Source organism: Pteronotus mesoamericanus, unplaced genomic scaffold (genome assembly GCF_021234165.1).
Source record: "Pteronotus mesoamericanus isolate MK-2021 breed Mesoamerican mustached bat unplaced genomic scaffold, CSHL_Meso_final scaffold_54, whole genome shotgun sequence".
Lineage (NCBI taxonomy): Eukaryota > Metazoa > Chordata > Mammalia > Chiroptera > Mormoopidae > Pteronotus > Pteronotus mesoamericanus.
The window spans coordinates 58,168,704-58,240,792 of NW_026555321.1; the positions used below are offsets into that span (position 1 = coordinate 58,168,704).

The 72,089-nt window shown below is 38.3% G+C and overlaps 1 protein-coding gene across 2 annotated transcripts; it reads left to right on the forward strand.

Annotated features, from left to right (window-relative positions):
- The first annotated feature begins 11,192 nt into the window (after nt 1-11,192).
- PIP4P2 (phosphatidylinositol-4,5-bisphosphate 4-phosphatase 2) lies at nt 11,193-59,745 on the forward strand. Of its 2 annotated transcripts, none has more exons than XM_054595691.1 (7): nt 11,193-11,333; nt 25,991-26,139; nt 34,368-34,474; nt 35,478-35,601; nt 51,011-51,063; nt 58,585-58,675; nt 59,459-59,745. In XM_054595691.1, the coding sequence occupies exons 1-7, from the start codon at nt 11,228-11,230 to the stop codon at nt 59,600-59,602; spliced, it is 774 nt and encodes a 257-aa protein (XP_054451666.1). In that variant the 5' UTR covers nt 11,193-11,227; the 3' UTR covers nt 59,603-59,745. The 2 variants fall into 2 exon arrangements, with proteins under 2 accessions (XP_054451666.1, XP_054451667.1); XM_054595692.1 differs by having other exon boundaries at nt 25,994-26,139.
- The last annotated feature ends 12,344 nt before the right edge of the window (nt 59,746-72,089 follow it).

The window sequence follows — 72,089 nt, forward strand, 5'->3', positions numbered from 1 at the left end:
TTAACCTAGGTATGTGCCGTGACGGTGAATCAGAGATGCAACCTTTTGGTGTACAGGATGAGACGCCAATCAACTGAACCTCCCAGCCAGGGAAGATAATTGCTTTTTATGATAGCATACACCCAGGTGTTATTCAGCAGTTGCACACTAGATGGCAGTAGAGAATATCCCTCTCTTGTAACTTTCACTCAGGTGTTATTTTCATGCAACACACAAGAGCAGCAGAGAAATTTTGTACAATGCCATACACTCAAGTGTTATTCACTCACTGGTTGTTTTCTAGATGGTAGCATAGGAAAGATTTTCCTAGTGAGTTTCACTCAGGTGTTATTTTAATATTGCACACTGCATGGCAGCAGTAACTATTTAAGACACACATTCAGGTCTCATTCCCAAGATACACACTAGATGACAACAGAGAAGAGTTAGTTTTGGTGAGAACAGTCAGGTGTTATTTACCAGATGCACATTAGATGGCAGAAGAAAATAACCAGGTGTTATTCACTGGTTGCACACTAGATGGTAACAGAGTAGTTCATTTCCTGATGAACTTCTCTCAGGAATTACAAGCAATTTGCACACTTGATTGCCTCAGAGATTAACTTTTCCTGGTGACTTTCCTAAGGTGTTATTCCCATGATGCAATAGAGTACAGCTTTGCCTAGTGAGCTTCACTCAGGTGTTATTCCCAAGACAAACACAAATTCGCAGCAGAGAATTAACTTTTCATGATGACATAACTTTGTTGTTATTTACTGGTTGCACACTAGATGGAAGCAGAGTAGTGCTTTTCAAAATTAACTTCTCTAAGGGTTATTCCTGATTTGCAGACCAGAGGAAACAGAGAAATGCCTTTGTTTGTGGCCTGCACTGAAGTGCCATTGCCATGGTGAGTGCTAGATGATAGCAGAGAACAACTCTATTGGTGACAATCAGTTACATGTGAATCACCAAGTGCACACTAGATGTCAGCAGAGAATAGCTTTTTTTTTTTTTTTTTTTTCATGCTGACATATACTTAGGTGTTATTCACTGGTTGTGCACTATATGGCAGCAGAGTAGTGCATTTCCTGGTAATCTCCAAGAAGATGTTATTCCCAATTTGCATGCTAAATAGCAGTAGAGAAGAGCTTTCTCTGGTGACCTCCACTAAATTGTTATTCCCGGGATGCACACAATATAGCAGTGGAGAAATGCATTTTTTGGTGACTTTTACTATTTAGTTATTCCTAATTTGCACACTAGATGCCAACAGATGTATGCTTTTCTTCATGACATGCCCTCAGATGATATTGAAGGTAAACACTAAATTGCAGGAGAAAACAACTTTTTTTGGTGACAGATGTTCACTGGTTGCACACTAGATGGCAATAGAGTTGTGTGTTTCCTGGTCACCTCCACTCATGTTATTTTCAATTTGCACACTAGATAATAGCAAAGAAGAGCTTTTCCTGGTGAGCTTCACTTAGGTATATTTCAACCATGCACACCAGTTGGCAGACAAAACTTGAGATGGCTTACACCCACTTGTTATTCAGTAGTTGCACAATAGATGGCAGCAGAGAATAGCTTTCCTTGGTGACTTCCATTTAGGTAGTATTCTTAAAATGCGCAGGAGATGCTGTAGCAGCAAAGAAAAACTTTGCCCTTTGACCTGCACTCAGGTGTTATTTCCAAGATTCTCATGAGATGGCAGCAAAGAGTGTGTCCCTGCTTTAAGGGCTCTCCCTACTACTCATAAAAATGAAAATCCAGACTCCTGTTACTAAGCTCATTTTGAGATAATTCCTGTTTTAGGCCCTTTATATACCTAATTTAACCTGCTGCTTTCATTTGCCAGAGGAGGCAGGAAAAATTATTATCTCTATTTTACAGATATTCAAACTGAAGACTGATTGATTCTAACACAGGTATGAGTTCAGAACCAGAGTCTAAATGGACCAAGATGGGCCAGAAGAACTTGCACACACAGGAACCTGTGACAAATAGAGTAATCGAAGTAGCCTTGCTGCTTTGGGTTAAATCCTGGTCATCCTATTTGAAGAGAATCTACACATAACCTAATGGTCCAACTTGCCATGCACTTACCAAAGCTGGTGTTTGGGTGGGGCTTGAGCAAGAAGCTGGGAAAGGGGACAAGAGTGGAAGGTGGCCTGGCCCTTCACTGGAGCACAACCAGAATCAGGTTCCTATATCATGCTTTCCTTGCTTCTACACCCTGCCTGCCCTCTAGCGTTTTAAAATCTCTTCTGTCCAGATCACCGATCTGTATCTGTCTTTTTTCCCTTCCTCTGAGGTCTCAACTGACAAGAGCTTCCTAACTGCTCAGAATGGAGTCTATAGTGGCACTTTTATGGGGGAGTGCCTGAACCCCAGACAGGAACAGAGATGACTTCTAGCTCTACCACCTACTAACTGTGTGATTTCAGGCAAATAGATGGAGACTCAGTATCCTTTTATGTCAGATGGGGATAACCACTCTCTCTCAGGATGGCTGAGAGAATTCAGTGAGGTGCTGCATGTTAACTCTAGCCCAACATGCAATCATCATTAACCTTCCCTCCCTCTTCCATTCTTTGTTTGTTTGTTTTTTTAATCTTCTAGGAGCTAGGTAAATAAAGAATTTAGCCAATAGCCTCATTTTAGTAGAATGAGCTCCCCTATTGGTGTCCAAAAAGCCAAGCTCCCCCTAGGTACTAACTCTTGCACGTATGCTGGATTAATCCTCAGCTTTCTCTGGTCTTCATCCCCCTGCTCCCCTGCAACCTCATGGTTCCTGCCTCGGTTCCACCTCTCATCATCAGTCTTCTCACTGGTTTCTGCTTCCTCTCCCTCTGTCAGCTAGTCCAACGTCCACACTGTGATGAGCTTGATCTTTCCAAATTGGAGACTAATCCTGTCACTTCCCATGTATAAGAACTACTAACAGCTTTCCCCCAACCTAGAGGATAAAGTCTCTATCATTCACACAGTGTTGAGGCTCTTTATCAGTCTCATTTCTTCTCCTGGTCTCATTTCCTATCATATCACCCAATTCAATCACCAAGTACCCCAGCTGTCACATTAATTTTCCTGGTTGAAAGATCAGAGAGGTAATTAACAGAGGCACCAGGCTGACACTGAGCCTTGAATGTGGGAACCCAAATAAAATATAGACTTAAATTAACAATAAAGTAGAAATATTTATTCTCTGATTATAACAATTCTGTAAAAACCTAGAAAGACAGGAGAAATTGAAAGTAAAATAGGAGAACTTCATTGCATCAAACTGGAAACCTAGAGGAAACAGGTGATTTCCTATAAAAATACACATTAATAAAATGGAATCTAAAATAAAGAAGATACAAATAGACCATCACCCACCTCCCTTTTCCTCTGCCCTCACCCACTGCAGGCCTTTCAGGATCCAGAGCACCAGCGATACCCTCTATATTTGCAGAAGGGGGACCCCAAGCTAATCAGCTAATCAGCTCTCTGGGGTTCTCCTAATACATCTGGTGGCAGTGAGGAGGTGCAACTCTAATCAGGTTTATAGTCTTCTCACTTCTCCTTTAGTAATAGAAAAAACCGACTCTACTCATAAAACATACTTTACATTTACAATCTTAACCCATTTTTACTACTTTTTAAAAAAGTATTGATTATTTTTTTAGAGAGAGAAAGGGAGAGAGAGAAACATCAATTTGTTGTTTCACTTATTTGTGAATTCATTGGTTGATTCTTGTAATGAGTGCTGACAAGGGATCAAACATAACCTTGGCATATCGAGTTAATGCTCTAACCAACTGAGCTACCTGGCCAGGGCCCCATTTTTGTTCCTTTAAAAAACACATTTTCTTAGAGATGTTTATACCAAATTGTCTTCTGTAAAGCAACAGTTCAGTAATAACATTTCTTTCAGTTCAATTTTATTTTATGTGCATAGATATGTCCGTAAAAAGAGCTGTGTATAAAGTGAGGTGTGCTTTGCCATTTCTTTGAAGTCTGAGGCACCAAAGGCAAAACACTTCTTGTATTATTGTTGTTTTCACAGTGTGTGGAGTTTTTCCACCTTTATCTCTAGACTCAAGGACAGGGAATAAAAGCAACAAAAATCTTACACTTCAAACTGTCCACAACAATCTGCAAACTAAAATTTTACAGGAGCTAAAATTTAGGGACCTGGACAACAAAAAAAAAAGGAGGATAGTTATAACCAGAAAAAAGTGTTGTACGTCTGGAGCAGCTCACCTTCTTCAGCTGCCAGGAACAAGCACCATCTGGAGCTGGTCTCTCTGTTTGGGCCTTGGAATTAGCAGAAGCATTGCTTGGCTGGGTTGGGCTGGGATCAGTGGCCACAGGCACCAAGTGTTTGTTGGCCCATCTCCCAGTCCTGAGCTGATGTTAAAACATGATCACATTAGTTGTGTATTTACTGTGGCAGGCAATTGCTCAGTGCTTTGGATGATTATATTCTCTCCTATTTCATTTTATTTTTCTAAAACCACTTTATGGAGTTATGATTGACATACAAAAAGCTGTACATATTTAAGGTATACAACTTGATGAATTTGGAGACCAGTTTACATCTCTGAAACCATCACCATAAACACACCCATCACTTCCAAATGTTTCCTTTAATTATTTATTAATTATTGTTATCACCATTTGTGTGTGTTGTAAGAACACTCATGATAAGATCTATCCTCCTAGCAAATTTCAAGTGCACAACACTATATTGCTAACTACATGAACCATACTGAGCCAACCTCTAGAATTTATTCATCTTGTACAACTGAAATGTTCTATCCCAAATGCCACATTGTACATTACTGTGGAGGCCAAAACCAAACCTTCTAGCATTAAAGCCAGCAGCTGCTTGCCTCGCCTTTTTAGATGCTGCTCCACAATGAAGGGGCAAGGGAGGGCGTGGTGTGCTGGGGGCCACTCTGAGGCCATCAGTTAGGGAGCTAATGAGATCCTCCATTCCTGACTTCTGAAACTGGAGCACAAGTTCATCCAGCAATAGCGATAGAAAAAAGGTTCTTAAACTTGACCAAGTTAGAGAGCAAGGAAAGGGGTGGACAGGGGTCTTCGGTGTCTCCTGGGCTGGGATGCCCAGGTTTCTCACCCTTGGCACTGCTAGCATTCTTGGTAATGGGGCCTTTCCTGTGCATTGTAGGTGTTTAGTAGTATCCCTGGCCTCTACCTGCCACAAACACCCATTACTAAGTTCCCCTGGGAAAAGAGGGTAAGAGTGTTCTGTTTAGGAACCTCTCTCTGCTTTACCCTGCTGTACAAACTTGGGGTTCGGGCACCCTTGGGTTTTCCAAGTAAACAGGACTCACCTCCTAGCCAGGAATCCTGAGTTGTGGGTAGCTCGAGTTTCTTTCTCCCCTCTCCATCATGTCTCCTTTTCATCAGGATCTCCTCCCTACTGCAGTCTCCTCCTTACTGCAGTCTCTTCCCAACATGGTCTCGTTTCCCCACCACAGTCTTGTTTCCATCATTGTCTCATTCCCAACCATTCTTCTCCCAGTCACAGTCTCCTCTTACTTACAGTCTCTTCCCCATCTAGGTTTCCTCCACATCACAATCTTGTCTTTAGTATGCTTTAGTATGATCACCTCCCTGCCAAGGCTTACTCCCCTTCACAATCTCATTTCCACCACGGCATCCTTCACCACAGTCTTCTCCTTGTCGCAGGCTCCTCTCCCCAACAATCTTCTCCTCTCCATCATGGTCTTTGCCCCATCAAAGTCTCCTCTCCACCCCTTCTCCACTCCATCACATCTCCTTCTCATCATAGTCTCCTCCCTGCCTCAATTTTCTCTCCAGCACAGTCTCCTCCCCACCATTGTCTCCTGTTCACTGTGGTCTCCTTTGCACCATCGTCTCCTCTTCATCACAGTAGGCATCAATAAGATCGTCTGAATCAGCAACTCACATGAGGTTTACATTTTTCTTCTTTATTATCAGGGTCTTAAAAATAACCTTTCTTTATTTCATTATTAAATCCCCCTCTCTTTCTGATGAGAATACCTTTAGTCCCCATGTACTCAGAACTCTGAGATTTCAAAGCTACCGTTGTTTTTGTTTAAGCTAAGGATAACTGTAACACCAAACCTAGGGCTTTAGGAAAACACATTTTCCTGTGTCTGCAACATGTTTTCTTTTTGATCCTGGGGAGGCTCGGTACCAGTTCTGGATAGATTATTTGAAACCAAAGATTTGAGGAGGATTAGACTCTTACCCCCCTCCCGCCATTTTCTCTCTCAGTGTCTGGTCGAAGCCAGCCATGAGCCCTGTATAAATGGTGAGTATGCACCTCTATCACCCTGTCCTCAGTGAAGGAATGCCTCTGGCTGGGTGTCATGAGCATGTGTTTCATGATTTAGTCTTTCCTATATGTCAGCCTTCGATCGCTGTTTGGGCTGTCTGATCCGGGCCTCAGGAATTGAAAGCTCCCTGCTGCCTATACAACCACCAGGTGACACCAGCACTAAGGAATAACAGTGAGTCAACACAGGTGACTATGCTATTCACTTGGCTTTTAATAATGCAGATTCAATCCAAGTCCATACTAACCTAATAACATATAATAATCACTCAGAAACAATCATCCATAACATTACACGAGAGAATTGGAGAATAACAAACCCAAGTCCCAAGAGTCCAGATCAGGTCCGGGTCCAGGAGGCAATTGAGGGTGGTTGATGTCTTGTGAGGCAGAGTCAGAGGGACGGAAGCACAACGTAGGTCTTTCTCTCCTGAGGTGGAATGTGCAGGATGTCTCAAAGTGACTCACTCTCTGGATGCATTGTTCATGGTCTAAAGTCCTGTTTATATGCTTCTTTTGGTTGCAAAGTCATGTTGATTTTGCACAATTTCTTGTAAACATGTTTTTCTTAATTTGGATAAGCACATGTTATTTTCCTCACTCTTGATAGGCACATGTCGTATACATCAACTCTGATAGGCACATATTTACATTAGTTCTGAGAGGCGCATGTTATTTTGTGTAACCTCGATAGGCACATGTGGTTTATGTTACTCTGCTACACATGCTCTGAGAGAGTGGTGTTACCCTTCAGATAAGCACATATTGTCTGCCACACTGTACTGTGCATGCTGAGGGGCTGTATCATCCCTCTGAGTCATTGATCTACTGTGCGTGCTCTAAACATGGCTTTAGGTCCTACTCTTCACAAGGGTAGAGTGCCCAGTCTTGACACCCTCCCTGGGAAAGACAAGACACCTCCAACTACTTATAGTGGCATAGCATTTTTACAATTTCAAAGTGGGCCTTAATTGGTGTCTCTTTTGGTTGCCAGTATATCACCATGAAACACATCAGAGAAACACTGTGGCATTTATCTCACACATGAAAACTGAGGTCCTGGGTCCAGGGTCTTCATGGGATGCGTGCAGGACATAGTGGAAATACAGCACCTTCCAAAATGCCTAAAGACTTTGCTGAGTCTCCTCATTTAATTTCAGTAAAATTTCTGAATAGCTCATTGAAGTGCTGGCTCAGAGATAACTGACAGATACAATTAATATGTGACTCAGGAAAGTTTGCATGATTTGTAGACCACCTGCCAGCTAAAAGAGCCCACTCATATCTTATGGAAAAGAACCTAAATCAGTGGCAGGACCAAGAGCTAAGGAAAGCAATGGATGAGGAAACCCACTAATACCAGGAGCAGAATATGTTGCAATAAAGGAACATCCCCTTGGTTCTAGCATCAAGGGAGCTGGTGACATGCTCAACTGGATTTCAGAATCTTGTGGTTTTTTGTATGCTATGTGCCTTCACTTCTGAAAACAAATTACGTCCCTCCTCCTGTCTTACAAAATTTGTTTATTGCTGCTATCCTGTTCATGTTTTACTATTAAATGTTGAAGGCTGGGATGGGAAGAAAGGAGGAGGGCACACAGTTTGTCTTTCTATTTCACAGTGCTCTGAATCAATGGGTGCTGTGTCCAAGGAGATAAACCTGCAGAATCATACCTGAGGACATTTGTCTTCACCTGGACTTGATTTAGATGACAAGATACACAAAAAATGACTTTGGTGATTATATGAGACATTGGAGTCTTGGGAAGGAAATTCTGTGACCAGAGGACACATCATGCTAGATTGCTGTATAGAGGCCGCAAAGAATCGTGCCTTCCTGTGTCCCACATTCTTTTGTAATGGGACATTGTCACTCTTCCTATAAAGAGATGGAACCTGGTTCCCCAATTGGCCTTGTGACTTTCTTTGATCATAAAAAGAGGCATCTGAGTCCCCAACTTTCTCTGGGCAGGAAGCAGGCTGAAAGAAGTAGAAGAATGTGGTGGAAGTGACATTACTTGAGGCTTAGAGCCTAGATCTGAAGTGGTTCTGTGGAGAGTTTTTTTAAAATTTGTTTTTATTTGTTGATGAGAGAGAGTGGAGGAGAGAGGAGAGAGAATTGCTGTTCCACTTATGCATGCATTCATTTGTTGATTCTTGTATGTGCCCTGACCAGGGGCTAAACCCATAACATTAGCATGTCAGGACAATGCTACGACCAACTGAGCTACTCAGCCAGGGCTGTGGAAAGTTTTTCAGTTGTGCTGCTGGACCATGCTGGACTACTGCTATGAGACTACCAGGCATGTGAACAGCCTGGAATGAAAGACTACAGAGAGGGAGAGAGAGAGAAAGATGCCTGGTCATCCCAGCTGATTCATCTCAGTCTAGCCCTCAGCCAGCCTTCCAGCTGCCTGAGTAAGCCCAGGAAAAACTGAAATAATAACCACTAATTCAACATACAGAATCATGAAAAATAACAGATGTTGTTTTAAGTTGCTGGGTTTTGGTGTGGCTTATTATTCAGCTGTAGACAACTGAAACTGTATCTTCAGTGGTTACGTAAGTAATAAGATACATCTCTTAATAGTTCACACATTATGTGCATATATTGTGTTATTATTCTAAAGGACATATAGCTCACCTGAAGTGAGATGGTAAGGTGTAATCATTAATGCCTTAGCTTGATGAGTATTATTTAACATTTATTGAGGAACTATAAACTATAGTATTATCTTTAAACTAGAACAAAGTGATGCTCATTAATAAACTTTTTAAAATTTTTGTAAAACTCAACATTTTTACAGTTATAATCTCAGTAGATCTACTACCTTTTATATTATAAGGAGGGTAATTGTCATTAGTCGTAATACCCTCAAAGGAGGTCTGAAACAGATAGAAAATCCGTAAAAGAAAAAAATGTATACTGATAATTTTTACATAAACAATAAAGAAATCCTAGTTGTAGAAATAGAATTAAACAATTAAAACACTGGTCAGTCAGATGGCAAAATTATCATATTCATCAAAAAAAAATCAAGAAATGCTCTTACCTTTTTCTAGCAATTTCTTTTAGTGAGATTCTGGGATTATGTGGGATTTGTTTATATACTCTTTTCCTTATTCATTTGGCAAATAGTTATTAAGCACTTATTACTATGCCAGGCATTGTGTTAGATGTGGTAGAAGTCATGGTGAATGAGAGATACAGTTTCTGTTCCCACAAAGTAAGCTGGAGATCAAGGGTTGGCGGGTAATTGAAATGTGAACACTCTGTTACCACAGAGTGTGACTGATCACAGGATAAGACACTACTATGGTAATATGATTTTTTTTCTATTCTTCTTAAAAGTTTCTTTAGCTCAATAGCTGCCAGGCTGCAGCTGTAAAAATTTTGCTGCTTATTTTCTAAATTGTTCACTATTGTAGGGAGTGCTACATCTTGACCCCTCAGTTCCCAGGTTCCTGGAAACCTATAGATGCCCCTGCATTTTATCATAGGAGGATCCTTATATTATATTGTATCCTGATATTACTGACCCACAAAGTATGATGTATATTAGAAGATATCATTTTTTGATTCTTTTCTTAGGATTTCAGCTGGTTCCTAAATGCACTTTTTGAAAAAAAGAGTATCTTCAGAGAGCAAAATGAAGGCCCTTCTTAATGACATAGAAGAAGTAGTTTCAATTGTTTAAAGTCTGTTTTTTCTCATGCCACTTTAGATCTATGGCTAGGACTACTAGATTCCTTTTTGGTTTGTTTTTGACTCTGCTACCTTGCAGGCACCTGAGGACTAAGACTTGCCTAATTCAGCTTTGTAGACCCTGCAAGAACATAATAAATATTTGTTGAATGATGCAGATAAATATTGCAGAAAAATTACCATCAAGCCAATAGCTATGGTCCTATTGTATTTTTTACCTGGGCATGTTCAAGGCTTTGATTTTTAAACTACTTCAACAAACTACCAAAAAAGAAAAACAAAGAAAGAAAAAAATTAAAATAAACACAGAAAGCAAAATAAGAACTGTGTCCAGCTTTTTTTTTTTTTTTTACTTTTACACGTGAAAGATAATTTTAAATCATTATCTCAAGAATATAGTCTTCCATTGCCTTATGGCATTCATAAACTTCATTATTGTCTATGTCCCAGAAACAATTTAGTACAAAAACAAAACTAAAATAGTAACCTACTTTGTAAAATGAAACCTAAACCTGTATGCATCGTTTCAATAAGTCATTGCTACTAGAGTGCCAAACAGCTATTTAAAAATTAACAAAACATTATCAGAAATTTACTTTCTCTTAGACAACAGATGTTGAAAATTGATTTTCTAACAACAGAAGCAGCCCTCAAGAAAGAATTGATAACCCGAGGAAGGAGCTGCAAAGTTTGACAGGAAGAATCCCTCCCTGGAGGGGGTGAACTTGAAATCCATGTTAGCTGCAGGGCTCCTGGACCGGAGTCGCAGGCTTTTCCTTCTGACCCTTCAGGCTGCTTCTCACCCTTCTCAGTTATGGAAATGTCAAGTTTAGAGAGAAAAGGGCTGCAGACCCTTCTTCCTGCTAGCCTCTCCCGCGGTCAACCCCTCCTCCCAGTCCTCTGCCCCTCCCCTTTCTTCCACTTCCCGCTTTGCCCCTCCTCCTTGGTGTCCTCTCCCTTCCCCTTTACCAGGGTTCCCGACTCCCAGGCCTCCTCCCCCTCAGTCTCCCCTTCTTCCTCGTCTCCTCTTCACTTTTTCTTTTTCCTTGACCTCCCCTCCCGCGTCCTGATCCCCGGTGCGCTCGCCTCCCAGCCTCTCGCCTTGTGACAGGTCTTGGCCTCTGGGCGGCGGGCCGCAGCCCCGACCCCTCCTCCGGAGCAGCCCAGCCGGTCCCGCCCGGCCCGCCGCTGCCGCCGCAGTCATGGCTGCTGAGGGTGCGGACGAACGCTCGCCTCTGCTGTCAGCCCCCCATTCGGGAAACATCACCCCCACCGCCCCGCAGTGCTTGCAAGAAAGCAGCCCCCGAGGTAAGGCCAGCACCGACCCTCCTATCCGGTAGGAAAAGCCTAGGACAGCAAAGACAAGCGGCTGCGACTCTGGGCTTAGGGGAGCTGTCCCCTGGTTTGGGAGATGGAGGCTGACTGCTTAGAGCCTGCAGGCCTGACCCCTCGCTGCGGACTTTCTGGGTGGGTGGGTGTGTGTATGCGCGCGTGTGTGTGCGTGTGCGCGCGCGCGCCTCCCCTTCTGACTCAGGGATACAGAATGCGACGTGAATTTCGAGCTGGGCTTCGCTGTTTTAGAGCAGACCTAAGCGCTGCTGGGAGGTGGTGCCCATCTTTCCCAATAATTCACAAACCCTTTCAGGTTGCTGAGAAATCCTAGGAACACCGCTCACCTTGACATCTGTCCTTGAAAAGGCTTAGCTTGAAAGATATGAATCTTCTAGGTTTACCCACCAGTGCTCTGTTCAATCAGGAAATTGCCTTACCGAAAGGAATAGAGTTAATCAATATTCCTGGTATGTCTGAAATTCTGCCCTTCCTTGTTACTTCTGCTTAAAGACTATGTGCTAGCTTGTAAATGAGGAGGGAGAGAAGGGAAGATGGGATATTTTTGATACATATCTAGGTGAGATTGACATGAACTTCTAAAAAGTAATCCAAGTTAATACTGCACATATTTCTATACATTTTTCTTCTCAAGACAGAATCCAAAAAGATTTGACAACTATGGAATCTGGGGAAAGAAGAGGGATCTATTTACAAACTGTTAAATTTATTCAAAGATCTTTGTTCTAAACCTTTTAGTTGATTTATGTAGGAGAAATATGGTAGGGTCAAGAGTGTAAAAAATGGAAGGCAATGCTTAAGAAAAACACTTAAGAGTAGTGAAAATATTGGTCAAATATGGCTTTTGCAAATGTAACTTAAGTGCATCTCTTTTTCTAGTTGAATGTGAGAGACGTTTAAAAATCATAGGAAGCAAATGTCAATTTTGACAATATGGGCAGATCATGTTTCTTGTACATACTTTCTCCAAGTTCAACTTTGGAATTGTAGCAAGATGTAGTGCAGGTTGAATTTATCTAGGGTTTAAAAAATTTTCATTTAACCCATTATAACTTGAAAAGCAACAATTGAGATCTTAATCCACACTTACCAAAAAGTAGGAAAAAGGGAAAAGATGTTTAGCTGTGAATACTTCAGCATTATCAGTGAGTTGAGAAATAAGATACAAAAGGGAATGAAGACTAACCCTAGAAAGCACACAAGTCATGTTTTTTTGGTCAGTATTAAACTTGTGCCAGAGGATGCCGGGTGTAGAATTTTCTTTAATGGGTAAATTTGATATTAATATTTTAGTGTTATCTAAATTATATGTTCCAGAATGGGTTTAAATACTTATCAGTGAATGTTTCAACTTTATCAAGTCACCACTTAAGACAAAATAGTTAACAATTTATTAAGAGGCAGAGTTTGTATTTAAGCAACTTTCCTGTAATAGATTTTCGAGTCTTCAATGTTGCGTCTATTTTTTTTATCATATAGTAGCTAGATTATTCCACCAAATGGTCATGCTCATAGATTTGCCTGTAGATTGCATCATTTGTTATATATTTGTTTAATCTTATAAAACTCCTCAAATTAAACAATAAGGTACAAATTTCAGTTTATCCACTGAGAAAAAGAAGTTGCATTCTAGAAAAAGAATAACTGAAGAAACTCAATGCATTGAAGAACAAAACTGGACTGAGTGATTTTAAAGAAATTGGCTTTATTCAAGGATTCATTAATAGGGCAGCATCTTGTCTAGCAGATAGAAAGGAGCTTTGAGGAGCTGTACCAAATGAAATACTGTTATAGACAGAAGAAAGTGGAACAAGGAAGTCACACTGTAAAACATGGATTGGTTGTGACAAGGTCACTTTCCTAGGGGATAGCAGATTACCTTATTAGTACAGATCAGGTAGCTACTTACTGACTGGTTTAAAATTCCATTTTTGGGGGAGGCTGGAAGTATGATTAAGTCTCCTTTTGGTGACAAGGGATTTAGCATAAGTGACTCCATTTTGAGCCTGCTGTCTTGTTTTGAGCTGCTGGTTTAGCCAAAAAGGTCCTTCTACTTTATAGTAGAATAAGTTTTCTCTTTCTTCTTTCTCCTTCTTTTCTCCTCTCCCCTTCTACTCCTCCTCCCCCTCCCCTTTGTCCTTCTTCTCCTCCTTCTCCTCCTCTTTCTTCCCCTTCTCCTCCCCCTTCTCCTTCTCTTCTCGTACTTCTTTTCTTCTGATTTCTTAAAAAACTTTAGAAGTTTTTTAGAGAGAGAGAGAGAAAAGAAGAGAGGAAAAAAACATCAATTTGTTGTTTCACTTATTTATGCATTTATCGGTTGATTCTTGTATGTGCCCTCATCATGGATCAACCCCACAACCCTGGCATATTGGGATTACATTCCAAGCAATGGAGCTGCCCAGCCAGGACCTAACGTCTTTTCTTAACTGGTAAATGATAATTAGATAATTAGAAACTAACTTCATATGGCATTATACCTATGAAGCACAAAACTTAAATGAAGAAATAATTTTATTAGAATTTTTGACAGATTTTTATGTGGTTGAAAGAGGGAAGAGAGTGCTAATCTCATTCAACAGGGCTTCACCCTCATGACCTAATACGTACAAGAGTCCCCTCACATTGGGGGTTAGAAGCTAACCATATGAATTTTGAGGGAACACAAACATTCAGTCGATTGCACAGAGAGTCCTTGAATATACAGGGGAGGGCAAAGTAGGTTTACAGTTGTGAGTGACATTCTTTTGAGTTAATAAAGTTGTTGTAAGAATCATAATCTGTATGTCTTTATTCCAGACAAACAACTGGAAACCTACTTTTGCCTTGCCCTGTATTTGGGCACACTTAACTTCTTTTTTTAATTTTGTTTTTTATTTTTATTTATTTATTATTATTATTTTTTATTGTTCAAATACATTTGTCTCCATTTTCCCATCACCACTTTCTCCTGCCCTACCTGCCCCCACCTCCCTCCTTCAATCCTTCCCCACTTTGGCTTTGTTCATGGGTCCTTTATACATGCTCCTTGATTTGACTCTTCCCCTTCCTTTCCCCGTTACCCACCTCCCTCCTTCCCTTATGCCGCTGTCAGTTTCTTTTGGGCACATTTAATTCTGAACCTCCTTGCATCCTTGCAAAGTTTAAGGTTTGGTGTTTATTGGCAGGAAGGGATGACACACACCACACATACGACGCACTATAAGATTAGACTAAATTCTCACTTTATTTGCCAAGGATTTTGAAACCCTATGGAAGTCAGGTTGTTAAAATGAGCAGAAACAGATTCAGTATGTTTGAGAGCAGCTACCCAAAGCCCACTGAAGGCCCCAACAGGGCTGTGGATGGTCTTGATGGAGCTTGATTTTGCGCTATGCTAAAGCTAAGGAGCCATTTAAGGGAATTTTTTCAAACTAGTTTTTGAATCAAAATCTGCTTTGCTGAAGCGTATTCTTATGAAGGGAAAATGGAGCCCAGTTTGGTGAGGTGTATCTGCTTCCAGTTTTCCATTATTATGGGAACCCATTTCCTTTCCCATTGTTCAGCAGGCATCAGTTTCCATGTTTCTTATATTCTATTTATAATGCCCACATGTCCTCTTGGTGCTAGCTAGCATCTTTAAAACATTAATCATGAAATGTTGCATTCAGTCAGTCATCCTTTTAAATATTTGAGCACCTAGTATATGGTCCCAGATGTTGGAGGGCTTTTCACCAGTGAGAGAGACATATGGGAGCATTTAATTTCAGAAAGCAGAGAGAACACAGTGGGGCATGAGGACAGAGGGTAACTGGTAGCATGGGATTGTTTCAGATCACGTGTTTAGGAAAGCTATCTCGGAGGTGACAATTGCTTAGAGAGCTGAAAAATGAATCAGAATCAGCTGTTCGAAGACTTTGGGGAGGAGTGTACCAGGTAATTGGAACAACGAGTATAAAACATGCTGATTTAAAACAAGGACAGTGGGTTAGAGCATGTGATGTAGGGCAGGTGTGGTAGAATCAGTTAGAGGCCTACATTAGGGGCAACCAGGAGAGTTTTGTAGGCCACTGTCAGGAATGGGATTGTATTCCAAGGGTAATGGATAGCTGTGGAAGGTTTAGAGCTAAAGAGGGACGTGAAATGTTTTACTTTTTAAGATCATTCTGGTCTGTATGTGGACAGTGGATGATCGGGGGAAATTGAGAAGGGATTTAATAACACTTGAGATGAATCAGAAGACTGTTCGAGTGGAATATGTCTGAACGAGGGCAGGGTGGTGGAAGTTGTGGGATTCAGGGCATATTGTAAATGGAAGCAAAGGAATCACAAATCTCCAAAATGACCTAAGCAACCTCATAAAAAAAATATTTAATATTTTTTTCCTAACATGGGCAAACAGGAGCAGGAGTTTGTGTGCAGGAACGGGGAGGATACTGGAAATCAACATTCTGTTTTAGATAAGATTAATCGAAATACCTGTAGTCATCACTCAACTGGAGATGTCCATCAGATAGTTGGATGTACAACTCTGAATCTGAGGAGATATCAGGGCTGAAGAGTAAATTTCATTCCCCAATTATTTTTTATATGTATGATAACACTTGGCTGTGGTGAGAGATAATGCTCTCAGTTTTCCATTTTATTTCCAAGGGTTTTACAGACTTTTTCCAGGAATGTCAAACTGTTAGGGTAGAGTATTCTGTTAAAATCTTGTAAGCTTTGCCAGGAGATGTAGCAGGATGTCTGTTAGAGAAGAAGGAGCTACTGGGGAGGTGATCCAAATGGAAACCCTAATCCTTCCACTTTGGGGAAAAGCAGACAACCCTGGATACAGCTTTGTGCGGAGCTGTTTTGTGTTTTATTTTTATAAAGATGAAGAGATACAGTATAACCTGGGAATGACATCCCTTTAATAGCTCCTAAAAGAGAATACACTTTTCTTGCTGTTTTCTATTCTTTTGGGAAGACTTCTATACTTTTTTTGGGGGGGTGGCGGCTGAGGGTGTTTCAGAGTTTGTGTTGCTTTGGCACTTTTCTAGATTTTTGTTCTTACTCTGGTTGCTGTTGTAAAGTGAATTTCTTTTTCTCTGTAAGAATAAAAAATATGTATGTGAAAAAGAAATGGAAAGCATAGTTCCTTTTTCTGGCCTTTAGGTAAGTTTCCCAAGCATTCTGTAACTAAATCCCTTAATATGGTCTCAGCGACAATATGATTCCAGGTGTTGTTTGGCCTGTGGGACCTCACAACTTCTGCCTGTTATGAGCTGTTGACCTTAGAATCATTGTTTTACATGTCTGGGACATAGTTTCCCACCTGAGAAAGAGTGTATATCATGTTCCCTTTTGCAATCATATTCTGTGACACAGCATCCTTGGTAAGGAATCTGATTATATCTAGGAGAATGTGTCTACACTTTAAAAAATAGATACAACCTTCTCTGTCACCCAGACAGAATTCCTTGTTGATTTTCACAGCCAGGTGTTGTGGGGACTCCTCATTCCTGCACTGGTGCTCCAGGCTAGGGAGCCCAGTGTGCAGATAGGACCCCTTGCTCCACAGGGGAACATCCTTAGCCAAGATATTCCTCCCCATCCTGCCATAAGTGGGTGTGGGACCAGCCCATTCCACATCTCCACCCCTCTTACCAGTTTTGATGGCTTTTTATTTGTGGCTCTTCTTTGTAGTCTTAGTTATAGGAGTCTGTTCAGCTAGTCTTCAGGTGGTTCTAAAGAGAGATTGTTCTATAATTTAGTTGTAAATTTGATGGGTTGTGGGAGGAGGAAAGCACAGCATTTATCTACTCCACCATCTTGACAGAAGTCCACTATTTGCATGTTCTTGTGAGAGCACTTGCCACGTGAAATGGTGTCTCACTACATGTTACGAACATGAACTCTTTGAGCCCCATACCATAATCATTTTCCATGATGCTCCTGACATGCCTAGCACAGCCTCTGGTACAGAAATGATGCTTGTGACAGACTGTATGCTAACTAACTTCTGGGAATGCACCACAGAGTGCTCAGCTGGATTCTGTTTGTCACCTGATTATGGCTAAAAACCTCTGGACTTTCTCTGGCATTCTAGCTCATAGAGAGGCCTTATAACACATCCCCTCCATTATAAACCTGGGACTTCCCTAGAGAAGCAGTCAGACTTAAAAAAGAGGCAAGCTGAATGAAGATGTAACAAGTATCACCACTCCTACATCTTTCAGATCTTTTGCAGTAGCATTGCTTCCAGTACAATTTCCAGGGGCCTATATGTGACCCTACCTACCTTAATCACTGGGACAGAGAACCAGTGTGGGTATTTTGCTGGTTGACAAGAACATCCCAATTCATATATTCAGGAACTGGGAAAATAACTTCAGAGTGGGTCCCTGGATCTACTGGAGCCACTATGAGTTGGTCCTGGGGTAAACTATTGCCTATGACCTGATAGCCATGAGCCCCTCTTTGGTGGACCAGAGTGAAATTTTGAATAAGGAATTAGAACCATTTAAGAGCCAATTTCTGTTAATCTCTGACAGATGTAATTTTCTTTTTCCTAGTCACTCTAGTAATGGACTCAGATCTCTTGAGAAAGGCTTGGAGATTTACAGTAATTACTTATGCCAGTGATGCTGCATCATTCTTCAAGGGCACAAACCAACCCTTCAATAAAGGTGCCCTGGGTCTGTGAACTTGCTTTGTTACATACTGGTTGAAAACTTGAGCCCCTCCTCCACTGTGGCTACACAAGTCAGGTTGCTGGTTACAAGACCTACTATTTTCTATTATATATAACCAGGTAACATTTTTGTAGGTTACCAATCCATTTCAGTCTTAGACTTATTTCAGTTAGCTACTTTCTAAGGCCCTGGTGGGTGTAAGAATTCCAACATTGACTATTTCCCATTATAATAAGTGCACCCACATTGTCTTTGGCTTTTAATTGTTACTCTTTGGCCTCTGTTGCTCTGGTGTTCCATAATCTCAGAGAGTTGTCCTGTGCTGCAGTGTGTGGCCCATAGAGGGCATGTGTTTCCCTAAATGATAGGTGTATCCATGCTTTACTGAAAGGTGTCTCCTCCAGGTCTTCATGGGATTTGTGGGGTACGGGTATGCAGATTTCATATGATGAATTCACTCTAGCATTTCTAACTCCCTAGGCCTTCAGTTGCTTCTGCATCATGCTAGGAATGATCTGACACCTCATTAAATAAACATAAGGTCAAGTTTCATCAACCACCAAGTAAACTGATTGAGATACTTCCAGTTTCAGAACAAAAATCAAATCCAGAATATCTGGAAGGTTCACCCATGTCATTAGATTTGGCTCAGCACAGTGTTAGATTCTATCCTTTTTAACAGTACTCATATTCACGAGGTATCTGACAATATACTTTATCAAAACTTTGCAATTTTCTTGCGTCTGCTTCTTCCTCCTGAGTTGCACCCGTACTTTACTTCCTAGGGCAATTTGAAATCAGACCCTAGTTATGTGTCTTGAGGAAACAAGGGGTTGAAAGACAGTTCTTAGGGAGAAGGACTGTCCTCTGTAAGACAACTGCCTCAGGTGAGGTTATGACAGAGTTTTCCTGTAAGTGAAGATTCATCTCTTCAGAAACAAGAGGAGACAAACTGCTTTCTACTCATTCTCTGCTTTGTTTAGTGCAACCAGGTGGCCCTATTCTGAGTCCAGAGTTCAACTCTTCTGAAATATGTCTCCTAACTTTCACATGAGCAACTCAGCAAGACTCTGAAGTTACATGACATTATAACTTTGCAATCTACACACTTAGATTCTGTGTTTTATTTCTAAGAATGTAAGTCCTGTAAGGATTAGAAATAAGTGATACTTTTAGGGCTTTGATAGAAGTTCTTTTGTTCTCTAACTAGGACATGAGCTGAGAGCTTCTCATTTTCTCTCTGTAAAGGCTCCAGTGCATTCATGAGAGCCCACCTCATGTAACAATATGTATGGTGATTATTGTTGCCATAGTGGTCAAGTGAAGGAGACACAAACCTAAAAATCATCTATGGGGGATAACCTGATTCATGAGGCTGACACTGCATGCTGTCATTTGTCACCACACTGTGTCCCACTGGGAAAGGAGCTCAGCACTGCAGTCCAGCCCAAGACATGACCAAACCACTTCTGTAGCCTGTTTCTGAGGGTTGTTTCCTGGGACGACTCCTGGTCTGAATTTTTACACCAGTTAGGACTTAAAGATAGAAACAACAGAGTAAAATATAGTAACAGTAATTGTTAATTAGAGAGTTATTAATTAGGTCACTAAAAGGTAAAAATATTATTCTAAGGTATTGGGGGACGTCAAATGCAGAAGTAGCTACTGCCCCAAAGGCAGAGAGAATAAGGGAAGAGATTGGAATTATTAAAATGAAGTCATTTCAAGAAGGGATCATGCAGAACTGAAGCATGACTTCTGAAAGGCATTGGCCAGGTGGTGCTGAAGTTTCTGCTCTGGAGAAAACTTTGTATACCTGGGGAAAGGGATGTAAGTCCCTTCTTTCCCCTCTAATTTTCTGGGCTGCATTTATCATCTCCTACTAACAGGATGTAATGTGCAGCCAGCTGGCAAAGCCAAATGAGGTTTTCAGAGTTCCAGCCCCAGAAGGATAAAGCAGAGAAGGGTGGGTTTGGAGTTGAGTATCGGTATCCTAACAACTACCACATTTACCTTCCAATCTGACTTTAGCCAGATGGATCCTTCTGAGGGCATCCTGGTTCTAAAAGAACCCAAGAGTCTCCTGGAATAGTTTTGTTTCTTTGGTTTCATAGAGGTGGGCTTCCCTTTCTCTGTCACCCTGTCTGTAGCCCACACACTCCATAAATATCCTGAGGGTGAGAAAAAGCCAGGGCTTTCCTCATAAACTTGTCCTTTATACTTCTCTTGCTCATACTATAATCATTATGTCCTGAAATTTACCTCATTTTAATCTGATGTCATTTTTCATTTTTGATACATCTTTGTCAAGGGCATGAAGGGCTAAATATGAAAGTGTATTTACACAATGGAATATTACTGAATCGTAAAAAAGGAAGGAAATCTTACTGTTTGTGACAGCATGGATGGACCTGGAAAGCATTATGCTAAGTGAAATAAGCCAGTCAGAGAAAGATAAATACTATATCATTTTATTTATATGTGGAATCTAATGAACAAAATAAACAAACATATAGAAACAGGCTCAGTGATACAGAGAACAGACTGACAGCTGTCAGAGGGGAGGAGGGGTTGGGGAGCTGGGTGAAAAAGGTGAAGAGATTAAGCAAAAAAAAAAAAAAAGAAAGAAAGAAAGAAAGAAAAACAAGCCTCATAGACACAACACTATATTTATTACCAGAGGGAAAGAGGGGTAGAGGGTGGCAGAAGAGGGTAAAGGAGGGATAAGTGAGGATGGAAGAAAATTTCACTTGGGTTGATGAATACCACAATACATTATATAATACAATTGTACACCTAAAACCTATATGATTTTATTAGTCAATTTCACCCCTATACATTCAATAAAAAAATTTTTTTTAAGGAGTGTATTAGTGAAGTAAATGAATTAACTGGAAAATATTCCATTGAAGAGACTGGCAAAGACATAACTGAGATGATAAAAGTCAGAGAAGTCCAGCAAAACAAGATCAACCTTTAAAATTCTGGAGATATATCTGGTAAAAAATGATGTATGGATTAATACATCAGGATGAATGTGCAGAATGGAGGGCCTGTTTGCCATACAATAGATAAATTAGGTTGATGTTTGTGATGGGAAAATGTAATTTGATCACTTTTGGGTTTACAGAATGATAAAGGTCCTTTTGAGTGTTTTAGAAAGAACATTGCGTATGCCTTGTGATCTATATGCTTCCATCTTGTCTTTTTCATGAGCTTCAGTTTTTCATACTCTCTTCTTGTTTTTATTTCCCATGACTCTTCCTTGTCCTCCTCCTAATTCTTTTTAACACAAACCTGATTCTTGTCTAAGTGGTCCTACAGAACCCTCATTAGTCCTGACATCTCTTCCCTGTAGTAAAATTATTCATTAAGAGAGACAGCTGTTATTGTGCGGGGGCCTCTGGGACAGGAGTCAGCTCTTAGCTTTGCTGAAGTGCTTGAAAAATTATTCAGAAGTTAGAATCTCTGAACTTCAGTTTTCACTTCCACAAGATAAAGGAATTGGAATGTATCATTCCTAAAATGCTTGAATTTATAACATTGTATGTTGGGAAACATCCCGTCTGGTTTCAGGAACTGTAGCCCTGCTGACCGGTGAGAGGGCCCCAAGGCTGGAGCTAATTAAGGAGGCCTTGGGAAAATAGGCCACTGAGGAGACAAAACCTGTTTGCCTGGCAGGGGCACAGCCCCTGCCTCCCTCACATCACCCTGATCAACCCTGCCTCCCTCACATCACCCTGATCAACCCTGAACAATAGCCGGTTAGTCAATAATGGGTAAGACCCCTCGATGGAAGGGGCAACCAAAGACAGGCACAGCTGCATGGGCATCAGAGAAGATCTTGGGGGAGAAAAGGCAAAAAGACCCTCACCCCTTGGCTTTGATATGGCCGGGGTCCTCATTCTATCTGAAAGAAGTCTCCTTATCTCTTGGCATCTCTGATCCCCCTCCTGGCCCAGGTTTGAAACAATACTGGAGACAGCACTAAACTGGATTGGGTGATTCCTGGGAGAAATCAGGCCTAGGAGTAAATTCTTTGAAGCATGCTTTGTTTTTCCCTCAAAAGCTATGATAACCAGCTCATGCTGGGAAGGAAATTTACATTATTCACAGACCCTGACCCTAAACCCTTTGGCACTCTTATGGTTACGCTCTCATGTTTAATTGTCTCCTCTTGGACCCATGTAAATCGGTATATTCCTGCCATTTGTTTTCTTCAAATCATCATCTATTCTCTGTAAACATTAAATACTGATGTAATGAGATCACCTGTACATTCCTACTACCTAGCCCCACTGATAACCCTTTCAATAAAAGCCATTGGACACAGGGGCTTGGGCCTTCTGCACTAGACAGAAGAGCCACCCTTTTCCCTGGCAGACAGAGAAGTGTCTGGAATGACTTATTTTATTTCCCCCATCTGTGACAAACCCGAGACAGGCTCTACAGAATCAGAGTCTGGATCCCTCCTCCGCTGGCACCCAAACAGGGACCCTCAGATCCAGAGCCCTACACCTTGTCAGTTCTACAATTCTGAAAATCTGAGGGAGTTTTTCAGGATGGAGAACTGCTGATATAACCAGTACTGCTCACATAGAGTAAAAATATTATTTACATAGGCAAGCCCCATAAAGAAGATGACTATTGTTCAAGTAACAAGACTTTTAAAAAGCATATTTTTGACTCTTAATATCTAATGATCCCTCATTCTCAGATTACAGTGGACTTTTTAATGAAGGGCAGACATTTAAAATAAGTACAATGATGGTAATCTGCTGACTGTTTTAATGTGAAAAGTGACCAATTGAACAATCTAAATTGCTAGTTATTGTAGGTTTACTAACTGAAATAAATTTCTTGAGTTGCAATTCTGTTATAAGAGGATATTGAATTACAAGTGAAAGTTTCCCTAGATAAAAGTACAAGAAGTATGTTTAAATCACCTTACAGCTGAAGTAATGGGCAGAAAATTGAAATGAAAGGCCTGAGGGCATTGTTCATTGGAGCTATTGGGCAGCAGCATCTGTCATTTTATTGATCTCCTGAGTGGATTCTACTCCTCTGGTGGGTCCACATGTCCCCAGCTGCCTCCCCTCTCTGTGCGTGGTTTGAGGAAGGTATTATTCTATGTGGAAAAGACCCCCTTTTTTAGTCAAGCTGAGTCCCCTGCTAGGACCCAGCTCTTCTGTAAGGAGAGTGGCAGTTATATACTTAATGTTATTTTCTTAAGAGAAATACATGTGTCTGATAAATTTCAGAGATTCACTCTTTCATTTATTCCTTCATTCATTCTTCCATACAATAAAATATCTAGTGAGCATCTATCATAGACCAGACACTATGGCAGAGCTGGTAAATCAGTCCTGAGCAAGCCTCACAGAATTTATAATCTCCCCATTTTGATTTATAATCCTCACTTCATATTATTTCCCCTCTCTCCACTTTTCAAGCTTCCAAAAGAGTAGATTTGGGCATATTTTTGTCATTGAAGGCTTTTTCTTTTGACAGTTTAGAAATCAAGTAGTGCAAATTTTAGAAGAAAAATTCATAGGTTTTGATGTCTCTGATACACTTCAAATGCTTCTTAACATCACCCATTGGTAGTTTCTCTTTGAGCAAAGCTTTTGCCTGGGCTTTATTGTCCTTTTATGTAGCTGTGATGTGTAGCCTCCTTCCCTCACCTCCAGTGTACTTGTTTTCTTTGTGATATTGTCTTGTCTTTAAATTTCTATCATACTGTGTAAGATAGAGACCTAGAATTGTAGGAGAACTACTTCATGTTACTTCATAACAAGGGAAAGGCAAGAGAAGAAACTCACATTTATTAATGATGCTATTGTTAATAATTAAAAATAATATTTACTGTTATACACCAGACCGTGTGTCTTGATTGTTTCATGAGGTATGTATTTTTTAGCCAGGACAATACTTTTTTTTTTCTTGAAATTTGATAAATTTCCCTGTCATTTGAAAGGGCTCAAATCTGTGTTGACTCCTTCCTTTTTCTTTTAGCCTGCTTTTGTCTTCTTGATTATTACAATACAGGTCACTCTGGGTGAACCTCAAATTATTTCAAGGACTCAAAGCTATTTTTAAAAATTTAAGACATCTATATCTTTTTTTTTAACCCTCACCAGAGGATATATTTATTGATTTGAGGCGGGGGCGAGAGAGAGAGAGAGAGAGAGAGAGAGAAATGTCAATGTGTGAGAGAAGCATAGATTAGTTGCCTCCCTTATGTACCATACCAGGGACTGAACCCAAAACCTAGATGTATGCCCTAACCAAGAATTCAGCCTGCAACCTTTCATTGTAGGGATGACACGCCAACCAACTGAGCCACCCAGACTCTATAGTTTCTTTTCAAGTTCAGTGTTCAGCAGTGCTCTGGTATAAACCTCCCAGAAATGTGTGTATATTGTCATTCTAGAGTGGCCAGTTCAGAGTCTTGGCTGCTACAGAAATTCAGATTCTTGTGGATGAATAATATTTGTATCAATCCTTTGCAAGACTGAAAAAAATCTATATGATAAACTGCAATGATGCCAGGTGGTCATATGTGAATTTTAAACATACATAATGTGCTGTGCTCTAACTCATTTAAAAATATCACAGAGGTCAGAATCCAATCCAGTGGATAGAAAATCTGCGTTTCAAAAGTAGCTTTTTTCATGATTAGCTATTGTGGTTGAATTTTATGGTGTCACAGGAGCCCCTTGAAATATCAGTTCTTTTTTTGTGGGACATTAATCATGTGTTTGGTGTAGCACTTTCTAGCCTTCTTAGGATAATGCTTCACATTGAAGGGTTCTATTCTGCTTTCAATTGGGAAACCTAAAGGACAAGGTTAGGTGGACCTCCTTAGATGTCCTATCACGGAGTAGTAGATCTAAATCATTTTTGTCAAATTTTCCTAACAAGTATATACTTCTGGTAGATAAATGGGATTCTGAAACTGGGCTTCAGCCCTTTTACCCAATTAGTCAACCTTAGGATTATAAAAAACAGTGCCTCTTTCTGTGTATATCTTTGTATTCTGGGAATTTTCAAACACGTAAAAAAATAGTAAGAACAAAATGAACTTCCATGTCATTATATCATCCATTATCAATATTTTGCTACTCTTGTTTTATCTATTTCTTCATTTTTTTTTTTTTGGATTATTTAAACTAGATCTGAGACTTTGTATTGTTTACCTATGCTTTGGTGAAATTCTTAGGTTTTTTAATGTTAAGTAAAAATTTTAAACAAAAAATTAAGTTTATTTTTGTTTTATGCCTGAAATTAACTGGTTCCATCCTAGTTAGTTTTGTTCCATATTGATGTATATTTTTTCTAATTTCATTTTTGTATTTCTTTGACTGACACCAAAACTCTATTTTGTTTGTCATAGCTAGAAGTTATTACACTGGTTCTGGTATAAACTCCGCATAACAGCTACACTATTTATGTGCACATTTATAAGCTATTTAAAAACTTAGCTTTCACCTACCCATCAATGTAGTGACATGCACTCTCCTGGGTAGGGTCTAAGCCGCACTGGATGGAAAAACAGTAATAAAATAAATAAAAACTTTGCTTTCATTGATTATTTCTATTTCTTGGTAGATCATTAGCATAAGATTTTTAGGCATAAATCATTACTTTTCTAGCACAAGCTGAACAGGTTTGCACATAGGAATGTATTGGATATTTGGGTATAAGTTTAAATGGGAACTGGGTCACTGTGTTAGACCTTAGCAAAATGTCTTGGATTTTTTCTGAATTAGAAATTATTCTATTTCACAAAACAGTCCCATGTGTGTTTCTGCTCTGAAACTTTGATAAACTGAATAGCTTTTAACACACAACTAAAAGAACAGGGGATATTTTCGATAGTTTCCAACTTTACTTCTATTATTTATATGCTCAAATCAGCCATAATATGTGTGACTGACTCAGTCACTGGTATCTTTTCAGCAGAACTCCCCCCTCCATACACCGCCATTGCCAGTCCAGATGCTGGTGGCATTCCAGTGATAAACTGTCGCGTGTGCCAGTCTCTGATCAACTTGGATGGGAAACTTCATCAGCATGTGGTTAAGTGCACAGTTTGCAATGAAGCTACAGTAAGTGAGATTTCCATTAATAAAAGCATCGATTGTTTTCTGACATCTTCTCCCTCAAGGAAGTACACCAATAATGTACCTTAAAAGTAAATGTGGACACAGATATTGCATATATTTTTATCCTTTCATTTTTCTCTCTGGCTCTCTCCTGTTTAGCATACAAGGAAGCCTTTAGGTGTTTAAAGCTTACTTTACTCATTACAAAAATGTCATGGTGAATTTAAATATAATGCCATTTGGCTCTTCATCTTCTAAAATGGGACTGACCATAGATATTTATAATTATCTTCAGTGTCTATCCATCTCAAAATGAAATCCAATCTGATTTTCAGTGAAGTGAAAATATACTGAAGTGCACCACAAATGTGGACTTGTACTTATGTGGAAAATTATTTACATTTATTTTGTGTCTGTAGGATGTCAGTATGGGTTTTCTGGTTATGATTTATTATTGGCTTCTGTGCCAAATTGTTTACAAGAAGTTTGGTATTTTATTCTATTAATATTAATTTAGTGAAATGTTAAAAATAATTTGAAGGGCAATTTTTTTTTTATTTTTACTGAACTTTGGGAAGAGCAATTAAATTATAAGTAAAATTTTTGTAGTTTCAAGTAATAAACTGGTGAAGTATATACTGGTTAGATTAAATATATTTCTGCTTTTATGGTTAGGCTTTATTTAAAAAAATGTCAATCTCTTTCAAATCTGTAATTAATTTTTTTGAATTTTTAAATTTATTTTTTTAATTGTTCAAATACATTTGTCTCCATTTCCCCACCAACTTTCCCCTGCCCCACCCACCCTGCAATTAAATATTAATTTAATTTTTGTTATTTGTTTCTTTCCCTCTTTAAAAAGTCTAAAAAAAGTCAGTATTATTGTGTCTCTAAAAAACATCAAACATGGGTACTAGGCTTCATATGTTTTATATAAAAGTCATAAAATAAAACCTTAAATTACAAAACACTATATTATAGTGTAAGTATTTTTTTCTATAAAGGCTATTTTTTGGAGAACTTTATTGTATGGATAGCTGATAGTAAAACCAGATATTTTTTAAAGTTGGACACTTAGTAAATTCAATTAGCATTAACCTCCTCAGTGCTCTTTTTAGAGTTGGCAAGCAAATATGAGTTGTTAGACATAAATAGTAATTTAAAAGAGATACCAAAGGTGTCCTTGGATTTGATATTAGTGGGCTTTTTTCTTTTGTTCTTGCACTGTTTTGTTTTTGTTTGGGGAGATATAGCAAAACTATGCCCAGAGACTGATTCTGTCTTTGATTTATCACAGGTTTGTCACAGGAATTAGGATAATCTCACAAGCCAATAATATATAATACAAGACAGTATCTCATTAAAATCCAGTACAGAAATAGCACAATTCAAACAAATGGCAGATTAATCACACTGTTGTTCCAGGCAAGGGGAGACAAAAGGAATAAAATCCAAATTTCACAGCGGTGGAACTTTTTATAGGAGTTGAGTTTCTCAGAGAGCTGGCTTCACCTGACTTCCAGCTAACAGCTCCAAAATCAAAAAGTGCCTTGTTGCTAGGTTATGCTGCTAGGGAACCAAGGTACTGGTGTTGGCAGGCAGACTGGCTACTCTGGGGATTAACATTCCAGGGCTGGTACACAGTTGAGAGCCACAGCCATCCAAAGAGTTGCCTTGGCCAGGGAAGGAGCAAATGTTTCAGGATCCTCGGAGGGCTGTTAAGGTCAGCCAAGCATGCCATGCTCAGACTGAAACTCTTCAATAGTGTTCATGAACCATCAGTAATTAGCCTAAAGAGCCCTTGCCGTAGTTACTTCTGTACCTGGTCTTATGGATAAGCCCCAAGCTGAGCCCCTCAGCACTTGAGCCACTGGGTGCTTATCCACAACAACAGAGCAAGTGATGATGTCGTGACATAACTTTATTTCTAAAAACAACCTTTATTTAGTTTTTGTCATAAACAAGTGTGTTAAAACAACTTCCTTTAAGTAATAAACAGGTAGATTTGAAATATCAAACAAATACACAACACTCCAGCCATGCAAACTTTTGTTCTTTAATGAATAGGGAAAAAGACGCTTTGACAACTTTATACTTGCACTTGGAAGTAAACACAACAGACTCGGTTATTTATGCAGGAATCTGAAAGTCACTGTGGATTTAGCCACCACACGATATCTGGCTACTTAGAGGTGTTGAGTTCATACAGGACCAAGAGGACTTAACTACAAATAAATTACTTCTGGACATAAAGAAAATTGTGCTGACAATTTTATATCATTACTACCCTGTTATTTAAAGACATGTCAATAATTGTGAATATTCCAGAGAAAATGAGTAGTACTCAATCAGATTGCCTTGTGTGGAATCAGTAACATTACAGGGGAGAAAAAAGTGGAAAAAAATCTTTGAGAAGTACTTTAGGATTACTTGCTAATGTTTGTATAATTTGATCTTAAATTAATGAATTGAGGAGGTGTTAGGCAACTAGGAGCTTCTCTGGAGAAATTTTAGATTGAAAGGAACACATATAATAGGCCAGGGTCAACACAAAATCTTACTTTTACTGTGATTCATTGTCCTCATATCAACCATCTCTGTAAGAAACACGATACTCCTGTGAGAATGAAAAAAAAAAATACCACCACACAACAACAAAAACAAAAAACAAGACTAACAAAAGTCCTTTTTATTTCAGTAGATAGAATTGGAAAGGGAAGTAGGGAAGTGTCTGTGTGTGTGTGTGAGAGAGGGAGAGAAAGAATATGGATACATTTTAGCAGACTTTAGAGAACACAACATTCAAGGTTAAAAGAGAATCGATTTTTAGGACAAGTGAATGGAAAATTTGAGAAGTTTTGGAGAAGAGTGGAGCTAGTTGACTACAGAAGTGGTGATGAGTCTGAGATTTGGAGGTCAACACACTTGAGTTTGAATCTTAGCTCTGCCACTTAGCAGTGATATATGCTTTGGAACTTCTCTAAATTTTCTCTTAGTTTCCTCTTGAGAATATTATAATAATAGTAATACCTGATTTATAGTGTTGCTTTTGGGGAGTAAAGTGCCCAGCATAATGCTTGGAACATGCAAGTTTACTTGGCAAAGTAAGAATATTAAAGCTTTTGCATAAAGACAATGTCATTCCCCACCTTTCACTGCATACCGGATGTGACATGGCTTGGCTTGGAACTAAGGCTGGTGCTTTAAATTTTCTGGTTCAGTTGCCTTGTTTTACAAGATGAGGAATTGAGGTCTAGAAGTGTTGTGGGAATAAAATATAAAAACAAATCTTTTCACGGAGAATCAAGATGGCGGAGGAGTGAGTGGAAGTCATACTGACCTCCCCTCCGGACCAATCTAGAATTACAACTAAATTGTGGAGAAATAAACTGGAGCAAATAACTGAACAATAGTGAGAGAGGAGCCTTGTAACCTTGGACAGACAGAAGAATCAACTTTAGCACAACCGTACTGGTAGGGAGTGCAGTAGAGGCTCAAGAAGGCATGCGGAGCGCCCACGGGCAGCAGCACCAGAAGGATATTGAAACAGCCAGTTGGATTCCCCTGAGAAGAGTGGGGTCTAAACCAAAAGCAGGGGTCTCTAGCCTACAGCGCCAGAGTCCCAAAAGTACACAGAAAACAGCCAGCTGCAAAAAGCAGGAGGGTTACTCTCTCCCAGAGAGAGGCGGCTGGAGATGCAAAGAGCCATTTAAAGGTCCAATGCATAAATTTTTATTTGCAGCCACTTACCCTAGTCTCCAGCAAAGGTGGGGGCAGAGTGGGCTAGAGACACCTGAGGAGAGACTGGGGAATGAAGCGTTGGGGAGAGAACTGAGAGAGTAGCCAGTGGGATATCAGTGCTGACTCATCCCGCATGTGGCAGCAGCCATCTTGCTCAGGCAGAGACCGCTCCCCTGACTGGCAACAGCATCAGAGGACCCACTAGCCCCACCCCTGCAGTGGGATTCCTCCCCATCCTGTGCTCTCTAAGCCACCTGCTGAGTGCAGAGTGGCAGCCACAGATAGTAGATTCCTGGCTAAAGGGGGCCGAGAGTGGTCTGCTGACACTTGAGGAGAGACGGGATGGAGGTTTTGGGGAGAAAACTGAGAGTGGCTAGTGGGATTCCATGCTGACTGTTCCCCCATATGGCAGCAGCCATCTTGCTCAATCAGAGGTCACTCCCCCTGAGTGGCAGCAGCATGAGAGGACCCAAAAACACTGCCTCCAGGAGGGACTCCACCCTACCCTGCACTGTGTAAGCTGGCCTGCTGAGTGCAGAGTGACTAGATTAACAGATGAAGGGGACAGCCACAGAGAGTAGATTCCTGGAAGTCTTAAACAGACTGCATAAGGTCAGAAAGGGACAACATGTGACATCATCAGGAGCAGATACAGAAAGTAAAAACAGTGGTCTCCTACCACAGAAGTTCACACCACAAAGTCAGAAAATCAAGACAGATCAATCTAAGAAGCAGAAGCAAAGAGCAAGAGTCTTACAAATAATGACAAGACAAAGAAACACCCCCCAGTCAAAGGGAAATGAGGAATCCCCACAAAGAGAACTAAATGTAATAGAGGCAAGTAAAATATCAGATATAGAGTTCAAAACAATGGTTCTAAGGAAGATCAATGAGCTCAGTGAGCTCAGAGAGAATTACAAAAAACTACAGGGAAACTATGAGGAACTTGCTGCAAACTATATCAGCATGAAAAAGGACATAGAAACTATCAATAAGAGGCAAGAGGAAATGAGGAATATAGTTTCTGAATTGAAGAACACAGTAGAAGGAGTCCAAAGCAGGCCCGATGAAGCAGAGGATCGAATCAGCAAGCTGGAGGACAAGGTAGAAAAAAGCTCCCAGAAAGTAAGAAAATGGAAAAAGATTCAAAAAAGCACAAAGAGACACTTAGGGGAATGCAGAACAACCTGAAATGTAATAATATCCATATATTAGGGATACTAGAAGGGGAAGAAGATGAGGAATGAATAGAAAACCTGTTTGAAAAAGTCATGATGGAAAACTTCCTTAATTGGAGGAGAGAGAAAGTCACAAAAGTCCGGGAAGCACACAGGGTCCCTTTCAAGAGGAACCCAATGAGTCCCACTCCAAGACACATCATCATTGAAGTGGTAAATATCAAAGACAAAGAGCGTATCCTAAAGGCAGCAAAGGAGAAAGTGGTAGTAACATATAAGGGAGCCCCGATACAGCTAGTAGCTGACTTCTCAACAGAAACACTGTAAGCCATAAGGGAGTGGCAAGAACTATTCCAAGTAATGAAAAACAAAGACCTGCAACCAAGACTGCTCTACCCAGCAAGGCTCTCAATTAAAATGGAGGGTGAAATAAGGAGCTTCCCAGACAAAAGAAGTCTAAAAGAATACACCTCCACCAAACCAGCACTGCGAATTATGCTAAAGGGACTGCTTTAAGTTGAAGAAAAAGAATCTATGAATACCCAGTTCCTTTCACAATTGCCAATACTGATATTACCAATATTTTAAATACATATTAATCAGATTGTGACAATGATGGGTTATTTTAATTGTTCCTTTATTATATGTTGAAACTAAATCTGTTTTAGTATATTTCTTGCCTATTTCTATTCTTTTTAAAAAGCTTTAAATGATTTTTTTGTATTCTTTATCCATTTTTTTATTAAAGGTCTGTACAATTTTTTTCCTCTACAAAAACCCCATTATTAACCCTTTTTTTAGTTGTGTGGCAAATACTTTTCCATTCTGTTACTTGTCCTTTAACTTTTTTTATATGTATATTACTGTATAGTCTTAAATGTTTAATACAGTCATATTATCATTATTTTACTTTATAGCTTCCGGGTTTGAATATTTCTTTTTTTTTCATTTCCTGAGTAATATTTACTTTTTAAATACATTTGTCTCTGCCTTCCCCCCCCCCCTTTCCCTTGCCCCCTTCCACCTTGAATATTTCTTAGAGTAAGAAAAATAGTAGTTTGTATTTTCTCCTAAAATTCCTTAGATTTTACATATTGATTTTTAACTGACCTGAATATTTCTTGAATAATGTGTGAAATAGGGCTCTATATTTGTTTTATTTCAAGTAATATTGGTCCATGCACCTTATTTGTTGAATAAGCCTTATTTTCCCCATTGATTTGAAATATCAATTTAATCATATATTATATTGTTAGGCAGATATATGTTTGTTTCTAGAATGCTCATTTTATTTCATTGATCTACTTCATTATTTCTGTGCTTGTGCTATGTTGTTTTAATTGCTGAGATTTAATAATGGATTTAAATTTTTTAATATTTTATAATTAACTTTGACATTTAAAAATAAATAAAATAAATCTGCATTTATAAAAAGAAAGAAAGAAGAAAGAAAGAAAAAAAGAAAGAAAGGCGGAACTCCTACCTTTTGTGACAACATGGATGGAACTGGATAATGCTATGCTAAGTGAAATAAGCCAGTTAGTGAAAGACAAATATCATATGATCTTGCCCATAAGTGGAATCTATTCAACAAAATAAACTAATGAACAAAATAAACCACAGGTATGGAAAGATGAAGCTGCCTGAAAGTGACCAGAGGGGATGGGGAAAGAGGACAATGGTGGAAAGAAGGTGAAGGAACTAGACAGATAATATGTATGAATGACCCATGGACATAGACAACAGAGTGGGGATGACTGTGGGAGCAGGGGGTGGGGTGGGATGGGTGGAGGGGGGCAAAGAGGGAAAATTGAGACAACTGTAATAGAATAAACATGATTTAAAAATTAAAAAATGAAATATAGAAAAGCAAACAAATAAAAAAAAAATCTTTTCATTTACCAAGCACATGTTTACTTAATGGCAAAATTTGGTGACATAAAAATTAAGCCAAATTCTCTTTCTCGATATTTTAGATGGTATAGTAATACATTCTCAATGTTCATGAATTTTAGATATCCAGATTTATTTTCTCTATAATATAGTTTAATAAGTTATAGGTGGCTTATTCCTAACTTTCATATATTTCTACCAAGATTATTAACTTAAACTTTAAAAAATCTTTTGAAAATAAGTTTTAGACTTGCAGAAAACTTATAAAAATAATAGTAGATGGTACAGAGAATTCCCATAGGCTCTTCATGCACAAATTCTCAAATATTAACATTTTGCTACAGTAACTTTCTCTCTCTCAATAAATTCTCTTTTTTCATAATACTTTAAGAAAATTGCGGACATGGTGTTCATCTACCCCCTAAACATTTTAGTGTGATTTTCTTTAAAAATAATATATTCTCTTACACAATTACAAGAAAATTATCAAATGCAAGAAATTAACATTGATATAATTTGTTATCTAATCTTTTGACCTAATTCTTGTTTGTCCAATATTCTATTAAAAATAAAAGTCTGGTCCAGAAGTCAACCTAGAATTACATGTTGCATTTGGTTATCATGTATTTTTAATCTTTCTTTGTCTGAAATTCAGTTTTTCTTTGCCTTTTATTGCTTTGATATTTTTTTCAAGAGTACATGGAAGATATTTTGTAAAATGTTCCTGAATTTGGGAATATCTAATGTTCCCTCATGATTTCTTTCAGGTTACACATTTTTGGAAGGCATGCCACAGAAGTGAGGTTATGTTCCTCTCAGTGCAGCATAGATATTTACTTAATCAAGCTTAAGTCCTAGAACTGAAGAAAGTGTTTTCTTTTGTGTTTTTTATTCTTGCTTTTAAATTAATTGTAAAATAAAAGAATAAAAAAGAAATGCCAGCATTAAGACCTATTGTAAGTTTTTTTAAGGTAAAAGATATCAAAAATATTCTAATGAGGAAAGTTTAGGAAAAGTTCAAATTTGTCATATACTTCTCTTTGCCTCCTGTTCTTACAAAGCCTGCTATTATCAGACAGGTGCACAAGCCCCCAGTGAATGTTTGCACCTGGCCAGAGAGATAAGCTTGTCTTGTGAGCTTCAAAGGGAGAACAACTCTTCTTGTGCACTGAATATTCTTTCCATATTAAAAGGGCCATGCAAACTAATTTTGAAATATCTCTACAGCCCCCAAATCTCCTGGAGTGCTTGCCAACATTTGAGCTATTTAAAAGCACTTATGATGCACTTTTCCTTAAACTATACTTAGGTAGCATAGCCTTAGTTTTTAAGGAATTATTGTTTTTCTTATACAAAACAAACTTTGGCAATCTGTACTTTGGTTAATATGCTGTGTTTGCATTGTCTTCCCTTATCTAGCCAATCAAAAATCCCCCAACAGGGAAGAAATATGTCAGATGCCCTTGTAATTGTCTCCTCATTTGTAAGGACACATCTCGGCGAATAGGCTGTCCGAGACCCAACTGGTAAGAGATGAAGACCATTCATTCATTCATTCATTCACTCATTCATTCCATTCAACAAGTATTTATTAAAGGATCATATGTGCCAGGCATTATTCTAGACAAAGTCTTTGTTCTCATAGTAATTAAAGAACCTAGATTATTTTTCTTTGCTAAAGGAATGATATACTTAGTGTGAAATTAATGGTCACAAGTATTTGTAAGATATAATATTCCTGAATGAGCAATGGTAGCTTTCTTGATATTATATACATACTTAATGCATTGAAATAAATCAGTTACTTATTAAACTTATTTAAAAATAACTAATTAGCTTGCCTTTGACATAGTTCCTCTTAATTTAGAAGTGTTTTCTGTTTTAATCATCATTGTGTACCTGCCATGTGCTGCATTAATTTCTAATGAGCATAATCTGTACAATAAATTTTGGTTTTATTTGCACATGCCAAATGCCACCATGGATCTGCCCAGATTGTAGGATACCAAGACCCTGACTGTTTTTTTTTCTGTGGTTTCTGGCTTTTGGACCAGTACATAAATCATTTGCAACCCTGCCTGAAAGAAAAGGAGCTCTTCCACTTTCTTTTCTGTCCAACTCTGACAAAGTAGATGTCAAGGAATGTGGCTGTGACTCAGCACATGGATACCTTCATTGCACACACTATTGGTTGATGTAGAATATTTTATTTTATTTAGTCTTCTACCAAACTCAAGTTGTCTTCCTAAATAGGGAATAAGAACTATTTTCTGATTTGAACTTATAAGAACTTGCAAATGGCAGTTAAATGGTTCCCAAGTTGTTGTTTTTGTTTGTTTGTTTTATATAGTGGCTATTGGTACTTTCTGTGATTTTTGGCTCCAAAGCTAAATACTTAATTCACTTAATTTTTACAACAATTACTATAACCTATTTTCAATGCTGTATTTTGTGTCTTTGGCTATACATTGCAGGTTTTTCCCATCCCATTGGTGGGATAATGAAGTTGTTTCCTTTCTCTTTCCACAGCAGACGCATAATTAATCTTGGCCCAGTAATGCTTATTTCTGAAGAACAACCAGCTCAACCTGCATTGCCAATCCAGTCAGAAGGTACAAGGGTCGTGTGTGGACACTGTGGAAACACATTCCTGGTAAGTAGTCAGACATTTGTTACAGTGACTTCCATCTGTAAGTGGTGATCATGACCACGTGAGCAGTGGCTCATGGTGTAATAGTTTTGTCCAGGGTAAACTGATCAAAAGACTAAAATGGAGCCTTTATAAAAGAGACAGTAAATCAGGGTACAGCTAGAATATACTGCATCTTCTGTGAATTAGATAAAAGGTGTATCCACTGCTTGGTTCGTTTGTAAAAAGGGGCCTTTCTGGGTAGGGTAAAGGAGAGAAACAGCACTAGGTCCCCTTGGCCTAACCAGTGACAGAGTGTCACCCCACCCTCACTTCCTCAGTGGTGCACAAAGTACAGGTTTATAGATTCAGGAAAAAACTCTTACTATAACGTATCAAAATTTTTCTTATTTAAAAGATAAACTTGGGATATATGGAATTAACTATTTGTAATTAGATAAACCACTGGGTAAAAATTTAGAAGGTATATAATTTGATATGAGCAAAATTTGAATTCTTATCTTATTACTTTTGCCCTTAACCCTAAGTTTCATTTTTAAAAGTTAATTTCATACTGACTTACCCTGTCAGGAAGGGTGAAAACAGGCTTTCTTTTGTTATTCAGCCTTCATAGGAGACAAAATATTCCCTAGGAACTTTAAGGAAACCTACCTGAGGGCAGGCATGGGCAGAGTTCTGTAGATTGCAATGTCCTTATAAACAAAACCTGTCACCAGCAGATGAGTGAGCTTAAGAAAGTATAGATGATTAGCCCTTTTTCCTTCCAATTTTTATTTTGGTAATTTGTGAACACAATTTCAAATGTAAAATAGGACTATAAAGCTTTATTGGAAGATGGTGGTCATCTCTATTTAACTCACCCCTGCTACCTCCCCACAAAACCTTCATCTCTTCAGCTCTGCTGACATTAACTTCCATGTGTTTAAATTGTTTGCTTATCCTTTTTCCCTTTTTAAAGGTTTTATTTATTTAATTTATTTTTAGAAAGGGGAAGGGAGGGAGAAAGAGAGGGGAAAACATCGATGTGTAGTTGCATCTCAAACATCCCTTATCGGGGACCTAGGCATGTTCCCTGCACTGGGAATAGAACCGGCGACTATTTGGTTCGCAGGCCAGCACTCAATCCACTGAGCCACACCAGCCAGGACTTATCGTTTTCCTTTGTGATTAAACAATTTTAGATAGTACCTATTACCTTGTAAAATGCAGATTGAGGACTTAGCACTCATGCCACCCTGCCCTACTCATCTCTTTTTCTCTTTCCATACTCCCAGTAGAGCTATAATATTTTATTCAAGTAATAATTAGTGTTTCCATTTCTTACAATTAAGTAATCTATGCTCACAGCTGAGTCAAGTAATATACTACATATCTCTCCTTTATGGCTTTTAAATTTTTCTTGAATTGTTAATAATTTTCCCTCCCCATCTTGAATTTAATTTTGTATATACAAATCATTAATTCTTCTCGTATTCTTTCACAGCACTATAAAATTTCTGTCAATATAGTCAGGAAACTGTTATTTCAGCTTGCTGCCTCACAGCTGCCATCCTTGGACTTCCCTTCATGTTGTCCTTGGAATTCCTTGTACTATTTCCCACTTGGGATCCCTGAGTTTATTCCCTCAAGTGGTGTACATCCTGTCTTAGCTTTCTGAGAAAAGATAAAAGATAAATTTGAGCTCTTTTACCTCTTTAACAGTTTTTAATCTAATCTCACATTCACTTTATGATTTATTCAAATTTAGAATTATAGGTTGACCATTGTTTCCTCTCAAACATTTTAAGGATTTGCACTGCTGCTGGGAAATTCAACTGCTATACTGACTCCTGATTCTTCCTATAGTGACCCTTTTTCCTCTTTATAGTCCCCTTTCCTCTTTTATTTTGTCCATGGCTCTGAAATTACACTCAAATGTGCTTTTGGGGTATGTGTGAAAACTCACTGAATTCCCAGTAATTTCTACCAGTCCACTGGTTCTTTTTGTTCCCTTTTTCTAAGACTCTTTGTGACGAATCACCTCGACTGACTGACTCACTGAATTTCTCTCTCCCTCACTCCAAGCCTCTCAAACATTTCCTTTTCCTTTTGACTTCTTTTTTTACTTACTTATCTAACTTATTTATTAACATGCATGGGTTTCCTTGGGTTCTCTGATTATCTTTCCTTTTTTTAAAGAGCATTTTCTTTTCTTAAAAATTATTTATTTCTTTTTCTTGAAATTTTTCACACACATTTCTCTCTGTTTACTGTCCACCAGTCTCCCTGCCTCCCCCACCCCCAACCCCCTCCCCGCCCATCCCTCCCCACTTTGGCTTCGTCCATGTGACCTTCACACCTGTTCTTTGATCTGACCCTTCCCCTTCCCCTCCCTGCTACCCTTCTCTTCCCATCCTTCCCTCCCCGTCATTTTTTTCTTTCTTTCATTTGTTGCTTGTCATATTTCCCTTTCCTGCTTGCTTTCCTGATTAGGTTCCACTTAAGGGTGAGATCACATGGTATTTGTCTTTCACTGCCTGGCTTATTTCACTTAGCATAATGCTCTCGAGTTCCATCCATGCTGGAGTGAAGGGTAATACCTCTATCTTTCTTTCTGCTGCATAGGATTCCATTGTGTACATGTACCAGAGTTTCTGGATCCACTGATTTACTGCTGGGCACGTAGGTAGCTTCCAGCACTTGGCTATTGTAAATTCTGTTACTATGAACATTGGAGTGCATAGTTTCTTCTGAATTGGTATTTTGGGATTCTTAGGGTATAGACCCAGCAGGGGAATCACTGGGTCAAAAGGCAGTTCCATTTTTAGCTTTCAGAGGAAATCGCAAACTATTTTCCAAATGGCTTCACTCTGCATTCCCACCAACAGCGTACTAGGACTCCCTTATCTCCACAACCTTGCTAGCACCTATTTGTTGATTTATTTACGATGGCAATTCTGACTGAGGTGAAGTAGTATCTCATTGTGGTTTTAATTTGCATTTCTCTGATGGCTAGTGATGATGAGCATCCTTTTGTATGTCTCTGGGCCCTGTGTAATGTCCTCTTTGGAGAAGTGTTGGTTGAGGTCCTTTGCGCATTTTTCAACTGGATTGTTCTCTTCCTGGAGTGGAGTTGTATGAGTTCTTTATGTATTTTGGAGACCAAACCCCTGTCTGAGGTATCATTGGCAAATATATTTTCCCATATGGTTGGTTCCCTTTTCATTTTGATGATTTATTTTAACCATACAGAGGCTTCTTATTTTGATGAAGTCCATTTGTTTATTCTCACCATTATGTCCCTTGCTCTAGGGGATTGATTTATCGGTGAAAATATTGCTGCATGGGATATCTGAGACTTGCCTGCCCATGTTCTCCTCTAAGACTTTTATGGTGTCGTGGCTTCCATTTAAGGCTTTACCCATCTCGAGTTTATTTTTGTGTACGGGGTAAGTTGGTGGTCAAACTTCAATTTTTTGCAAGCAGCTGGCCAGCTCTCCCAACACCATCTGTTGAAGAGGCTATTTTTACTCCATTTTATGTTTCTGTCCCCTTTATCAAATAGTAATTGACCAAAGAGTCATGGGTTTATTTCTGGGCTCTCCATTCTGTTCCATTGATCTATGTGTCTGTTCTTATGCCAGTACCAGACTGTTTTGATTACAGTGGCCTTGTAGTATAGCTTGATGTCAGGTAATGTGATCCCTCCTCCTTTGTTTTTCTTTCTCAAAATTGCTGCAGCTATTTGGGGTCATTAATGGTACCATATAAATATTTTAAATGTTTGTTCTATGTCTGTGAAATACATCATTGGTATTTTAATAGGGATTGCGTTGAATCTATAAATTGCTTTGTGTAGTATGGACATTTTGATGATGTTAATTCTTCCAAAGAACATGGTATGTGCTTCCATTTATTCCTGTCTTCCTTAATGTCTTTCTTCAGTGTTGTCTAGTTTTCTGTGTACAGGTCTTTTGCTTCCTTGGATAAGTTTATTCCTACGTACTTTATTTTTTTTATGCCATAGAAAAGGGGATTCTTTACCCTGACTTCTGCTTCTGATAATTCATTTTTGCGGTATAAAAATGCCTTCGATTTCTAAATATTGACTTTGTATCCTGCTGTTTGCCAAAATCACTTATTAAAAGAAGTAGTTTTTTTGTGGATTCTATGGGGTTTTGCATGTATACTATCATGTCATCTGCAAACAATGATAGTTGTACTTCCTCCTTTCCAATTTGGGTGCCTTTTATTTCTTCTTCTTGTCTGATCGCGGTGGCTAGGACTTCCAATACTATGTTGAATAGAAGTGGTGAAAGCAGACATCCTTGTCTTGTTCCTGATCTTAGAGGGAAAGTTTTCAGTTTTTGAATATTGAGCATGATGTTGGCTGTAGGTTTTTCATATGTGGCCATTATTATGTTGAGGTATGGACCCCCTTTACTGCCACTCTGCTGAGTGTTTTTATCATAAATGGACCCTATACCTTATCAAATGCTTTTTCTGCATCTATTGATACGATCATGTGGTTTTTGTCTTTCCCAGTGCTTATGTGATGAATTATGATTATTGACTTGCAAATATTGAAGCATCCTTACATCCCTGGGATGAATCCCACTTGATCATGGTGGACAATCTTCTTAATGTATTCCTGGATGCAGTTGCCAATATTTTGTTGGAGATTTTAGTGTCTATGATCAGCAATACTTGCCCGTAGTTTTCTTTCTTGATTGTGTCTTTATCTGGTTTGGGGATTAGGATGATGCTGGTCTCATAAAAAGACTATGGGAATCCTCCCTATTCTTGGATTTTTTTAGAATAGTCTGAGAAGGACAAGGGTTAGCTCTTCCTGAAATGTTTTGTAAAATTCTCCCGTTAAACCATCCAATCCAGAGCTTTTTTGTGCTGGGAATTTTTTGATGACTGTTGCAATTTCCCCAGCTGGTCTATGACTGTTTAGGCTTTCTGCTTCTTCTTCACTCAGTGTTGGAAAGTTATATTTTTCTAGAAATTTGTCCATTTCATCAAGGTTTTCAAAATTCACGGCATATCATTTTTCATAGTAATTTCTTACGATCCTTTGTATTTCTCTGGTATCAGTTATTATTTCTCCTCTTTCATTTCTGATATTATTTATTTGGGTCTTCTCCCTCTTTTTCTTGATTTGTATGCTTAAAGGCTTGTCGATTTTGTTTATCTTTTCAAAGAACCACCTCCTGGATTGATTGATCCTTTGAATTGTTCTTTTAGTCTCTATGCCATTCAGTTCTGCTCTGATCTTGATTCTTTCCTTCCTTCTACTTGCTCTAGGCTTTGTTGGTTGTTGTTTTACCCTTCTAGAACTTGGAGGCTTAGGTCGTTTATTTAAAAAGTTTCTATATTTTTTAGGTAGGCCTATATTGCTATGAACTTCCCTCTCAGGACAGCCTTTGCTGTGTCTCATAGGTTTTGGACTGTTGTGTGTTCATTTTCATTTGTTTCCAGATCTTTTTGAGTTCTTTGAGCTCATTATGACTCATTCATTGTTTAACAGCATGCTAGTCAGTCCCCATGAGTTGGATTGTTTTTGAGTTTTTTCCTTCAGGTTCGTTTCTGGTTTCAAGCCCTTGTGGTCTGAGAAAATCTTTGTTATGGTTTCGATTTTCCTGAAAATGCTGAGGCTTGTGTTGTGTCCTATCGTGTGGTCTATCTTTGAAAATGTTCCTTGTCCTTTTGAAAAGAATGTGTATTTTGCTTGTTTGGGATGAAAGGTTCTATATATATCAGTTAAGTCCATTTGATCGAATGCATCGTTCAATTCCACAATATCCTTGTTGATGTTTTGTTTGGAAGATCTGTCCCTTTTTGACAGTGGGGTGTTAACATCCCCTACTATCAGTGTGTTGCTGTCTACATCTTTCTTGAAGTCCTCCAAGATTTTCCTTATATACTTGGGTGCTCCTAAGTTGGGTGCATATATGTTTACAATGTTAATGTGTTCCTGATGGATTCTTCCTTTGAGTATTATGAAGTGTCCTTCTGGGTCTCTTTTTTATGACCTTTGTTTTGAAATCTATTTTGTCTGATATAAGTATTGCTGTCCCTGTTTTTTTCCTTGTCCATTTGCTTTGGGTGGTTTTCCCATCCCTTTACTCTCAGTGTGTGCAGGTCCTTTGTTCTGAGGTGGGTCTCTTGCGGGCAGCATATGTATGCTCATGTATTCTTGTCCATTCAGCTATCCAATGTCTTTCGACTGGGGCATTTAATCCATTTACATTTAAAGTTATTATTGATAGGTACTTACTCCTTTTTTCCTTTGTACCCGTGATCCTCTCTTTCTCACTCTTTTTCTTCATCTTCTTAAAGTAGTCCCTTCAGCATATCATGTAGTGCAGGTTTGGTGGAGGTGTATTCTTTTAGCCTTCTTTTGTCTGGGAAACTCCTTGCTTCACCTTCCGTTTTAATTGAGAGCCTTGCTGGGTATAGTCGTCTTGGCTGCAGGCCCTTGCTTGTCATTACTTGGAATATTTCTTGCCATTCCCTTCTGGCTTGTAGGGGTGCTTCTGTTGAGAAGTCAGATGCTATCTGGATCGGGGCTTCTTTGTAGATTACTACCTGTTTCTCCCTTGCTGCACTTAGGATTCTCTCTTTGTCTTTGTTATTTGCCATTTTAATGATGATGTGTCTTGAAGTGGGCTTCATTGGGTTCCCCTTGAATGGGACGCTCTGTGCTTCCTGGACTTGCATGACTTTTTCTCTCCTCCATTTAGGGAATTTTTCCGTCATTACTTTTTCAAACAGGTTCTCTATCCCTCGTACCTCTTCTCCTTCTGGTATCCTTATTATATGGATATTATTATGTTTCAGGTTGTCCTGCATTTCCCTAAATGCCTCTTCGTGCTTTTTTGAGTCTTTTTTCATTTCCTTGCTACTTCTGGGTGCTTTTCTCTACATTGTCCTCCAGCTCATTGATTCGATCCTCTTCTTCATTGAGCGTGCTTTGTATTCCTTCTACTGCGCTCTTCAGTTCAGAAATTGTTATTCTTCATTTCCTCCTGCCTCTTATGGACTGTTTCTGTGTTTTCTTTCATGCTTATATAATTTGCAAAAAGTTTCTCATAGGTTCCCTGTAGTTTTTGGTAATTCTCTTTGATCTACTGAGGTCACTGAGCTTCCTTAGAACTGTTGTATTGAACTCAGTATCTGACAGTTTACTTGCCTCTATTTCATTTAGTTCTATCTCCGGGTTTCCTCCTGTCTGAGGTTTTAAGGTTCCTTTCTCAGTATTGTTCAGTTGTTTTCCAGGTGATTTCTCCACAATTTAGTTGTAATTCCAGATTGGTCCTGGGGGGAGTTCAGTGTGACTTCCACTCATTCCTCCACTATCTTGAAGTCCTTCTTTTCTATATACTTTCTTGTAAAATATATATTTCCTTTATAGTGTTGGGAGAATTCCTTTAAGCATCCTAGCAGTTTTAGCATCAAAACAACTTATCTTTTATTAAAAGTAATTTTGTTTAGGACTTCAGGTCACTCATTTCTTTTTTCATAACTTTTCATTTCTAGGTAATTCAACTCTCTGCTGTTCAGGTATCTTAAGAAGTTTCTTTATATTCATGCAGGGGTAGCTGAAAACTATATATACCTTTATTCTTCTGTAAAATTTTCAGAGCCATGTCCCTCAAAACATAATGGCTAGATGATCCCCACAAAATGGTTTGGAGGTTAAAAAATGTTTTTACATACTACGTTAAAACTCCCTCCTGGGTATTAGCAATAATGCATGCTAAAAGTACCAAATAATGCACCTTTAAAACTTTTTTTTGAGTAATTTTTTTTATACATGCAAATCCCAATGACCGTGGAACTCTTTACCCACATACCTATTATTGTTCTATAAAATGAGTATTCTACTGAATGTCCTCTGGAAAACACAATTTAGCTTTTCTAAACATTACCGATTATTCTAGCTAGGCTGTGGAATAAATAGTGTGAATTCCTCGTAAATTTAACTTCAGTGTTATAACACTGATGTAATAAAAAATTTGAGTATCTGATCCATTGTATTGTTCTTTTATCTTAGTCCATGAGGATAATTCTCTTTTGAGTCGTAGTATTCCAATAAATATTCTCCTATGTGACCTTTTTAAAGTACCATGAAAATCTGTAATAGACTGGTTTTCCTCCTTTCATTAACTTTAGAGGACTCATAGCTAAAATTTAGTTTCATTTTTAGAACTGCAAAAGATTAAATATTATGCATACTTATATTCTTATGTACTGCATATTTTTTCTGCTCTTTTTTTCACTCTCCCTGATTTTTTTATATTTTATTTTCAATGCTATTGAACTTTGTGGCTTGTCTCAATTGTTTTTGGCCTTTGAAAGTCAAGGGGAAAACAAGGTAGAGAATAAGCAAATCAATTAGCCTAATAGTTAAAAGCTTGAAGGGCAATGAACTTACTACAAAGGATATGACTATTCATGATCAGTATAATAATAAAAATAAGGCAAAGTTGTCAAGCCAGAATTAGGAACTTTGCAGTCTGTTCATTCTTTATACACTCAGCATCTCTTATTTATCTCAGACTCTCAAAGGTAATAGTCATACTATAGATATATATACTGCATTCCCTTAATCACCAAACACTTTGTTTTCTAGGAATTTTTAAATCAATTTCAAATACCATATATTAATCCAAAACACCCTTTCCTGTTTAAAAAAATACAGTTTCTAATCATAATAATTGTGCTAACATGCTAATGCGATTCACTTGCCTGCACTGATATTTTAAAAAGATTTTATTTATTTATTTTTAGAGAGAGTGGAAGGGAAGGAAAAAGAGAGGGAGAGAAACATGACTGTGTGGTTGCCTCTCATGCACCCTGCAACCCAGGCATGTGCACTGATTGGGAAGCGACCCTTTGGTTTTTAGGCCCACACTCAATCCACTGAGCTATACCAACCAGGGCTGGCTGATTATTAAGTAATAAAGAGCCAGTTTTGGAAATTAGCCTTTGGCTTGCATATTACTTCAGTGACTTTCTTCTAGGAGGAAAATATCTAAATGCATAAATTTTTTTTTAAGTAATAAAAATCATGTCACAGACTAACTTCACGATCTGGATCATTCTCTAAAATTCACTACCAGGTGATTTAAAAAAATTAAATATAAACTTTTTAAATAGTTGTCTTTGATTGTTATTCTTCAGTCCCTTATCTACCCTATTATCAGTACATATAGTTAATTCTGCCTCTAATTCTTTACGCTATTCATGACCATGATCACAACATTTCTGAATGATAAAAATCAAATTTCTCTTGTGCTTCCCCAGGCTTGCTCCCATGCATTCCACTCTGTGTATAGAATCCATACATGCAGAATTAATTGTAAATCCATACAAAGCATTCTACTGCTCTTAGGATGATGTCACTTCCTCTAGGCTAGGCACTTCTATGTGTGCACTAAGAATACTCTATTTCATATAATTCTTGTTTTAATTGTCTTTTTCCTCCTATTAGATTAGAAAAACCAATGAGAGCAAGGACTGTGTTTTCATCTCTCCCCAGCACTTAGCCATATGCCTGAACTCTCTCAATACATATTTTTGAGCCAATTTAAGAAGCAGAAGTTAAAGACAAAATCTCACAAATGATGTGAGGAATAAGAAATGCCCACTAGCTGAAGGGAAAGGAGGAAACCCGGAGATAGAACTAAATGAAATAGAGGCAAGTAAACTGTCAGATACTGAGTTCAATACAACAGTTCTAAGGAAGCTCAGTGACCTCAGTAGATCAAAGAGAATTACCAAAAACTACAGGGAACCTATGAGAAACTTTTTGCAAATTATATAAGCATGAAAGAAAACACAGAAACAGTCCATAAGAGGCAGGAGGAAATGAAGAATAACAATTTCTGAACTGAAGAGCGCAGTAGAAGGAATACAAAGCACGCTCAATGAAGAAGAGGATCGAATCAATGAGCTGGAGGACAATGTAGAGAAAAGCACCCAGAAGTAGCAAGGAAATGAAAAAAGACTCAAAAAAGCACGAAGAGGCATTTAGGGAAATGCAGGACAACCTGAAACATAATAATATCCATATAATAAGGATACCAGAAGGAGAAGAGGTACGAGGGATAGAGAACCTGTTTGAAAAAGTAATGACGGAAAAATTCCCTAAATGGAGGAGAGAAAAAGTCATGCAAGTCCAGGAAGCACAGAGCGTCCCATTCAAGGGGAACCCAATGAAGCCCCACTTCAAGACACATCATCATTAAAATGGCAAATAACAAAGACAAAGAGAGAATCCTAAGTGCAGCAAGGGAGAAACAGGTAGTAATCTACAAAGAAGCCCCGATCCAGATAGCATCTGACTTCTCAACAGAAGCACCCCTACAAGCCAGAAGGGAATGGCAAGAAATATTCCAAGTAATGACAAGCAAGGGCCTGCAGCCAAGACGACTATACCCAGCAAGGCTCTCAATTAAAACGGAAGGTGAAGCAAGGAGTTTCCCAGACAAAAGAAGGCTAAAAGAATACACCTCCACCAAACCTGCACTACATGATATGCTGAAGGGACTACTTTAAGAAGATGAAGAAAAAGAGTGAGAAAGAGAGGATCACGGGTACAAAGGAAAAAAGGAGTAAGTACCTATCAATAATAACTTTAAATGTAAATGGATTAAATGCCCCAGTCGAAAGACATTGGATAGCTGAATGGACAAGAATACATGAGCATACATATGCTGCCCGCAAGAGACCCACCTCAGAACAAAGGACCTGCACACACTGAGAGTAAAGGGATGGGAAAACCACCCAAAGCAAATGGACAAGGAAAAAAACAGGGACAGCAATACTTATATCAGACAAAATAGATTTCAAAACAAAGGTCATAAAAAAGAGACCCAGAAGGACACTTCATAATACTCAAAGGAAGAATCCATCAGGAACACATTAACATTGTAAACATATATGCACCCAACTTAGGAGCACCCAAGTATATAAGGAAAATCTTGGAGGACTTCAAGAAAGATGTAGACAGCAACACACTGATAGTAGGGGATGTTAACACCCCACTGTCAAAAAGGGACAGATCTTCCAAACAAAACATCAACAAGGATATTGTGGAATTGAACGATGCATTCGATCAAATGGACTTAACTGATATATATAGAACCTTTCATCCCAAACAAGCAAAATACACATTCTTTTCAAAAGGACAAGGAACATTTTCAAAGATAGACCACACGATAGGACACAACACAAGCCTCAGCATTTTCAGGAAAATCGAAACCATAACAAAGATTTTCTCAGACCACAAGGGCTTGAAACCAGAAACGAACCTGAAGGAAAAAACTCAAAAACAATCCAACTCATGGGGACTGACTAGCATGCTGTTAAACAATGAATGAGTCATAATGAGCTCAAAGAACTCAAAAAGATCTGGAAACAAATGAAAATGAACACACAACAGTCCAAAACCTATGAGACACAGCAAAGGCTGTCCTGAGAGGGAAGTTCATAGCAATATAGGCCTACCTAAAAAATATAGAAACTTTTTAAATAAACGACCTAAGCCTCCAAGTTCTAGAAGGGTAAAACAACAACCAACAAAGCCTAGAGCAAGTAGAAGGAAGGAAAGAATCAAGATCAGAGCAGAACTGAATGGCATAGAGACTAAAAGAACAATTCAAAGGATCAATCAATCCAGGAGGTGGTTCTTTGAAAAGATAAACAAAATCGACAAGCCTTTAAGCATACAAATCAAGAAAAAGAGGGAGAAGACCCAAATAAATAATATCAGAAATGAAAGAGGAGAAATAATAACTGATACCAGAGAAATACAAAGGATCGTAAGAAATTACTATGAAAAATGATATGCCGTGAATTTTGAAAACCTTGATGAAATGGACAAATTTCTAGAAAAATATAACTTTCCAACACTGAGTGAAGAAGAAGCAGAAAGCCTAAACAGTCATAGACCAGCTGGGGAAATTGCAACAGTCATCAAAAAATTCCCAGCACAAAAAAGCTCTGGATTGGATGGTTTAACGGGAGAATTTTACAAAACATTTCAGGAAGAGCTAACCCTTGTCCTTCTCAGACTATTCTAAAAAATCCAAGAATAGGGAGGATTCCCATAGTCTTTTTATGAGACCAGCATCATCCTAATCCCCAAACCAGATAAAGACACAATCAAGAAAGAAAACTACGGGCAAGTATTGCTGATCATAGACACTAAAATCTCCAACAAAATATTGGCAACCGCATCCAGGAATACATTAAGAAGATTGTCCACCATGATCAAGTGGGATTCATCCCAGGGATGTAAGGATGCTTCAATATTTGCAAGTCAATAATCATAATTCATCACATAAGCACTGGGAAAGACAAAAACCACATGATCGTATCAATAGATGCAGAAAAAGCATTTGATAAGGTATAGGGTCCATTTATGATAAAAACACTCAGCAGAGTGGCAGTAAAGGGGGTCCATACCTCAACATAATAATGGCCACATATGAAAAACCTACAGCCAACATCATGCTCAATATTCAAAAACTGAAAACTTTCCCTCTAAGATCAGGAACAAGACAAGGATGTCTGCTTTCACCACTTCTATTCAACATAGTATTGGAAGTCCTAGCCACCGCGATCAGACAAGAAGAAGAAATAAAAGGCACCCAAATTGGAAAGGAGGAAGTACAACTATCATTGTTTGCAGATGACATGATAGTATACATGCAAAACCCCATAGAATCCACAAAAAAACTACTTCTTTTAATAAGTGATTTTGGCAAACAGCAGGATACAAAGTCAATATTTAGAAATCGAAGGCATTTTTGTACCGCAAAAATGAATTATCAGAAGCAGAAGTCAGGGTAAAGAATCCCCTTTTCTACGGCATAAAAAAAATAAAGTACGTAGGAATAAACTTATCCAAGGAAGCAAAAGACCTGTACACAGAAAACTAGACAACACTGAAGAAAGACATTAAGGAAGACAGGAATAAATGGAAGCACATACCATGTTCTTTGGAAGAATTAACATCATCAAAATGTCCATACTACACAAAGCAATTTATAGATTCAACGCAATCCCTATTAAAATACCAATGATGTATTTCACAGACATAGAACAAACATTTAAAATATTTATATGGTACCATTAATGACCCCAAATAGCTGCAGCAATTTTGAGAAAGAAAAACAAAGGAGGAGGGATCACATTACCTGACATCAAGCTATACTACAAGGCCACTGTAATCAAAACAGTCTGGTACTGGCATAAGAACAGACACATAGATCAATGGAACAGAATGGAGAGCCCAGAAATAAACCCATGACTCTTTGGTCAATTACTATTTGATAAAGGGGACAGAAACATAAAATGGAGTAAAAATAGCCTCTTCAACAGATGGTGTTGGGAGAGCTGGCCAGCTGCTTGCAAAAAATTGAAGTTTGACCACCAACTTACCCCGTACACAAAAATAAACTCGAGATGGGTAAAGCCTTAAATGGAAGCCACGACACCATAAAAGTCTTAGAGGAGAACATGGGCAGGCAAGTCTCAGATATCCCATGCAGCAATATTTTCACCGATAAATCAATCCCCTAGAGCAAGGGACATAATGGTGAGAATAAACAAATGGACTTCATCAAAATAAGAAGCCTCTGTATGGTTAAAATAAATCATCAAAATGAAAAGGGAACCAACCATATGGGAAAATATATTTGCCAATGATACCTCAGACAGGGGTTTGGTCTCCAAAATACATAAAGAACTCATACAACTCCACTCCAGGAAGAGAACAATCCAGTTGAAAAATGCGCAAAGGACCTCAACCAACACTTCTCCAAAGAGGACATTACACAGGGCCCAGAGACATACAAAAGGATGCTCATCATCACTAGCCATCAGAGAAATGCAAATTAAAACCACAATGAGATACCACTTCACCTCGGACAAAATGACATCAGAAATAAATCAACAAACAACAGTTGCTGGCGAGGTTGTGGAGAAAAGGGAACCCTCATACACTGTTGGTGGGAATGCAGAATGGTGCAGCCACTGTGGATAACAGTTTGGAGTTTCCTCAAAAATCTAAAAGTGGAACTGCCCCACAATTCCACTGCTGGGATTATACCTTAAAAATCCCAAAACAGCAATTCAAAAGAACCTATGCACCCCAATGTTCATATCAGCATTATTTACAAAAAAAGGAAGTCCTGGAAACAACCTAAGTGCCCATCAATAAATGAGTGGATCACAAAAGTAAGGGACATTTACACAGTGGAATACTATGCAGTGGAAAGAAAGAGCTACGATCCTTCGCCACAGAATGGATGGAACTGGAAAGCATTATGCTAAGTGAAATAAGCCCAGCAGTGAAAGACAAATACCTTTTGATCTCACCTGTAAGTGGACCTAATCAGCAAAGCATGCAGACTAGGAACATATGACCAGCAACTTTGAAAGAAAGAAGAAACCAACAGGGATGGGAGGGAGGGAGGGAGGCGGTAGTGGGAAGTTAAAGGGGAAGGGTCAGATCAAGGAATATGTGTTAAGGACACATGGACGAAGCCTAGGTGGAGAAAGATTGAGGCGGGGAGTTGGGGGTGGATGGGGCAGGGGAGAGTGGTGGGGAGTACATGGAGACAAATGTATTTGAACAATAGAAATAAATTTTAAAAACTAATTAAAATAAATAGAAAAGCTAACAAGATGGAAGGTGAGAAAGGCATTTAATTTTTTTTGTGTGATAAAAGCTTACTTTAAATTTATATTGTACATTCTTTCAACCAGTGATCTTGCTACCAGTAATCCATCTGAAGTATCTGAAGAACACTTCTGTGAAGAAGGTAGCCTGTTTTAGTACTTACATGTACAGAGAAGGAAATTGAAGGAGAAGGTTGCATCACAGGAGTGTGTTTTGTGTCATATACTAAGCAAGAACAGAATAGGAAGCAGCTTCCTGACCTGAGGTCTACATGTATCTAATTTGTTTAGTTTATTTACTTTGTGCATTTCCCACATTCATAGAATAAATACCTTCATTTTAGTAATAAATCTAAATATTCATGTATTTAAAAGGTTAGTTCTCAAGATTTAAAGGAAAAATAACTTTGAAGATAATAAGTTTTTATACTTTGGGAGTGAACTAAGACATAATTCTGAAAGAAATGACCCTAATTATAGCAGTACATTCAGTTTTCTTTGTAAAGCAAGCCCAAATTGCGTCAGAACCTTGGAAAAATCATGGGAACTGTTTCAGATGGGAATTACAAAGTTTATTTTAAGGCAGAGGGAGAAGCGTCAGAGGGAAAAGATCATACAACCATGAGAAGGTGATTGCCTTTGCTGTGACATTTGAACTAAAAGAAACATCTTATCAGATTGGGTTGTTTTCAGTTGTTTTTCTTTTCAATCCCTCTCTTTATTTATTTTACAGTGGATGGAACTGAGGTTCAACACTCTGGCAAAATGCCCACACTGCAAAAAAATGTAAGTTCCCTATCATTGGAAATGCTACTAGGAAATACTAGAGAACAATTTAAAAATTTCAGAATTCTCATTTAAGTAGATTTTTGATTTAAGGTATGCCATGAATTGAATGGATGCTTAATATATTTATGCTTTTCAAGACAAAAAAAAAGAAATCTTTAAAACTCAATATATATTTCATTGTGAAATTTAAATGATTAGGCTTGATTATCACTCTCTGAAATGAAATCAATTTCTAAGCAATTACTAAGATTATCAATAAACTGAGCATTTTCAAATGCCTAAGAAATTATAATCTATTGAAAATAATCTAAAATTTATATTTTTTTAAAAAGGCTATCATTTAGGAGAATAAGTAGTTGTTAGCTCTTCTCATATCCTGCCTAAGAAGATTATTATCTGATGGCAAAGCTTACATCTCCCTTGAGTCTATTTCTTTTCATTTCTAAATGGTGTACTTAAGGAAAATAAAAGACAATATAACAATAGGAAAAAATAGGAGATATTTTGATTAAAGACATTTTATGGCCACTATGTTGGAGGTCCCCAAGTCACCCCAAGATTCCATGAATTTCTATGAGGACTAGGAGGAATTAGTAGTATGTGTTTTGTACTCACAGCTATGATTTTTTAGTGTGAAAGTATACAAAACAAATGAACAACAGAAAAAGGCACATGGGGAAAGTTTTGGAGGAAGGAGAAGCAAATTTTTGAATTCTCTCCCATTGGAGTCACACAGGGCTCCCTTAATTCCTCTAGCAACAAATTTTTGCAACACATGTGAGATGTTATCTATGGGAGAGGCTCATGAGAGACTCAGTGTCTGTGGTTTTTATTGGAGCATGTCCCATAGACACCTACTGCATGGCACAAACCTCATTTCCAGACTCCCAGAAGGAAAATGGGCATTCAGTATTAATAATGTTTTCACTATTTAGGCATGGTAAGCCACTCTTTTTAGTTAGGGAATGGTGGGAACTTTCTAGAGGTCTAAGTTTCCAGATGCCAGCCAAGAGCCAACCTAGCAAGCAGAGGTTTCTAAGGACTGCAGTCTCAGGCCTGCTGGATTAACAATGTTCTGCACAGCATCTGTTTTGAAAATAAAATTTTAATTTAAAAATTATTATCCTCTACTTATATATGTGTGTGAATTATAACTTAAAGAAATTAAACTGGGAGAGAATTACAAAAATACACCTACAGTACAAGATTTTGTAAAAAAAAAAAAAAAAAAATTAAACTGGAATGTTTTGACAGTTCAGCTTTGAAAATTGAAAATATTAGTTCTTAGTTTATTTTATGTGATTCTTAGTATGATATAAATACCTTACCTATTCTGATAGCAGAGAAATCCTAAGAATGAGTTCTAAGAAAAAAGAATTGAAAACTGTCTGATATGTAGAGAATGTGTAACAAAATATTTTCCTTTATCTCTGCTAAAACTGATTCCAGCTAAATATAGCCCCGGGAGAATAACTCTTTATAGCCTATTTCTAGCTTCATAGGAACAGATATTTCCTTTTATTTATTTGTGAAATTAAACATCTGAATTCTTGACTTTGTTGACTCTACTAGAAGTGTGCACATGGAGAAACAAAGTGAATAACCATAAATAAGTATTCAGAAAAAATATATTCTTGAGGGACATTCACCCCCATATGCATATTTGAATATATATGTGAATGATCCATATTTCTGTACATTATCTGTATTTTCACAAAAACAAAGAAAATTAAATTGTCAATATCTTCACTGAGAATACTATTTTTAAAATTCTATAGAAAATTTTTAAAAAAACAAAGACTTCTTGTGATTAGCAGTCTCTATGCTAAGCACTGTGATAATTGCTTTTAGATATAGATATAGTAGCCGTAATCTGTCCCATGATTCAGGAAAGCAAGAATTATTATCCTCATTTTACAGAGGAGAAACTGTTAGAGTGGATTAAGATTTAGCTGAAGTGATTTTGCTTGTTTAATTATTTTAGAACAGTGGCAATATTCGGCAAATAATAAAGAAGTATTGAATGTCTAGATACTCTGTGTTTGGTTAAAATATCACAAGACAGTGTATTAATGTGAAGAAAAACTTTATCAATTATTTAAGGAACAATTTACATGGAAATTCACATGGACTAAACAAGCTTAAACATCATCCTAGATGAATGTTGATAGAACTGGAATCACATGCTAAACATGGGAGGCCTCAAGGCATTCATTTGAGCAGATGTTCTGTTATCACATGAATACTCATGGCTTGTATCTGGATTTCTTTTTTCTTTGAGTGCTTTTCTTCCTAACAAAATGATGAATGAATCATCTGTTAAAGTAAGATTCTGATACAAAATTTTATTTCTTTAAACACAGATAACAAATATCCTGAAATTATTTTTAAGTTATAGGAGTTAGTAAATCATTACTGTGCAACTCTCATAAGACATGTGGGGAAAGCTTCCCTCAGGAGTCCTGAGACTGAGAAGTCCTTTTTCATATCACTGTTTCTTACTCATGCAATCACTACTTGGTTGTAGCTGATGCTGGGGTTCATTTTCAGTTGGACACCTTGTGGCCACTGCTGGACAGAGGATGAAGTTCTAGAATTCTGAAATACAAGCTGGGTTACATTTCTATGCAAATGTTCTAACAGGCCTAAGACTAGTAGAGATGGTGATGATAATGATCATTAAATATCATTTTTTTATATCATTAATATACTTCTTTGCGGATCACCTCCTACCATTTTAAATAACAGCAGACTCTTTTATTTTGCTATTTAGTACTTTTTTTAGTATTATTCATGAATTCAACAAACAGTCCTGTTCTAGGTACTGTCCACAAAATAAAATATATAATCTTGCCTTCAAGGAATTTCATCTTGTGGGTATAAAAAAAGAGAATAAAAAATGCCATAAAGACGTAAATGCTTTGAAGGAGATATGCCCCACATTCTCTGCTCTGAAGAGCCCCTAATTCAGATTGGAGGGAAAGGGAACATGGGAGGTGTCCAGGATGGAGGGGTATGTGGGATGATGTGGAGAATGATGGGATGCCCTGTGGGATGACCTACTTGAACAGAGGGGGCAGTGTAAATGTTGAGGAAATGTGGTAGGTAGGATTAAATATGAAGGGATAAGAGAGAGATTGGGGTCAAAAGTGACATATCAAAGAGACTACAGAACCATGACGAGGATATGGATTACAGAATCTAGAATTGTGCCTGGCAGAGAGATGATATGTTCATTTTGATCATATAAGATTTACAGAGACTTTTAAGTTTGCTAGATTGTCTGTGTTCATCCCTTGAAATTCAAATCCATTCATCTGCTTTTCAGACCACCAATCTTGGATCAACATGGCCATGGCTTCTTCCTTCTGTCACCCCAAGATAACTGAGAGCTAAGAAATTCTATATCAATTAGCTCTTTACAAACATAGAGCTTTACACTTCAGCTAAACCTGGTATTCCTTTTTAAAGTGTTCTTGAATAACTCCCTCCTCTAGCCCCCAAATCAGTTATCTGTAGATAGTTACTGTTCCTCTGAAATGCTTGTACTCACTACTCTTTGTCTCATCAAAGGAGTTGCCTTGTTTCTCTCTGAGATGACTGAGGCTATCTGTGAATTCTTTGTTCCCTCATGTCCTACTTAGAAACCTATCTCTATCTGCTCACTTCATTTTTTCTTCTCAGAATGAAGCAGGTCTCTTCCTTTCATGTGATCATGGCACCCCATTCTCTCTGTAGTAAAGTGCAGTTAGCCACTAGGCCACTGAATTTGTTCTGACAAAATTCACATCCCAGTTGCAAGTTCTAACAGATCTGTTCAGTCTTCATCCTGCTTGTTTTTTCTGTAGTGTTTGGTTCTATTGATAATCGTGCTTTTTTCTTTAACATTTATTATTTTCCTAGTTTCCAGATACAATTTTCTCCTATTTTTCTCTCACTTATTGGATCCTTGCTTTGCTATCACCTTTGTTGACTTCACTTTCTCTGCCAAGTTGTCAAATATTTTTATTCTCCAGGGTAATAACTTGACCACATTACATCTGGACTTTCTCATAGGTTCCCCTGTTATTTGCATATCAGTAAACCCAACCAATATGCCTTTAAATCACCTCTGCTCACTCTTCAGAGCTTCAAATATAACTATATAATCTACATTCACTACTTTACTTATTGTTATTTCAACCCAGGTGTCCATAGGCCTCTCAAACACAACATATCCAGATTCCTTAACCCCATTCTGTAATTGATGAATATATTATATTAATGTGTTGATGAATCTATTACATTAATGAATGTTACCCCATCTGCCCAGCTGACCAAGCTAGAAATCTATATAATCTATATAGGAATCTTTATTCACCATCCAAATGGGGAAAATCCCATCAATTCTGTTTGGCATTTTAATTCTGTTCTCTTAGTCTCACTAGTTCATGCATTCAAGATCTCTACACCATATGATCTCACCTATAAGTGGAACCTAGCCAACAATGCAAAGAAGCAAGGGAAATATGACCAGCAACACTGAAAGGAAAAGAAATCAACAGAGACAAGAGGGAAGGGGGGGGCAGGGAAAGGGAAGGGAAGGGGAAAGTCAAGGAACATATAGCAAGGACTCATGGACAAAACCAAAGGGGAAGAGCTGAGGGAGGGAAGGTGGGAGGGGGCAAGGGAAAGAGGTGGGGGGAAGGCAGAGACAAATGTATTTAAAAAGTAAATAAATTAATTAATTAAAAAAAAAGATCTCTACAGGACAACTACAACAGCTTTCTCATGTATCTCCTGGCCTTTAGGCTTACAGTTCTCTATCCATTTGCTAGAGTGATAGTCCTCAAATACAAATATGAATTTTAAATGTTCTGGCTTCCAGATCTTTTAGTAGCTTCAAATTCATGGCTGTGGTGTGCAGTTGTGTAGGTTAAGCACTGCACAATCCACATAGGTGCTATTTCTATTGTTTTCCTAGGTTTGGCTATCAGTGGCATATAGAGTATCTTGAGAGGGGGCATTTTCTACTTACTGACATCAGTGTACCATACAGACTTATTATAGGCCCATTGCCTTAAATCCAAAAACAAATTACTGACTCCTTAGTAAGGTATATAAGCTCTCCACCTATAGGTATTTGCCTGACTTCTCTAGTGGTATCTTTGTTATGTTTCTTTTCACCTGTACACACAACTATGTCACTGCCTAAACAAAGTCTTCTACTTAAATAAAATACAAATAGTTCCTTGCTTCTGTCCCTTAATTTCATGCTCTTAGGCCTGGAGTGACTTGGATTATCCCTTTCTCATTCCTGTAAACCTGAAGAATACATATTTATCTCCACAATTGGCAGGAAGAGGTAGTGGCAACAGGGGACTTGTCACCCGTGCTGAATCAATGGCATCATGGAGCAAGCCAGCTACTGACCCTGGGCTGTACATTTACCTTCAAATTCCTATATGCAAGAGAAATATACTTTTCCTTAAGCTACTGTATTCTGGGTTTTGGCAACATAAGAAACGTCCAAACCTATCCAAATTTTTATGAGTTTATTTGAGCCAAATTGATGACAATTAACTGATGAGAATTTAAAAAGTCCATTTGTTTTCACAGGAAACAAAACTCAACAGATTGAGAAAATGCCCCGGAAAATGGCCATTCTGCACCTTATTTTATACATTACAATTAAAAAAGGAAGCATAAGGGGCTTACATAAAATCCACTGGTGATAGGTTAGGGAGGCAAGGAAAAAGCAAAGCGAGGAAACCTTTGGATTTGGACAAAAAGTAAAATGATAGATACAGCAAAGGCCTGCATTTGAATTCTGCTCTTATCTTGATTATTTCCTTCTTTCTGTTCACTCTGGGCTTTGTTGTTGTTCCTCTAGTTCTTTTAGATGTAGGGTTAGCTTATTTGCTTTCTGGTAATTGTTGTCAGCTTGGCTCAAATAAACTCAAAAAAATTCCTACAGGTTTGGACTTCTCTTACATTGACATGTGAATCAGTAAGCCAAGAAAGCCCAACACAAAGGGACTATAGATATGAACAAGCAATTACTAGAAAAAGAAAACCCATTTGAAAAGATGTTCAGCATGCTAGAAATCAGAGATATACAGATTGAAACTTCAATGGAATCTCATTCCTACTCATGAAATTGGCAAACATGAAAAAAATACCAAGTATGGAAGTGTTGAGGAGGGTGAGGGGGAGTAATGGGAACTCCATACACTTTTGGTGGGTATATAATTTTGACATTTATTAAAGTGGAAGATATATCTACAATACAATCCAGCAATTCTATTCCTAGATGTATATTTGAGAAATCCCTGCATATGTACATGAGGAAATCTAAGGGAGTTTTAAAGCAGCCTTGTTAGAATATCAAAAAATTAATTAAAAATAACCTTGATTATCCATCAACAGGCAGAATAAACTGGTATTTTCATATAAAGGAGGATAGTCATAAATGAATAAACTGGGTCTTCATGTGTGAACATGGCAGAGTCTCACGTAGAATATCAAGAAAATAAAAAGGCAAGTCACGGAAGTTTAACACATATACATAAAGTCTTACCACATGCAGAACAATACTATATATTACATACAGATACCACATACATGTATTGGTCATTGCCTTATTCCTGTGATGAGATAGCACTTGGGTTGTAGAGGGACAGTAGGTTGTTTCCTTTTTGGGAGAATTTCTGAGAGGTAGTGACTGTTTAAGCTGTAATGAAAACTGGTATGGGTTTTCTAAGCAGAATTCATGCACTGAAATCAATGCAGTAAATTGATTTCTTTTGGTCCACAGAAAAGCTGCTCCGATATCCATTTAGAACAATTTGTGGTTCCATGTAAATTTTTGGATTATTTGTCCTAGTTACATAAAAAATGTCATTGGTATTTTGATAGGAATTTTGTTGAATCTATAGACTATGTTAGGTATTATGGACATTTTAGTGATGTTAATTCGTCCTATCCAAGTTTCTTTCTTTAATGAAAAATAAAATTTAAAAAACAATTAAAAAGAACCTTTGACTTATTCAGTAAATAATTCTAATAAACATCATTGGCTGCCAATCCATGGTAGATTAGACTGCTGGAAGCAGATGCTCAGGTACATGATTTAGTATTCTAACTCTATTGTTGACATAAAATCAAGATGGCTTTTAAAAAATCAAATGGTATTTGTAAGATAGTACTAATTTTTCACTCTGGAATACAATTTTTGAAAACAGATTTTTATCTTAGATCATTATTGACCAAACTGGTTTTTTTTGTGTGTGTGGATATTGTCAATGATCAAGGCTTGAACTTTCTTTAAAGCCACAATAATATGTCTCAAGTTCAATATTTATGATTATGATTCATCTTAGTCCTTAAAAATGACATTTTTATGCATGTTCTTGTCTCTCAAGCTGAAGAAATAAATGGAAGTGTGTCTGTTACTAAAGCCATAGATGAGTACTCACAAATATAAAATGGAGAGTGATCATGTAAATAATGTTCTCTTTTGCTCTCATGAATTTGCAGTTCCTCAGTGGGTACTGCTCTTCCACGAAGACGCTGCTGTGCATATATTACCATTGGGATGATCTGTATTTTCATTGGAGTTGGATTAACTGTGAGTATTACTCTCCTCACTATTAGAATTCTTCCCTCTCAACGTTATCTTAAGCAAATGGTGAGGCTTGGAGAGCCTGCCTCCCTGGCATAACAGACCCAGAAGCTCCTGAAGGACTATGGGCAATTGGAAGTACAGTCCATGGACCTGTTTTTAGTGGAGCTTGCCCATCTAGGGGAAATGGTGTCTTGAGACCCTTCTGAAGGTCCTTGAATTAGGGACTTTGCCATCTAATTAACAAAAGTTCATTTGTTTTCACTTAATGGCAGAACCACTTTGGCCCTGGCCAAAGCTGAAGCAATACTCAATCAGCTCTGGAGGTTCTTTTCTTTATTTAAGTGAAGCACAGGTTATTATCAATATGAGGGTGGTTTGTTTTCAGAGGAGACTGAAGCTAAGCTGTTGACATGGGGATGATCCCGGGAGGACAGGAAGGGATTTGATCTGTTTTGCTGCCAATTTACTTTCCATACACCATTGTTGCACCTGTCTGCATATTATTAGCCAGATGTAATTACATAGATTAAGTTCCTTTTAGAGATAATATGTTTTAGTGGGGTTTCTTTGCTTACTTCATAAAAATTCATAGTTGATATAACTACTGGTATCATATTAAATTTTACCACCAGTGATAGTCAAAAGCACACCAATTCAGATTTTACAGGGATTTTGTGGCCCCAGAGATAATAGTTCATAAAAATCACATGTAAATAAACAAATTCTCTAAGCAAATAGTTTAAAATTTTTTCCAACCTTTTATTTTTATGTTGCTTCTTATTTCAGGTTGGCACCCAAGATTTTGCAAGGCGATTTCATGCAACCTATGTTTCATGGGCAATTGCTTATCTCTTAGGCTTGATCTGCCTTATCCGAGCTTGTTACTGGGGAGCCATAAGAGTGAGTTATCCAGAACACAGTTTTGCATAGGCTTGCTTATGAGTAAACGATGCAGATGAGAGTATCTAGCAGTTCTTGATAAGTTACTCTGGACATCTTTAAATAATTTATTGTAATGAATTCCATTCTGGTTCATGTATGAAGTTTTAAGACTTTGGGAGTCTTTTATGAATAAAAGGTCATTGCACTACATTATATGCAAATAATAATTTATTTTGCTGCTAGGTTTTCAAGCTCCAAGTAATAAAGTCAATTTCTTCATGTTTGTTTACATGTCTTAAAGATATTTTTGGATTTTTCACCAAGCATTTTATCTAATACATCTTTCATTTTTAAATCAATTATTCCATTACTTGCTGATCTGTGAGTATTCCCAGGAAATGTTTATGATTATGTTCCTACAATACCTTTACATTTATACTTACATTTTAATTAAACTATCAAAATTGCCTGCTTTAAAATGTAAGCAATATGTATTTTGCTTGAACTGCGTATTGTGACCTAAGATCATAGTGACCTTATTTGGGAAAAGAATTTGAGTGTACCTTCAAAGACTTGACATTCTTGTCAGATAAAAACCATTTCTAGTTATTGTATGCTTGTTTTTTGTGGTTTGTAGAAAGATACACTATTTTGGTAGTCATTTAAAATACAAGAATGAAAATATTTTATTTGTCCACAGTTAAAGAAGATGTTGGATAAATATTTTTTCTGCAAAGATCACAGGACTTTTGTCTTTTATTTTTGTCTGTTTTATTTACCAATTATAAAAGCTTTGGTCTAGATTTATTAATTTGATGTTAATCAGCTGTATGTATTTCATTACAGAGCCTGGAGGAAGTATTTTACACACCTGTTTTATAATACTTAACCATTTAAACAAATCTATATTTACATTGGATTGACCTCCTCTTTAATAAATCATGGTAAATTTTTCTTATTTGGATAATTGTGGACTACTTATATGTGAAGGGAGCCTGTGACAGTTTACACTAGCTAAAATGTTGAGATTAAAGGTAGTTATTCTTACCATTTTTCTTAAATATAACTGGTCAGATAATTAAAAATTTACTCATGAAAATAGATTAAAGACCAAAAGCAACATAGTTTTCAAAGAATTCACTAGGATTTAAGGAATCAGATTTCACAATGCAATGCTTATCTTTGCAGTTTTGAAAAAGAAATTGCTTAGTTGAAAAACTATGTTCTAAAACCCTTAATGTAGAATTAGAAAATGAGATGACTTGAGTAAATTAATTGGCTATTCCAGGGATAAAAACAGTATTTTAAGTTATTTATCTTCCTGATTTGAATAAAAATGTACTCATCAGAGTTTGAAGCAAAATACATGTAAACTTCAAAGAGTAAATGATAACTATATAAATGAGGTAGATCAGGATTTTATGTACCATTGAAACTACACTAATAAAGCTTATTGATCAAAACTCACCTTGTTATATTCCATTTCTTAAAAATAAGGTGTAATTTCCAAATTTGTTTTAAGATCCTATGCTGAACTTTTCTGGTTTAAGAACATATATTTCTTTATATAACATTCACTAATATTTCTAGTATTTTCATGATTTTGTTTTAAATATATAGATTTTATATCTTTTATTTTGGAAAACTTTCTATATTTTATTTTTTTAATTAATTTATTTTTTAAAATTAATTAATTAATTTTTTAATTAATTGATTAATTAATTAATTATTTCAAATACATTTGTCTCTGCCTTCCCCCCACCACTTTCCCTTGCTGCCTCCCTCCCTCCCTCCCTCAACTCTCCCCTTTGGTTTTGTCCATCAGTCCTTGCTATATGTTCCTTGACTTTCCCCTTCCATCCTTTTCCCCTGCCCTCCCCCCACTCCTTCCCTCTTGTCTCTGTTGGTTTCTTTTCCTTTCAGTGTTGCTGGTCTTATTTTCCTTGCATCTTTGTATTGTTGGTTAGGTTCCACTTATAGGTGAGATCATATGGTATTTGTCCTTCGCCCCCTGGCTTATTTCACTTAGCATAATGCTCTCGAGTTCCATCCAAGCTGTCACGAAGTTTAGTAGGTATTTTTTTCTTTCTGCTGCGTAGTATTCCATTGTGTATATGTACCATAATTTTTTAATCCAATCATCTACTGATGGGCATTTAGGTTGCTTCCAACACTTGGCTATTGTAAATTGTGCTTCTATGAACATTGCGGGGCATAGGTTCTTTTGAATTGGCGTTTGGGATTCTTAGGGTATAATCCCAGCAGGGGAATCACTGGATCGAAAGGCAGTTTAATTTTCAGCTTTTTGAGGAAATTCCACACTGCTTTCCACAGTGGCTGCACCAGTCTGCATTCCTACCAACAGTGGACTAGGGTTCCCTTTTCTCCACAGCCTCGCCAGCACCTGTTCTTTGTTGATCTGTTTATGATGGCCATTCTGACTGGTGTGAGGTGGTACCTCATGGTGGTTTTGATTTACATTTCTCTGATGGCTAGTGATGCTGAGCATCCTTTCAAATGTCTCTGGGCCCCTCTGTATCTCCTCCTTGGAAAAGCGTCTGCCCAGGTCCTTTGCCCATTTTTTGATTGGATCGTTTGTCTTCTTGGAATGGAGTCGAGTGAGTTGTTTATATATCTTGAAGGTCAAACTTCTATCTGATGTATCATTAGCGAATATATTTTCCCATACGGTTGTCTCTCTTTTCGTTTTGCTGATGTTTTCTTTAGCCGTGCAGAAGCTTCTTATTTAGATGAGGTCTCACTTGTTTATTCTTTCCTTTATGTCCCTTGCTTTAGGACACATATAAGTGAAAAAATTGCTGCATGGGATATCTGAGAGTTTCCTGCAGATGTTCTCCTCTAGGACTTTGATGGTGTTGCGACTTACATTTAAGTCTTTTATCCATCTTGAGTTTCTTTTTGTGTATGGTGTCAGCTGATGATCCAATTTCAATTTTTTGCATGTAGCCATCCAGCTCTCCCAACACCATTTGTTGAAGAGGCTATCATTGCTCCATTTTATGCTTCTGCCCCCCTTTGTCAAATATTAGATGCCCATATAGACCTGGGCTTATTTCTGTGTTTTCTATTCTGTTCCACTGGTGAAAAGGTCTGTTCTTGTGGCAGTACCAGATTGTTTTGAGTATGGTGGCTTTCTAGTAGAGTTTGATGTCCGGTATTGTGATGCCTTGTACTTTGTTTTTCTTTCTCAAAATTGTTGCGGCTATTCGGGGTCGTTTATGGTTCCATATAAATTTTTGAAATATCTGTTCTATTTCTGTGAAATATGTCATTGGTATGTTTATAGGGATTGTGTTGAATCTATAAATTGCTTTAGGTAGTATGGACATTTTGATGATATTAATTCTTCCAATCCATGAGCACGGTATATGCTTCCATTTATTTGTGTCTTCCTTAATTTCTTTCTTCAATGTTGTATCGTTTTCTGCGTAGAAGTCTTTTACCTCCTTGGTTAAATTTATTCCTAGGTACTTTATTTTTCTTGTTGCTATATCAAAAGGTATTTTTTTCTAATTTCTTCTTCTTCTATTTCATTCCTGGTGTACAAAAATGCCTTTGATTTCTGAATATTGACTTTGTATCCTGCTGTTTTGCCAAATTCACTTATTAGGTTGAGGAGTTTTTTGGTAGAGTCTACAGGGTTCTCTATGTACACTATCATATCATCTGCAAACAATGATAGCTTTACTTCCTCCTTTCCTATTTGGATACCTTTTATTTCTTTTCCTTTTCTGACCACTGTGGCTAGGACTTCCAATATGATGTTGAAAAGAAGTGGTGAAAGTGGACATTCTTGTCATGTTCCCGATCTTAGTGGGAAAGCTTTTAGTTTTTGCCCGTTGAGTATTATGTTGGCTGTAGGTTTTTCATATATGGCCTTTATTACGTTGAGGAATGCCCCATTTATTCCCATTTTGCTGAGTGTTTTGATCATAAATGTGTGCTGTACCTTATCAAATGCTTTTTCTGCATCTTTCGAGATGATCATGTGGTTTTTGTCTTTTCTTTTATTATGTGATGTATTGCGTTTATTGACTTGTGTATAGTGAACCATCCCTGCATCCCTGGGATGAATCCCAATTGATCATGGTGAATAATCTTTTGAATGTATTGCTGGGTGCAGTTTGGCAATATTTTGTTGAGGATTTTAGCATCTATGTTCATCAGCGAAATTGGCCTTTAGTTTTCTTTCTTTGTAGGGTCTTTATCTGGTTTTGGGATCAGGGTGATAGAAAGAGTCTGGGAGTCTTCATTCCTCTTGGATTTTTTGGAATAGTCTGAGAAGGACAGGGGTTAGCTCTTCCTTAAATGTTTTGTAAAATTCTCCTGTGAGACCGTCTGGCCCTGGGCTTTTGTGTGCTGGGAGTTTCTTGATTACTGCTTCAATTTCCCCAGCTGCTATTGGTCTGTTCAAGCTTTCTGATTCTTCCTCCTTCAGTGGAAAATTATACTTTTCTAGAAATTTGTCCATTGCATCCAGGTTTTCAAATTTCTTGGCATATAATTGTTCAGAGTAGTTTCTGACAATCCTTTGTATTTCTGTGGTGTCAGTTGTTATTTCTCCTTTTTCATTTCTGATATTAATTTGGGTCCTCTCTCTTTTTTTCTTGATGAGTCTGCTTAAAGGCTTGTTGATTTTAGTTATCTTTTCAAAGAACCAGCTTCTGGATTGTTTGATCCTTTGAATTGTTCTTTTCATCTCTATATCATTCAGTTCTGCTCTAATCTTGACTATTTCCTTCCTTCTTCTTGCTCCAGTATTTATTAGTTGTTGTTTCTCCAGTTCTTGAAGTTGTAGTGTTAGGTCTTTTATTTGAAATGTCCCTGTCTTTTTTAGGAAAGCCTGTATTGCTATGAACTTACCTCTCTGGACTGCCTTTTCTGTGTCCCATAGGTTTTGGACTGTTGTCTGTTCATTTTCATTTGTTTCTAGAAATTTTTGATTTCGTCTCTTATCTCCGTATTGACCCATTCATTGTTTAATAGTCTACTGTTCAGTCTCCATGAGTTTGCAAGGTTTCTCTTTGAGGTTGGTTTCCAGTTTCAAGCCCTTGGGGTCCCAAGAAAAGCTTGGCATTATTTCAATTTTCCTGAATTTGCTGAGGCTTTCTTTGTGTCCTATCGTATGGTCTATCTTTGAAAAACTTCCATGAGCATTTGAAAAGTATGTGTATTTCTCTTCTTGGGATGTAAGGTTATAAATATGTCAGTTAAGTCTATGTGATTCAGTGCATCATTCAGCTCCACAACAGCCTTATTGATAACTTTGTTTGGAAGATCTGTCCATTTTTGACGGTGGGGTGTTAAAATCCCCTACTCTCAGTGTGTTGCTGTCTATATCTTTTTAAAGTTGTCCAACAATTTCCTTATATACTTGGGTTCCCCAATGTTGGGTGCATATAAGTTTACAATGTTTATGTGTTCTTGATAGATTCTTCCTTTAAGTATTATAAAGTGCCCCTCTGGGTCTCCTTTTATGTCCTTTGTTTTGAAAACTATTTTGTCTGATATAAGTATTGCAACCCTTGCTTTCTTCTCTTGCCCATTAGCTTGGAATATTTTTTTTCATTCCTTTTTTTTTCAGTCTGTGTAGGTCTTTTACTCTGAGGTGGGTCTCTTGTAGGCAGCATATGTTGGGTCATGTTTTCTTATCCATTCAGCTACCCTGTGTCTTTTGATTGGGGCATTTAGTCCACTTACAATGAGAGTTATTACTGATAGAAAGTTATTCTTTTTTTCTCTTTGTACCTGTGTTTTTCTCTTTCTCATTCTTTTCCTTCATCTGCTTATACCGGTCCCTTTAGCATATCTTAGAGTGCTGGTTTGGTAGAGATGTATTCTTTCAGCATTCTTTTGTCTTGGAAACTCCTTATTTCCCCTTCTGTTTTACTTGAGAGCCTTGCTGGGTAGAGCAGCCTTTGTTGTAGTCCCTTGCTTTTCACGATGTGGAATATTTGTTGCCATTCCCTTCTGGCTTGTAGTGTTTCTGCTGAGAAGTCAGCTCCTAGCCAAATCGAAGCCATCTTGTATGTTATTCTCCTTCTCCCTTGCTGCCTTGATGATTCCTTCTTTGTGTTTGTTAGTTGCCATTTTAATGATGATGTGTCTGTGAGTGGGTCTCCTTGGGTCCCTCTTGAGTGGGGCCCTCTGTGCCTCCTGGATCCAGGAGACCTTTTCTCTCCGCAAATTGAGGAAATTTTCCATCATTACTTTTTCAAAGAGGTTCTCTATCCCTTGCTCCTCTTCTTCTCCTTCTGGTATCCCTGTTATATGGATATTATTGCATTTCGGGTGGTCCTGCATTTCTCTAAATGCCTCTTCATTCTTTGTGAGTCTTTCTTCCATTTCTTGTTCTTTCTGGGAGCTTTTTTCTACCTTATCCTTCAGCTCACTGATTCGAATCTCTTCTTCATCCAGCCTGCTTTGGATTCCTTCTACTGAGTTCTTCAATTCAGAAATGGTATTCTTCATATCCTCTTGTGTCTTCTTGATAGTTTCTATGTCCTTTTCCAGTTTGATATAGTTTGCTGTAAGATCCTGATACTTTCTCTGCAGTTTCTCATAGTTATCTTTGAGCTGGTTGAGCTCATTGAGCTTCCTTGGAGCCATTGTTTGGATTTCAATATCTGATAGTTCTGTTGCCTCTATTTCATTTAGCTCTCTCTGTGGGGGTTCCCCTTTTCCACTCATTTGGGGGGAACTTCTTTTTCTTCCCATTTTTGTGAGAGTCTATTAATTAATTCATTCATTCATTTTTGCTTCTACTTCAATTGGGCCATCTAGATTTCCTGACTTTGTGGATTATACTTCTGTGGTAGTAGGTGGGTCTTTTTATTTAGTTTTTCTTTACTTTTCTTTTTGGGCCTGCCTCTGATGATGTCAGTTGTTGACCCTATATGACCTTCGGTCATTTGTTTGAACTTTCCAGGAGTCTACTGTCTGTGTTTGACTCCTGCTTTGGGCAGCTCTGTGACCCCTTTGGCCAGGCATCCACTATTTATGTGTATCACTCTGCGCTCTCATGCAGGCTCCTTGAGGGCACTCTGAGGCCCAGCAGGATGCCCCGCCCGCCTGGGCGCACGCAGGCTACCTCCAGCCCAGGGGTGCTTATTCGCCCAACCTCGCGCACTCCTTTGGCGACTGCGCCCCGTAGGCACCCCAGGACAGGTCAGTTATAGAATAGAATATAATAGAATAGGGTCTTCTATTGTGTGCTTTCCCCACTTTTGGCTCTTTGGGGGCGTCGTTTGCCCATGCTAAATGGAGACTGCGGAAATTAGAGGAAGTCAGCTCCAGGACTCTCCTCCAGGGTCTCTGGGCACCTCTGTGACCCCTTCTTCCCCACATCCACTATTTCTGCAGACTGGTCTGCACTCATGGGCCCACGCGGGCTGGTTTACGCCTGCCCTCACCGATCTGTGCACTCCCTCACAGGCCCTGTGCACGCCAACCTGCAGGAGCCGTGGCCCGCCCGCACAGGTCTGCACACGTGCTCACCAACCCTCGCTGGCCACTTGGCATGGGTGTGTGTGCGCGCCTGCACTGGGTGGTTTGGGGCTGTTTATTGTGTGCTTTTCAGCTTTTGGCTCTTTGGGGGAGTTGCTGCCAGCGCACAATGGAGACTATGGAAAAGAGAAGTTGGGATTCCCCGGTTCCTCCTCCCTTTCTTTCCCCAACACCTCCATTTCCAGTCTCTCCTCAGGGGTCTCTGGACAGTTCTGTGACCCCTTCAGCCAAGGATCCACTATTTCTGCGGACCGTGTTGCAATCGCGGGCAGTCTGGCTCATGTACGCCCCACTTCTGCCTCTTTGGGGGCACACCCTGCCTGCACAAAATGGAAACTACAGAATGGGGAGGGAGTCGGACTCCCCAGTTCCTCCTCCCGTTCTTTCCCTAATGCCTCCATCTCCAGTCTCTCCTCAAGGCTCTCAATGCAGCTGTGTGACCCCTTTGGCCAGGGATCCTCTATTTCTTCCAGCTTGTCTGCACTTAGCACCCCAGCTCACAGGCGTACAAGCTGTGTGCCCAGTGCACAAAAGGCAGGTTAATTGATTCCCTTATGCCTGAGCGAGATGGTAGCTGCAGAGTGGGAGGTGAGTTATCACCAGGGCTCTGCCCGCCACCGTCGCAGTTCTCTTTTCCCAGGCACCAGCCCACTCTGCTGCCTCCTCTACCTGGAGATCAAGGAGGGCGGCTGCCACTGCAATTTTTGCATGGGCCCTTTAAACGTCTCTTTGCATCCCCAGCCCCCTGTCTCTGGCAGAGCGGGCCCCTAAGCTTTTCAGGGTTGCATTTTGTCTGTGTGTTTTCCTGCTTTTAGCTGCTGTAGTCTAGGGGTCCCTGTTTATGGTTCAGACCCTGTTCTTCTCAGGGGGATCCAACTGGACGTTTCAATGTCACTTTGGAGCTGGTGCCTGTGGGTGCCCAGCCCACCCTCTTGAGCCTCCACCGCACTTCTCACCTGTTGGAATATGTGAGAGTTGAATCCACTGTGTGTCTGTGGCTCCAAGGCTCCTCTCCCACTATCATTCCATTGTTTTCCAGGTGATTACTCCACTAATTAGTCGCAATTCCAGTTTGGTCTTGGGAGGAGTTCAGCGTGACTCCCATTCACTCCTCCACCATCTTCCCTCCAATATATCTATTTTTAATACACTTTATGTAAGATATGAGATAGGAATCTAATTTATTTTTTTCTTAATGGTCAACTAGTAACAGCATTATATATTCAACAATCCATTCTTTTTCTATTAATTTGAAATCTCACATTAAATTACAGGGTGGGGCCAAAGTTGGTTCACAGCTGTTTGTATGGAGAATAATATAATAATTAATAAATTAACTCTGCATTTCACGTACTTACAACTGTAAATCTACTTTGGCCCCACCCTGTATATGCTGCATGATTGTATTCCTTTAGGAGTATAACTTCATCATAGCAGAAACTTTGGTTATCTTGCTTGCTGTTGTATTGCCCACATGTAACAGTGCCTAATGTATATGGTCTCTATAGATATTTGTTGCATCAATAAATAAATGGTTTAATGAATTATTATGTTAAATTCTTACCTGTCCTTGGGTCTGGACTATATATTTTGTTCCAATATGTATAGGTAAATATTTACATAATTTTATATTAAGTACAACCCTAAAGCCAAAATCATACAGGAAAGGATCTCTTGTATGATTAAAATTTAAATAAAACACTTCTGTATGAAAATAATCTAAAGCAGAGCCATAAGACAAACTGGCAGAGATTATTTTCAAGACAGTAGAAAAAGTTAATCTTTATATATGAGGAAGGACTAATGGCATGAAAAAGCAATTCACAAAAGACAAAAAATAGTAAGTAATAAAAATGAACTTATTTTGATTCACTAATCATCAACGAAAGTAAGTTAAAACAGAGAGATACTACTTTTTACCTACCATATTAACAAAAAATGAAAGCGTGATTATACCCCTTAGTGTTGAAGATTTGGGAAATACATGCACATACATATTCTTTAACAGTAATGCTGTCTCTAAAAATTTATCTTAGAGGTGTTATGGATAAGAGGACGAATATGTATGCACAGTGCTATTTATCACATTTTTTTTGTTTCTAATAGGAATTTAAAAACAAGAAAAGTCCCAAAATCCAATAATACAGGTATAGGTGTACTTGTAGTATAAAATAAAAGACAGTCATTAAAAATATGGCATTTCTCACCTGTTTAATTGAAAATGGATCCAAAAATATTGTGTAACAGATTACAAATCAACATGTAGAATATGATTCACCGTTTTTAAAAATATTATCTTTACCTGAGGATATGTTTATTGATTTTAAAGAAAAAAAGGGGAAGTGGGGAGATAAGAGAGGGAGAAGGAGGGAGACATTTATATGATATGTGAAAGAGAAACATTGATTGGTTGCCTCCTATAATGTACCCTGACTGGGGATAGAAGCTGCAAACTAGAAGCTGCATGTGCCCTTGACCAGGAATTGAAACCACAAACTTTTGGTGTATAAGACAATGCTCCTACCATCTGAGCTACCCAGCCAAGCCTGATCCACCTGTTGAGAATTATTTTATGTGTATGTTGAATAAACTAAGGAACATAGACTACTAAACCATTAAGAGTGGTGATCTCTGGGTGATGGAAGACAAATGACTTTTTAAAACTTTTACAAGCATACCTTGGGGATATTGTGGGTTTGGTTCTGGACCAGAGCAGTAAAACAAATATCCCTATAAAGCAAGTCACACAATTTTTTTGCTTTACCAGTGCATATAAAAGTTATGTTTATGCTATATTATAGTGTTTTAAGAGCATGATAACATTATGTCAAAAAAGAAGGCAATACCTTAATTTAAAAATTCATTGTTGCTAAAAAATGTTAACCATAATCTGAGCCTTCGGTGAGTCATAATCTTTTTGCTGGTGGAGAGCCTTTGCCTCCATGTCGATGGCTTTTGATGGATCTGGGTGGTGGTTGCTGAAGGCTGGTATGGCTGTGTCAATGTTAAATGAAAGGACACAATAGCTATGCTCCCAGTAGGCTCGGCCCTGGCCCAGTGTTGTGCAGGCCTGGGTTCTGAGTACAAAGTGGCAGTCACAGATAATAGATCCCTGGATAAAGAGGACACAGAGTGGTCCAGAGACATTGGAGGAAAGACAGGCAAGATAGTCTTTGGGGAGAGAACTAAGGGAATAACTGGTGGGATCCCACTGCTGACTCCTCCCCAATATGACAGCAGCCATCTTGCTCTGGCAGACCACTCCCCTGAGCCACAGCAGTGTGAGGGGACACAATAGCCTCCATCAGAGTGGTGGGCAAGCCCACTGCTGAGTACAGAGCAGCATTGACAGATAGTAGATCCCTGTCTAAAAGGGACACAGAGTGGTCTAGAAACGCTTGAGAAAAGTCTGGAGACGGAGACGTTGGGAAGAGAACTGAGGGAGTAGCCGGGGAGATCCCAGTCCTGATTCCTACCTGATAGGGCAACAGCCTTCTTGCTCAGACAGACTACTCCCCTGAGTGGCAGCAGCAGAAAAGGAAACAATAGCCCCACCCACAGAAGGGACTTTGCCCGGCTCTGACTGCTCAGGGCAGAGTGACTAGATTAACAGATGAAGGAGACAGCCACAGACAGTAGATTCCTCTAAGTCTCTTAAAGACAGCCTAAGGTAAGAGGGGGCCAACAGCTGACATCATCAGAGACACATCCAGAATGAAAGAAAAAAAAGTAGGTCTCCTACCAAAGAACTTCACACTACGAAATCAGAAAGTCAAGACAGATCAATTTAAGAAGCAGAAGCAAAAGAGAGAAAAAAAAGTCTCACAATAATGGGAAGACAAAGGAACAATTCCCAGTTGAAGGGAAAGGAGGAATTCCCCACAATGAGAGCTAAATAAAATAGAGGCAAGTAAACTATCAGATACTGAGTTCAAAACAACGGTTCTAAGGAAGCTTAGTGAGCTCAGAGAGAATTACAAAAAACTACAGGAAAACTATGAAGAACGATATCAGCATGAAAAAGAACATCAATAAATCAATAAAAGGCAAGAGGGAATTGAAGAACACAGTAGAAGGAATCAAAAGCAGGCTTGATAAAGCAGAGGATTGAATCAGTGAGCTGGATGACAAGGTAGAAAAAGCTCCCAGAGAGAGCAAGGAAATGAAAAAAAGACTCAAAAATGAAGGGGCATTCAGGGAAATGCAGGACAACCTGACACATAATAATGTATGTATAATAGGGATACCAGAAGGAGAAGAAGAGGAGGAAGGGATAGAGAACATGTTTGAAAAAGTAATGATGGAAAACTTCCCTAATTTGAGGAAAGAAGTGGTCACACAAGTCTAGGAAGCACAGAGTGTCCCGTTCAAGAGGAACCCAATAAGGGCCATCCAAAACAAATCGTCATTAAAATGGCAAATGACAAAAATAAAGAGATTATCCAAAAGGCAGCAAGGGAGAAACGGGTAGTAACATCCAAGTGAGCCCCGATACGGCTAGCAGCAGTTTTCTCATCAGAAACACAACAAGCCAGAAGGGAATGGCAAGAAATAATCCAAGTAATGACAAGCAAGGGCCGGCAGCCAAGACGACTATACCCAGCTACGCTCTCAATCAAAATGGAAGGCGAAGTAAGGAGTTTCCCAGACAAAAGAAGGCTAAAAGAATACACCTCCACCAAACCAGCACTACAAGATATGCTAAAGGGAAGCTTTAAGAAGATTAAGGAAAAAGAGTGAGAAAGAGAGGATCAGAGGTACAAAGGAAAAAAGGAGTAAGTACCTATCAATAATAACTTTAAATGTAAATGGATTAAATGCCCCAGTCGAAAGACATTGGATAGCTGAATGGACAAGAATACATGAGCATACATATGCTGCCCGCAAGAGACCCACCTCAGAACAAAGGACCTGCACACACTGAGAGTAAAGGGATGGGAAAACCACCCAAAGCAAATGGACAAGGAAAAAAACAGGGACAGCAATACTTATATCAGACAAAATAGAT

Bases quoted from the DNA above. Each gene is read 5' to 3' on its own strand.
- PIP4P2 (XM_054595691.1), top strand. From the start codon at position 11,228: ATGGCTGCTGAGGGTGCGGACGAACGCTCGCCTCTGCTGTCAGCCCCC. The intron at 51,064-58,584 runs GTAAGTTCCCTA...ATGAATTTGCAG, and splicing joins TGCCCACACTGCAAAAAAAT to TTCCTCAGTGGGTACTGCTC. The intron at 58,676-59,458 runs GTGAGTATTACT...TTCTTATTTCAG, and splicing joins TCATTGGAGTTGGATTAACT to GTTGGCACCCAAGATTTTGC.